At 43.6% G+C, this 72,089-nt stretch overlaps 1 long non-coding RNA gene across 1 annotated transcript; it reads left to right on the top strand.

Moving 5' to 3' along the window:
- The first annotated feature begins 35,120 nt into the window (after positions 1 to 35,120).
- LOC120536072 lies at positions 35,121 to 65,895 on the top strand. Its single transcript, XR_005635009.1, has 3 exons — positions 35,121 to 35,454; positions 55,167 to 55,319; positions 65,859 to 65,895. It is a non-coding gene; the product is annotated as an uncharacterized LOC120536072 (long non-coding RNA).
- Positions 65,896 to 72,089: the final 6,194 nt, after the last annotated feature.

Below are 72,089 nucleotides of genomic sequence, written 5' to 3'. Positions count from 1 at the left end.
TTCAGATCTTTTCTTAACATCATTAATCACAAGACCCCCTAATGGAGGCTCGTTCAACAGATGGTCCCCCCCAAATGTATTTTCCAAGTTAAAAGCAGGACCGATCGTCTCCATCTCCAACTATAAATCACGGTACCTGCACAGCCGCAGTCCCCCCCTCACCTACTCCGCCACTTAAGAGCTTCATGACAGCCATCTGAGTGCCTTCTGGGGAGAAATCGTTATAAAGGAACGCGGTGAAAATTAATTGTGTGGAAGTGGCAGGCCATGTCTGCGGAATCATTCGAGGCGGAGAGTCTTAACACATTTCTTGTGAATTTTATTTCCTGTTAAAAGAAGAGAAAGGAGAGACGAGGAGAGGAGGAGAAGGAGGAGGAGGACTGGGAGCCTACCAGTGACTTCCCCACAAAAGGGAATTTCATAAGTGAGGACGCTGTACCTGCTGGAGATGTCATTGTAGCCCTCCTCCTGAACTCTGACTCGTAAAGAGCATGAAGGTTAAGTCCAGGGACACCCCACTGGTTGGGAAGATTCTCTTCAAGCCCACCGACTCCGATGTCCGCCAATCAGTGAGCAGCTTCAAAGGTGATGGACAGCTGAACAGTGCCACTGGCACTCTGTACAGGGTGGGATCATCTTCAGCCATTTCAATGAGTCCAGGGGGTGTCAGCACTGGTGGCGACGTGCAAACCTTTAACCGACTCCAGCGTCCGCTTTCTTTATCTTTGGTGGATTTGCAAACCAAACAGGGTGGGATTCTCCAGCCGTTCAAGTAGGATTTTTGTATGAGGAGCCAAACAGAATGTGACGAGACCTCCATTACCATGTGAATCTTGATAATCCCGTGGTTGTAACTGTGACGGTGCGGGTCGGCCCCCGCACCCACTAGCGTTCTGGGAGTTTCTTGAACCCGACACCATCGATAGTCATGACCGGATGAGCTGGCAGATGAAGACACTCACACAAAGCAAGGGGATGGTGAAGAAGAGCAAAAAGTGCTTTTTATTAACCCTTAAACCACCGGTACCGGCTCTAGTCATTTCCCAGTGCAATTTGCCAGCAGATCAGTCAGTGGCGTACATTCATTGAGCAGCCCACTCATGACCACTGCTGCCCACTAGCGAGTCAGCATCACTTTCCCTGGGATTCCTCCAAGCATCAGCGTGGGTCTCGGCGTGCAGCCAGTTCAAGCGCAGTTGGCATAGTCGCTGATGGTCAGTGCCCTTTGTACATATAATAATAGATTGTTGAAGTAGTTTATACAATTCATTGGCAGTGTGTACAATGATCCGTGATCTTTGCATGAAAAAAAATATGCATTCCATTAAAATTTCACTTTTTCTTGGTGAATTGTGACATTTCCTTAAAAAGTGCAGCAAAAAAAGTATTTGGCGTCAAGGGGGTGCATTAACCCCCCATGTATGTGGCAGTTCAAGGGTTAAACAAGCAGTGCCAAAAGTGCAGTGCGTTAGCGGTGCAGACTTAGGAATGGGACCGTCCCAGGTACTCCTACCACTACACTCTGGTGACGATATCGAAACGTACTTAAAGATTTTCGAGTGTACCGCCGTGCGTCATCACTGGGACCGCGGTTGGTGGGCACACGTAATAGCACCTTTCCTGCGGGGTCCTGCACAGTGCGCCTATTACAATCTTGATGAGCATGCATACAGATAAATTGCTCAAAAAAATGAAAGGACCACTTTGAAAACCCATCAGATCCCAATGGGAAAAAGAACCCTGCTGGCCATCTCTACTGCTATGGACTGATATGGTGATGTGTGAGGAACGCAAGGATGGAAATGAAAATGGTCAACCTACAGGTGGACACCCCGAAAATCAAAAGGAAAAAATGAGGCGGCAGGCAGGCGAGTCCATTTGGCCGGAATGTCATTGTAGAAACTCCAAATCGTCCTCAGTAGTTTGCATGCCCACCATATGCCAGACAACGTCCAAATGAGACGATGGATGGTATCCTAGGGACCTCCTCCCAGATCTGGACCAGGGCACCACTGAACTCCTGGACACACTGAGGCATCGGATGGACCGAAACATAATGTCTCACCCACAGCTGTTCTATTGGATTGAAGTCAGACGAGTGAGCGTGGGGTGGGGGGGCAGCCAATGGTATCAGTTCATTCATCCTCTCAACACATGAGGTCGGGCATTGTCGTGCACCAGTAGGAACCCTGGAGCCACTGCACCAGCATAGGGTCTGACAATGGGTCCATGGATTTCATCCTGATAACTAATGGCAGTCAAGATGCCCACTGTTGTCTAGCCTGTAGAGGTCTGTGCGTCCCCCATGGATATGCCTCCCCAGCCTGACCATCACTGACCCCCCCCACCAAACCGGTCAGGTTGAAAGAGGTCACAGGCAGCATAACATTTTCCACGGCTTCTCCAGACCCTTTCACGTCTGTCACATGTGCCCAGGGTGAACCTGCTCTCGTCTGTGGAAAGCACAGGGCGGCCGCCAGTGGTGGACCTGCCAAAACTGGTATTCTCTGGCAAATGCCAGTTGAGCTCCACGGCGCCCATTAGAGGACGTCAGGCCCTCAGGCCACTCTGATGAAGTCTATTTCTGATTGTTTGCTCATTCACACCAGTGGCTTGCCTGCTGGAGGTCATTTTGTAGGCTCTGCCAGTGCTCATCTTGTTCCTCCTTTGATACCAGTGGGTCCTGCTGATGGGTTAAGGACCTTCTATGAGGAACTGCCTGTCTCCTGGAATCTCCTCCATGCCCTTGAGACTGTGCTGGGCGACACAGCAAACCTTCTGGCAATGACACGTACCTGTGCCTCCCATCCTGGAGAAGTTGGACTACCTGTGCCACCTCTTTAGGGTCCAGGTATCGCCCACCTCATGCTACCAGTAGTGACACTGACTGTAGCCAAATGCAAAAACGAGTGACAAAACAGATGAGGAGGGAAAATGTCAGTGGCCTCCCTCCAGCTGTTAAACCATTCATTCCTGTTTTGGGGGTCGTCTCATTGTTGCCCCTCTAGAGCACCAAAGCAGCTGAAACTGATGAACAAGCCCCTCTGCTACTTAACTGAGCAGATCAATAGCCCACAAGTTTCATTGACTTGATGCTTTACTCGGATTTAAGTGGTCCTTTCATTTTTTGAGCAGTAAATAGAGATAGCGTAGCATATCGGGCAGAGTGATGGCTCTGAGGTTAGGGATCTGCACCAGCAATCAGAAGGTTGCTGGTTCGAATTCTGTAAATGCCAGAAGTGACTTTACTCCTTTGGGCCTTTGAGCGAGGTCCTTAACCTGTGTATGACATTAATCTGGAAGCAGGCCCTCCAACTTATAGGGAAAACTTGGGGGTTGGTGGCAGGACTGGCACTCCAGCCACTTCAAAAACCTCACATTGTTCCAGTGCGGTGCTGAGGTGTCATCTGCTGCACATGGGCTCCATTCCAGGTGGTTTGTTGTGTGGTGGGTGCAGCAAAGTGCTATCAGCACATCTTTCCAACTGACAGCACTTTATGTAGAGAGTAGAGGACCACTTTAGCAACCACCAACGTGCAGCCTCTATCTGGATGACTGGATGGCAGCCATTCTTGTGGCAGTACGCTCACCACCCTTTAGCTCTTAGATGGAGATAGTTAGTCAATAAGGGACATGAGATGGTTAGGGGGCCAAAAATGACCAGGTGACATTGGGCAATTTAGTCAGGACATTGAGAAACACCCAACTCTTTTCAAAAGATGCCCAATGGTCTCCCATGACCGCAGAGTCAGATTTTAGGTTTTATATCTCATATGAAGGATTGTCAATGTTATTTGGGCATTGGGATTCACATACAGACCACAGGATAAGGACCACCTTGCTGGCCTCACCAACACCTCTTTAAGCAGCAGTCTAAGCAGGGATGGATCTACCACAGAGGCCCATGAGGCAAGGGGGCTTTTTACCAATCTCCATGTTTGATAAAAAGATGGAGCATCCATGGATTAAAATGGTTAAGTGAGACCATCCTCCTCAAGCTTGATGAAACAATTGGGAACCTGTTAACCAGGGGACCCCCAACCCCACCATGTTGTTGGATGAAATGATCAAGAACCTGCAAGTCAAAATGATGAAGGGGACCTCCCATTGGATGAAACAACTGAGAACCTGTGCATTGAAATGACCAAGGGGAGGGGACCGGGGAGGGGGGGAAACCCCTTTGGGGCTTATTGGATGAAATGACCAAGGGGGACCCCCCTCCTGCTTGCTGAAATGATCAAGTACCTGTGGGTCAAAATAACTAAGGAGGACCTAACTCCCCCAGTGGGTAAAATGATGGGGAATCTATTAGCCAAAATTGATCAAGGGGTCCCCCTTCTGCCATATGAGACCATCGAGAATCCGTGAGTCGAAATGACGAAGGAGTCCCCAATATTGAATAAAACATTCGAGATCCTGTGAGTCAAAATGATGAAGGATACCTCACATTCGGTAAAACAATGGAGAGCCTGTGAGTCAAAATAACTAAGGAGGGCCTACCTCCCCCACTGGGTGGAATGATGGGGAATCGGTCAGCCAAAATTGATCAAGGGGTTCCCCCTCCTGCCACACAAAACAATTGAGAATCTGTGAGTCAAAATGACAAAGGAGGATCTCCCATTGGATGATATCATCAAGAGCCTGTGAGTCAAAATGACGAAGGAGGACCTCCCCCATGGGGTAAAATGATGGGGAATCTGTTAGCCAAAATGATGAAAGAGTCCAAGTCCAGCCTGATGAAACAATTGAGAATCTGTGAGTTGCAAGGACCAAGGGGGGACCTCACTATGTTTGATGACATGATGGGGAATCTGAAAGCCAAAATGATCAAGGGGACACACACACACACACACTTCATGGAGTGATCTTGTATCCGCGCACTAAAGAAGTGACTGAGGTGGACCCGATTGAGTCTCATGCTGATATCTAGAGTGAGCGAAAACACGGTGCATTAAATGAGCCGGTTTGATCAACTCTCTGCTGAGGAGCTAAGTCCCCCAGGGGTCTTTTGGGGTCTTAATCCAGCCTTGAACCCAAGCTTTTCCTATCCAAGTACTATCCAGGCCCAAACATGCGTAGCTTTGTTTGAATTGCCTGTTCTGAGGTGAAGGTGGCATGGCTGCTGGTTTTAATGTCTGCCCAAGAGTATGTTCAACCATAATGGTGTCCTGGCACCTTGGTGTACCCATAGTGTTGCCCCTTCAGCCATTTTTGCTTGTAGCTAACCCATACCTTACCCCTAAACCTAACTAGAGGTTAATAAGACCCAACAATCTCCTTTGCTATCTGTACCCAGATTTGGCGCCCACAATAACAACTCACAGCTGGGAAAAGGACGGTGGCTCTGACGTCAGATGGTCAATGCCTTCCAACTTCCCTACAGGTCCCCTGTGCATTCCACTGGGAATGGGGTCTTGTTCCAAAACAGCTAAACTTAACTCTGTCCCTTCACATCCTCCATTTAACAGAATGAGTAGTCAGTGCCCTAGAAGTTCATCCGTACATGATGGCCGACCAGGACTAAGTGACTAGGTGTAGGGCTAAGACACCCCTCAGTACTTTATCAGGGACTAAAACAAAAACCTAAAAATGACCTTGGATGCTAAAGAGTAAATTGCAGGGGCTCATCTGACACAAGTGACTGTTTGCCGCCTGGCTGTGGTTGACAGTTTTGAAACTTGCAAATATTGTCGTGCTGGCAGAGCTGCAGGGTGCGACGAGCGAAGTGCAATCACGCCACCTGCCACGGCGAGACAACGAGAGAGAACGACTCCATCTGCATGTCTGCCAAAGTGCGACCGACAGAGGTAACCCCCATCAACCCCCCCCACCCTCGTGTCCCGTAGCCTGGAATCCGAGGGAATGAAGTGCCGGTCAACTGGTGTGAAAAGCAGCCAAAGTAGGTAGACACGACAAAGGCTTCCGTCAGGACTCGATACGTGAAACACGCCTCCGACGATTAAAGTACCAGTCACAGTTTTTGAGAAGACATAATGATGTAAAAGTAAAAAAAAAAAAGAAAGAAAGCTACGTGCTTGATAGAAATGAAGAAGGCAATGGCATTGAATAAACCACGATGTTCATTAGGCAGGTGCCAGGCTAAGAGACCCGAGCTGACGTGAAGCACAAAAGGACTCCGACTCCCATTATGCGACACTCAGCGGCACATTGGAGGTTTCAGCCCACCGCTGCCACCAGCTTCACTCTTCGCAGAGTTATATAAAAGTGCGTGTCTTCAACCTTAGGATGGGATCATCCCAACTGTTAAATTTTAGACCCCCTTGGAAGTTTTTACACTTTGTTGTTAATCAAAAGTTGATTTTATTTGGCTTTTGAGTCACGGATCAACAGAAAAATAAAGACTCCTCAGTGTTCAAGTGAAAAGGCATCTCAGTGACAAATATAAAACCCGAAATAACCGATAACTCGTGATAACTCTTAAGTATTCACCCCCTTCGAGTCGGGCAGCCATGGCAGCCTTCAGTCTGTGCTCACAGGTCTCTTTCTATCAGCTATTCTTTCTCTTTCTATCTGCCATGTTTCCTCTTCTTCTTGTCAGGTGTGATTGTTGATCCTGAGTAAATCCACAAATTCTCCATCGGATTGGGATCTGGACTCTGACTCGGCCACACCTTGACACGCTCACTGTTCTTCTTGAAGCCATTGATGTGTTGCTTCAGCTCCATCGTCTGGTTGTTTCCCACCCAAGCTGCAGGTTTCTGGTGGACCGCGACCACCAGGTTTTCTTCCAGGATTTCTCCATACTTTGCTGTGTTTGTTTTATGCTTGCAAACCTGCCAAGGCCAACTGAAGAGTGGCACCCCCAACACAGCCTGGCACTGCCACCACCCAGTTGGCACCCCCAACACAGCCTGGCACTGCCACCACCATGATTCTCGGTGGGAATGATGTGTTGGTGATAATGTTCAGTGGAACAGGGTGTTTAGTCTGATAGCCAAAGAGCTCCATTTTGGTACCGACAGAACATTTGACTTCAGGGTCTCCCACCCGCCTTCTCCTGAGACGTCCGGTGAGTTTTACCTGCTCTGGCAGATTTCCAGCACTGCCGTATTCTTGAATTTCTTTATGATTGATTTAACTGGATATTTTCTGCTCTTTGAGCTGTGACTTCACCTTGTTTTGTTCTTCTGTCTTCTTTGTGTGGGTCAGACCTCCACATTGACTCACCATAAGCTGGACCTTCTAGATACAACCAACTGAAGTCCCAGACAGGAGCGCTCCATTGAACAAATTCTGGGACAGCTGAAAACAATGATCTGGTTTAAGGGGGTCGTATTAGAGGGGGTGAATACATAGGAGGACAGCTATTTTGTGTTTTATGTCTGTAATTACTTTAGACTCCTTTGCAGAGGTCTCTTCTCAGTTTGACATTAAAGTGTCTTTCTCTGTTGATCAGTGTCAAAAAGCCAAATTCAAACCACTGCATGTCAATACATTTTATAGGTGCTGTATGACATCATATCATCTATATCTATATCCATATTGCCTTTCTTGAGAGAACTACTTCACTGATTTAGATCAGGTTTTTTTCTATAGTTTGCTTGAACATTACGGTTGATTTTGTGACTTCTCTCATCGCGTTAAGTATCAGAGTTCGCTTGTGGCACCTATTTATTTGCGCCAATCCGAGTGACATGTGGCGGGCTGAGGGGAGGGGGCAGGGCCTCAGGAGTAGGGAGCTGGGCGAGGCCCTCCTCACTCACACGCCAGCCTTCATTCGAGTCGCTCGACTTCTCGCCATGTGTTGCAGTGCACCTCGCCTCCGCTTAGCTAGCGATACCGGTTTGTTCAGCAGACATTATCATCTAGAGATTATTAAGGAGTAACATTTGACGTTTTTGAGAGAGAGATCAGAGATACGTGTGTTTTAGAGGGTAGCTGCTCATTGGCAGAGATATCACGACCACATGCTTTTCACCCCACTTGGGGAACAGTCTCCTGTCAGACAATCAGATATTGTGCCAACGTTTGATGTGGGAGCGTACCTACATTTCATTTGGCCAGAATTATATATATATTTTATATATATATATATATATATATATATATATATATATATATATATATATATATATATATATATTTTATTGATTTGTAAAGTTTGTCCTGTTTCACTACTACATGGGCTATGCAGGGCACAGCCAGTATCATATATAATTTAAATGTATGTCATGTAAAGGACCTGTGCCCAGTTCAGTATTTCTTTCTGCCAACACAGAGGGCGCAAGACAGGAAACAAACCCCGGGTGGGGCGCCAGCCCACCGCAGGGTACACACACACACACACACACACTCACACACCAAGCACACATCAGGGACAATTTAGGATCGCCAATGCACCTAACCTGCATGTCTTTGGACTGTGGGAGGAAACCGGAGTACCCTGAGGAAACCCACACAGACACGGGGAGAACATGCAAACTCCATGCAGGGTGGAGGCGAGGCAGCAGCACTACCACTATCTATTATATAGTGCCTTTCACATTATCTATCTATCTATCTATCTATCTATCTATCTATCTATCTATCTATCTATCTATTATATAGTGCCTTTCACATTATCTATCTATCTATCTATCTATCTATCTATCTATCTATCTATCTATCTATCTATCTATCTATATATTATATAGTGCTGCCTTTCATCTATCTATCTATCTATCTATCTATCTATCTATCTATCTATTATATAGTGCCTTTCACATCTATCTATCTATCTATCTATCTATCTATCTATCTATCTATCTATTATATAGTGCCTTTATCTATCTATCTATCTATCTATCTATCTATCTATCTATCTATCTATCTATCTATTATATAGTGCCTTTCACATTATCTATCTATCTATCTATCTATCTATCTATCTATCTATCTATCTATCTATCTATCTATCTATTATATAGTGCCTTTCACATTATCTATCTATCTATCTATCTATCTATCTATCTATATCTATCTATCTATCTATCTATCTATCTATCTATTATAGTGCCTTTCATCTATCTATCTATCTATCTATCTATCTATCTATCTATCTATCTATCTATCTATCTATCTATCTATCTATTATATAGTGCCTTTTCACATTATCTATCTATCTATCTATCTATCTATCTATCTATCTATCTATCTATCTATCTATCTATCTATCTATCTATGCTTCATCCAGGGATGGTTCCAAGTGTTGACCCGTCTCCATTAAACCTGTGCTGGATAAACAAGTTTGATGGAGAGGTCATATCATATCATATCATATCATATCATATCAGATCAGATCTCTCGGCACCACTGAAGGGGTGGTCCACAGAGCCCCTCCCAGCATTGTTTTCCTGCCCCCGATGCCTTGACATCAGCTGAGAGTATCCTGGGAGTTCAAAGGGTCACCCAGCATGTTAATTATGAAAATGGTTCCTTCATCTGTCAGGGAAGCTAAGTCAGCTTTGGATCAAAGACCCTTTTAAAGGAAAGGAAAAAAAAAAGGAAAGCATGGCAAGGATGCATCCCTTTCCTCCAGTGTCCCTGCGTCCTAAATCCCCTTCACACCATCATCGTTAGCTCCCTGCCACACACAATCCCCCCTCTTCTCAAACGGGGTGTCGTCATGTGGTGCTGCGGTTGAAGCTAATTTGAGCGATGACATCATCAGTGAATCAATTTCCGCTCGAGCTCCTCTCGGCTCCACTAGCGCGAGTGTTCTGTCTCCGGCGCTGATGGCTGTCTGGGGGTTGTGTGTCAAACGAGAAGAGCAGGCGGCGGCAGCTGATCAGTGCTGAATGAGGAGTGATGTGCAGAGAGATGGACGAGCTACAGGGAGGAAGAGGGATGGGGCTTAGATGAGAGACATGAAGGATGACGCTGGGGTGGGCTGGGGGTCACAGAGGAATAGAGAAGCAAAAGAGAGGAGGAAGGAGAAAGAGACGGGAAGGGGAGAAGCCGATGAAGGTTGGAGTGAACAAGAGACGGGCAAGAGAAAGGCATGGTGGGGATGGTGAGGTAAAGACAGTGACAACATGGTGATCAAGAAGCTGGCCTGCTGCATTACCAATGAGACAGAAAAATAGGAAAAGAGATGCGATGCCACATTCAAGGAGGGTCAGCACATCCAACAGTGGCCACAGGCTGTACCCAGAAAGTGCTCTGTCAGAAGCAAAAGTGGGAACCAAGAAGAGAGCCATGGGTGGTATGCCAGTAAGTCCGTGCCAGGGGCATCTGCCTTGGTTGTGACTTTAGTGGATTTCAGGGCACACAATAGAGAGATAGAGAGACAGAGAGCGAGAGAGTTAAGCCAACAGGTGACAGCTCAGAATCTCTGGGATTTGGAAAGAAACCAACAAGGACATGGAAAGAACGTTCAGAGCCCACACAAAATACAAAATAATTACAATACAATACAATTTATTTTTTGGATAGCCCAAAATCACACAAGGATTGCAGCAATGGGTTTTAATAGGCCCTGCCTTTTGACAGACACCCCCAGCTGTGACTCCCTAAGAAGACAAGAAAAAACTCCACAAAAAAAAAAAACCCTTATAGAGAAAAAAAATGGAAGAAACCTCGGGAATGTCAGTTCAGAGGGAGACATGGGGGTGTCAAAAAAGAAGGGGGTCAATACAACACAATACACAGAAAAGAACACAAGTCATCCTCAATACAATATAATAGTGCGATAGAAATATGACAAGTACAGAGCAGAATGCAACAGTAGATGACATCACATAAGAGGATTCCGATTGGTTCAGAGTCCTGGAGACCTGGAGGCCATCAAATCGTCCCTCCCTCCCTATTGGCCAATGAACAGCTGAATCAGCGCTGGGCCAGCCAATCCGATGAAAGGACCCCCTCTACCTGACAATTCCTGTGATCCTCCATCATAGATGATTTTAGCTTAGGCAGGCAGAACCACTTGGCAGGTGGGCAGTGGCACCAAGTGGCACATTTGAGTACCGAGAAGAGAAACAGAATAGGTGAGGGTTAGTAACAAATTATAACGATCACGTTCCTTATGTTTTAGTGCTAAGGACTAACAACAGAGATGCAGTCTGCACAGTTAATCAGCAGCTCTAGTCAGGGTGTGCTAAACTGAAGTAGTGAGTCTTCAGCCGGGATTTGAAAGCTGAGAGCGAAGGGGCATCTTTTATAGTAGCAGGAAGACCACTCCACAGTTTAGGGGTCCTGTAACTAAAAGCTCGACCACCCACTGTTATTTTATTAACCCTTGGTATCCTAAGAAGACTGCCATCTTGAGATCTTAATGTGCGCTCTGGTTTGTAAGTCATGATAAGTTCAGACCAGTAAGCCGGACCTCGGCCATTTAAGGCTTTATATGTTAAAAGGAGGATTTTGAATTCTGCCCTGATGTAACCCAGGACCCCTACACTCTGAGGAAAAACTGTGCCACTCTCTTGTTATTTCATTTATTCCATGGAGATGGACAGTGGTGAACATGGCCTGTTTTTTTTTTTTTAATGTTTTTTTGCATTCAGATAATTGCACCTGCCGTCTAAGAAAGGTGCTATATAATGCTGGTCACTTGAACTGAAACATGGCTCCAGAAGTCTGTGCTGTGCATGGCACGGCCTTTAAATGACATGAGGTTGAATGCCACTGCGTGACCCCGAATGGCCAAACAACTCCAAAAAACTGGAATTGTGTTTGTCGTGAAAGGCACTATATCAGGAGTCCCCAACTCCGGTCCTGAAGGGCCTCAGTGGCTGCAGGTTTTCATTCTTACCAGTTTCTGTGACCTGTTTTTGCTGCTAATTAACTTCTTTTGAATTCATTTTAATGGAAGACTCAAACCCCTTAATCGCTTCTTTTTTGTTAATTAGCAGCCAAACAATAATAAAATACAAAATGAACCAAAACCAGCAAACTGTGACCATCATACAATATCTAAAAATGAAGAAAGGTGAGGGTCTCAGGAATGCTGGTCTGCTCAGGGCCCCAAAACATTTGACCAGCGCTCTTAGAAAGAAGAAAATCAACAATTTCGGAAAAGTCTGCTGTGGCACAATGAGAGCAGCAACAAGCCATGGGATTAAAGAGACGGTTTAATTAATAAGAAGACTCGGCGCCTAATTAAGCAACTGGTTGGAGTGAAACTGGTTGGAGTTTGAGGCCCTGACTGAGTTGGTCTTCTGTTGACTCACTCACTTCACCTTTCAGTTCTGTTTGGGTGCCATTTAAGGAAAGAAAGTTTTATATTTGTAATTAATGTCAACCACTTTGCAGAGATCTGTTTTCTCATCTTGTCTCATCTCATCTCAATGTCATTGCTGGTGTAACATGGTGACAGCAGGCCAAGCAGGTCAACTCAGACTTCTCAGTGGCCATCTGAAGATTTTCAGCTCTTCCTGGAGAATTCCCAGGTGTTCCCAAGCCAGTCGAGAGAGCATGTCCAGGGTCTAAACTCCTGGGGGATCCTCTTTTGTGACGGGGCATCCTTCTAACATGCCCATGCCACCTCAACTGGCTCTTGAGCAGTGACTCTACTCAGAGACTCTCCTGGATTCCTGAGCTTCCTCACCTATCATGAAGTTTCAACCCAGCCACCCTGTGAAAAAATATGACTTTTGCTCCTTGTACTCACCGTCTCGTTCTTTTGGTCATTACTCACAGCTCGTGGCCATAGGTTTGGAGAGGAAGGAGGCTACTTAGTAAACTGAGAGTTTTGTCTTTAGATTTAACTAAAGTGCCTACAGAGCAACTGCCACCACTCCAATCCACTGGCCACGTCACAAACATTGACACAGCCTTTATTTTTTCAATACCAGATTACATATAAGAGAGACATATGCACTGCATTTGTCATTCCAACAGATGGTGCATCAGAAACATTTATAATAATGCATTGTGTTACTGCAAATATTTGTGATGTGCCATCTGCTGTAATGGCAAATGCAATGCTTTTTTTTTACCTACAATACAAAATTGACGGTGCACTGCAGTTTCTATGTTTATTCTTTGCTAGACAAATGTGTCTATGTTTATATCTACATATTGCATTATTTGATTGTCAGATGATTTCATCCAAAATGACTCACAAAAGAGGTTAATATAATTGAGTCACTTCAGTCTGGGGACAGGCTGGGAACAAGTGTCTGTGTCATTCCAACAGATGGTACATCACAAGCATTTGTAGTAATACAATGAAATGCAAATAAAATGAATTGCATTTGTCATTCCAACAGATGGCACGTCACAAACATTTGTAGTAATAAAATTAACTACATTTTGAATTTGAACCACATCACACATCACAAATGTAGTATTGTATTTTTTTACTACAAATGTCTGGAATGTGCCATCTGCTGCAATGCCAAATGCAATTTATTTTATTTTTAAATGCAATACAAAACACATTCCAGTTGACAGTGCACTGCAAACATTGTGTTTACATTTACATTCACTTTTATTTGCTTAGCAGGCGCTTTCATCCAAAGCAACTCACAAAAGGGGTCAACATAATTGAGTCACTTCAGTCTGGGGACAGTTTGGAAGCAAGTGTCTGTATCATTCCAACATATGGCACATCACAAACTTTTGTAGTAATAAAGTGAATTGCATTTGTCATTCCAACAGATGGTGCATTACACACATTTGAAGTAATGTATCTTATTACTACAAAAGTTTGTGATGCTCCATCTGTTGGAATGGCAGATGCAATTCACTTTATTACTACAAATGCTTGTGATGTGCCATCTGTTGGAATGACAAATGTAATTCACTTTATTACTACAAATGCTTGTGATGTGCCATCTGTTGGAATGACAAATGCAATTCACTTTATTACTACAAATGGTTGTGATGTGCCATCTGTTGGAATGACAAATGCAATTCACTTTATTACTACAAATGCTTGTGATGTGCCATCTGTTGGAATGACAGATGCAATGGTGTTAAATTCTACATGCATTAAAAGATACATTCCAATTGATGGTGCTTGGCAAACATTAATGCTGAGGTCTATGGTTTACATTTACTTTTAGGTGCTTCTTAGACAGTTTTATCCAAAGTGACTAACAAAAGAGGCCACCATAATCAACTCACTTCAGTCTGGGAGCTGTTTGGGAAGAAGAGTCTCTGTCATTCCAACAGGCGGCACCTCACAAACGTTTATTGAAATGTTTGTTGTGCACCATCTGTTGGAATGCTTTTCTTTTACAAAATACATTCCATTAGATGGAGCACTGCAGATGTTAACTCTGAGGTCTACGTTGATTGTTTAGATTTCAACCCATCGATGGCACGGCTAGTCATCAGCAATGCCACAATGTTACCCCCAGTGTGATCATCTGGATACCATCACATCCTAAACATCTGTCCTCACATTGACATTAAAGAGTCTTTTTCTGTTGGTCAGTATCACAAACAACAAATTAAATCCACTGGGATTCAGTGTTGTATGACAAGAAAATGTGAAAATTTCCAAGGGGGATGAATACCTTTTAAATGGCACTGGAAGGGGGCTCAGTAAATGGCTGTCTCCATTTGAAGGCAGGCTGTTATTATAGTGAAAGAACTCCCAGCATCTGCCATTACGCCTCACAATGATTTAAAAAAATATGACGATGGCTTTCTGTGTTCCATGTGTCATCTGTTGAGTGTTAACGGTCTCAAGGACAGAAGCCTAATTTCATAAGAAAGACAATAAATTCACAAAAGACAGGGCATCAAACAAAATGGCGTGTGTGCCATTGAAGCCACCTGCTGTCCAGAATCAAAACCCTGGCCGCGGGCGAGCAGATACAGGATGTTGCCTGTCTGCCTGTAAAGAAATTGAAGTTTTCTAATTGATGAACTTTGTAGCTTTTATTCAGTGTTTACTTGTCTTGGACAAGAGCTACCTGTCTGATAAAACAGAGATGTTAATTATTAGAGGGAGTGACGCTGATCACAATAATATTTGGTCATTTTACTGAATCAGTCCGCAATCTACAAGTTCTCTTTGACTCTAGTATGTCATTTAAAGTTCTCATTACAAAATTGTCCAAATCTTAAAAATGTTGGGAAATTAAGGTGTTTACTAAACAAGTGGGATTCTGAGAAATTAATTCCTGCATTTATTTCTAGTAAGATTGACTACTACAATGCGGTGTTAAAAGGATGTTCAAACTGTCCTTCATACAGCTGACGGTTAATGCTGCTGCAAGAATTAGGACAAGAACAAGAAAATACGAACACATAACTCCAGTTCTTAAACCCTTAAACTCGCTCCTGGTTAAGTTTAGGGCAGATTTCAAAACCTTCCTTTTAACATATAAAGCCTTAAATGGCCGAGGTCCGGCTTACTTGTCTGAACTTATCATGACTTACAAACCAAAGCACACATTAAGATCTCAAGTCTGCTTAGGATTCCAAGGGTTAATAAAATAACAGTGGGGGTCAAGCTTTTAGTTACAGAGCCCCCTAAACTGTGCAGTGGTCTGCCTGCCACTATAAGAGATGCCCCTTCAGTCTCAGCTTTCAAGACTCATTTCAAACATTTGGGCCTCTGTTTCACTGTGCAGGTCACAAAGCCTGTTTCTTGAGTTTTAGGGCCAGGTCTATTGTTTATGTTCAGATGTCAATGGAAGAAAGAAAGAAAGAAAGAAAGAAATAAATAAAGAAAGAAAGAAAGAAAGAAAGAAAGAAAGAAAGAAAGAAAGAAATCACAGGATAGTGGTTTCATAAAACGAGAGGTCAAATGTGTCAAGTGGCAGGCACTGAAAGAAACCGGACGTGAGGTATAGAGTGCCACCTGTCATGCTTACCAAAGTGCCTAAAAAAGGCCGCACTGTTCTTGAAACAAGCAAACTGCAACATGCCAGTCTTTTCTCTGTTTTGCAAATGTCTTGTGTGTTTAATCTTGGGATGCTAAGAGGGGCATTCAAGCCATTTGCCGTTGGGTGACAGTCAGTGCACACAATCTGAACAATAGAGTTTAGGTTGCAGAAAATGAAAAAAGATAAAACAAAGAAAGAAAGCAAAAAGAATGAAAGGCTGCAGTCCCTGGACCCATCTGCCAACTCTCGGCCACTCGTCCTGCTCCGTCCTCTCAGAGAGCAGCTGCTAAGGCTTCTACCCGCCATCAGCGCCACTCCCACAAGTCCATTCTGGTCTGTCTCTCTCTCTCTCTCTCTCTCTTTCTATCTCTCCCTCTGTCTCTCTATCTCTCTCCATCTCTCTCTATCTCTCTCTCTCTATCTCTCTCTCTATCTCTCTCTATCTCTCTCTCTCTTTGTATCTCTCTCTGTCTCTCTCTCTCTCTCTCTATCTCTCTCTCTCTCTCTCTCTCTCTCTCTATCTCTCCCTCTGTCTCTCTATCTCTCTCCATCTCTCTCTCTCTATCTCTCTCTATCTCTCTCTCTCTATCTCTCTCTCTCTCTCCATCTCTCTCTATTAATCTCTCTATCTCTATCTCTCTCTTTCTCTATCTATCTCTCTATCTATCTCTCTCTATCTCAGTCTCCATTTCTATCTCTATCTCTGTCTCCACCTCTTTCTCTTTTTCTTTCTCCTTCTTCATCCTCAGTAGACAGCGGACAAACCAGCAGTATTGTTAACCCTTTTCTTTCTGTTATGGTGGTCTCATGATGTGTGTGTGTGGGGGGCTGTCGCAGTTTGGACCTTTTCTTGTTGTTATTGAGATCTGAGACCAGCAGTTGGTGAACTCAGAGGGAGGAATTTGAAAAGATAAAGACGTGAGGAGTGTCTGCGCACAGCTGACAAATAAATAAATACGTTCCTGATTTGACTGGTGAATTTGGGAGTCGTAGTTGGAGGGCTTGTCGGAGGAAATCTTATTTGATTGTCCAGCTGCTTGTGTGTCTTCTGTTATAAGTTGGCACTTGGTTTATTGCTCATTTTGCTGGTGCCATTGTCTTGTGTGGCACCAGAAAGGAAGAAGTGGAAAGAAAGCTGGAAGAATGGAGAAGGGCTTTGGAAGATGGAGGACTGAAGATAAATAGGAAGAAGAAGAAGAAGAAGAAGAAGAAGAAGAAGACAGCATATGTGAGGTTTAATGATGATCAGGACTGAGAAGTTAGCCTGCAGGGGGAGCTGCTGAAACGAGTGGAGAAGTTTAAATATCTGAGATCAGCGACAGACCAAGATGGAGCCACAGAGTGTGCAGTGGGCATGAGACAACTGGAAGAAGGCGTCAGGAGTGTCGTGTGATGGAAATATTAAGGTTAAAGATACAAGAGCACAAGTAACTCGAGAGTGAGAGGAGCACACAACGTAAGAGCAACGAGCTTGAAAGAACAACGAACGAGTAAAACCAATGGGGGTTTAACTTTAATGGCTGTGTAAGAGTAAGTCAAGTGTAGGAGGACTTTATAGTATAAAATGAAGATGAGTTCAAGAGTAACGGAAGAGCAGTGAATGAGTAAAACAAATGGGAGTGCAACAGGGATTACTGAGTAAAAGTAACTCAAGAGTAAGAGCAGTAAATGATGTCAAGTAAGGGCAATGATTATGAAAGAACAACGAAAGAGTAAAACAAATGGGAGTTTAACTTTAATGATTGTGTTTGAGTACTTTACAGAATAAGAGTAATAGGAGTTCAAGAGTAACGGAAGAGCAGCAAATGAGTAAAACAAACAGCAGTGTAACATAGCAGTGTCATAGATCTGAATATCGTAAGAGTAATGTGAATAAAAGAGTAATAGTTATGTAAGAGCAGGGAGCATATAAGACAAATAAAAGTGGCAGATTGGCTATTGTGTCAAAGTAAGTAAAGAGCACAATGGAAGAGCAACGGCTTTCAAAGAACGAGTTTAACATTAATGGTTGTGTCGGAGTAATTCAGTTGTAAGAGCAGTTTATAGTCTAAGAGTGAATGGAGTTCAAGAGTAATGAAAGAGAGGGGAAGGAGTAAAACAATTAAGACAGCAACATTAATTCTACTGGAAGAGTAACTCATGTGTGACAGCACCACATACCATAAGAAAAGTGGGAGTAGAAGAGAAACAGTCAGGTCAGAGCAGAGAGCGTGTCAAACAAATGAGAGTTTGAGATGAACTATTGTGTATGAGTAACTTAAGAGTAAAAGTGGTGGTAAATGATGAATACAAATGTTATTGTAAAAGTAGGGGGGGAAGCCCCCCGGACACCTTCAACACCCAACCCCCAGTTGTAGCCAGAATATAAATAAAATCTGTAAATGTACAGATGTTCTTGGTGCAAATTGTGCTGAATTGTAGAACGATGTACAGATACACCATCAGCAGCGAGATGTTCTTGCAGGTCTGTGGAGGTGATCTGTGGTTGTCTGTATCCATTCTCACAATCCTGCTCATGTGCCACTCCTGTATTTTTCTTGGCCTGCCAGACCTGCTGGGTTTAACAGTAACTGTGCCTGTGGCCTTCCATTTCCTGATTCCATTCCTTACAGTTGAAACTGACAGTTTGAACCTCTGAGATGGCTTTTTGTAGCCTTCACCTAAACCACGAGACTCAACAATCTTTGTTTTCAGATCTTTGAGAGTTGCTTTGAGGATCCCATGCTGTCTGTCACTCTTCAGAGGAGAGTCAAAGGGAAGGAAGCACAACTTGCGATTGACCACCTTAAATACCTTTGACCACTCATGACTGGACACTCCTGTCTATGAAGTTCAAGGCTTGACGAGCTCATCCAGCCAAGTAATCAGCACTGAGCAGTGACAGGCATTCAAATCAGCAAAGTAACAAGGGGACCCACATTTTTGCACAGCCAGTTCTTCACATTTGATTTAATTTCATACAACTAAATACTGCGTCACTAAAAATCTTTGTTCGGAAAACACCGCAGTGCTCAGATGTTCTTAGGAAATGAAAGACACACCACTGTTATCTTTATTGTTGAATGGAGAGTCAATTATTATGCAGGCCGAGAGGGGGTCCCTAACTTTTTCATATGACTGTATATTTTAAAGAAAGAACAGACTCGACACACTTAAAAACGTTTGGGGCAGCCACCCATACAATATCCATCCATCCATTATCCAACCTCCTATATCCTAGCACAGGGTCAGGGGGGTCTGCTGGAGCCAGTGTCAGCCAACGCAGGGTGCAAGGCAGGAAACAAACCCTGGGCAGGGCGCCAGCTTACCGCAGGGCACACACACACCAAGCGCAATTCAGAATCGCCAACGCGCCTAACCTGCATGTCTTTGGACTGTGGGAGGAAACCCACGCAGACACGGGGAGAACATGCAAAATCCACGCAGGAAGGACCTGGGAAGCGAACCCGGGTCTCCTAACTGCGAGGCAGCAGCGCCACCCACCGCGCCACAGTGCCGCCCTCCCGTATAATATTCCTGGCTGCAAATGTTTTTTTTTTTTAAATAGCACAGAGCGGTTCACAATACTGAGTCCATAGCAGAACTGTCGAGGGTTGGAAAAGATGGCGGCTTTAAGGGATCAAACTGGAAGTCACGTCAGCCTGTGCGCCCGAACTGGCATCATCAGCCCTGAATCAGACAGGCTTTCCCGCGGATGGTCTGTAGAGATAACAGGAGAAGGTGAAGTGCACCCCGCCACCCCTTGAAATTAACTTTGCTTGGTCCTTACAACGTCCCCCTACTCGCATGTGTGTGACAATATATATGTATACTGGGGGGCAAGCCCCCCTGGTGCCTTTGGCACCCAACCCCCAGTTGCGGGCAGAATATTAGTAAAATTTGTAAATGTACAAAAGAAAAATTATATTTATTGGATTCAAAATCACAAAGTTCTATAAATACATAAAAGAAAACTTAATTATTATTTAACGGAGCAAAAATCATGAAATGAGAATAAAATATTTACTCTCTTACCGATTGGAGTATTCCCGTTAAACCGAGGTCCATATTTTAATTTATAGTTTAAAAACAGAATAAGAATCTGAAAATCTAACAACATCACATTAAAGTTCAATAAATTCTGAAAAGAATGATACCAAACATATATATGTAGGTTTTAAAATAAGCCCGATTTAAAGCGTGACAAAAAAGTCACATAAAGTCGTTACACTTTTAGGCTTAGGATTTTAGACATAGAGAGTCGATTAAAGCTTGTGTGAGAGTAACTCCAGTGTGACAGCACTGCGTATTGTAACAGGATTGTGAGTAGAAGAGTAGGGAGCGTGTAAAACAAGTGAGAGTGTCAGATTGGATGGGAAAAGTAATAAAGCCTGCATCACCAGTATACTCTAACAATTCTGAGAACAAACAGATCAGGTCAGGTCTGGTCAGCTTGGAGGGCATGCACTGGTACAGCGTGTTGCCACACCCACCACATGACGAAACAGCCTGGGATCCTGGTAGGCAAACCCCCAGGGCAGACACACGATCCTGTCCCACCCTCTGAAATGACCCTCTATCTGCTGCACCAGGTGTTACGTCTGTGTCCACTTGGCCTTATCCAGCCACTCAGGTCCTCGACAATGAGCTGGATCACCCTCGGGTAATCGTGCCACATGGTTGTAGTGCCGTAACTGACGCTCCCTCACAATGCAGGTGATGTGCTTCATTTGGAACTCCATGTTCAACACAAAGTCACACCAGCGGTACCCAAGGACTCTCCAGAAATGACCCTCTATCTGCTGCACCAGGTGTTACGTCTGTGTCCACTTGGCCTTATCCAGCCGCTCAGGTCCTCGACAATGAGCTGGATCACCCTCGGGTAATCGTGCCACATGGCTGTAGTGCCGTAACTGACGCTCCCTCACAATTCAGGTGATGTGCTTCATTTGGAACTCCATGGGAAACACAAAGTCACACCAGCGGTACCCAAGGACTCTCCAGAAATGACCCTCTATCTGCTGCACCAGGTGTTACACGGGTGCCCCCTTGACCTAGTTCAGCCACTCTGGTCCTCAACAATGAGCCGGATCACCCTCGGGTAATCGCGCCACATGGACGTAGTGCTGTAACTGACGCTCCCTCACAATGCGGGTGATGTGCTTCATCTGGAACTCCATGGGCAACACAAAGTCAAACCAGCGGTACCCTCTGAAAGGACCCTCTATCTGCTGCACCAGGTGTTACATGGGTGCCCCCTTGGCCTGGTCCAGCTGCTCAGGTCCTCAACAATGAGGGTCCTGTGAGTCTGATTACCCTAATCACGGTAATCGTGCCACATGGCCGTAGTGCCGTAACTGACGCTCCCTCACAATGCAGGTGATGTGCTTCATTTGGAACTCCATGTTCAACACAAAGTCAAACCAGCGGTACCCTCTGAAATGACCCTCTATCTGCTGCACCAGATGGGTGCCTTCTTGACCTGGTTCAGCCGCTCAGGTCCTCAACAATGAGCCGGATCATCCCCTCGTAATCGCGCCACATGGCCATAGTGCCATAACTGACACTCCCTCACAGTGCAGGTCATGTTCCTCATTTGGGACTCCATGAGTGACGCAAAGTCACACCAGTGGGGCCCAAGGATTTTCCAGAGACACCATAGGAGTCCAGTCTTCATCTCAGGTCACTGGATAGCATGACCTGTAACGCTGTCTGTGGCACGATTCAGGAGTAATGGAGGAGGAGTGTATCACCGAGAGTAGCTCAAGAATTAGAGCGGTGAACGATGAACAATGATAAGGGCGATGGTTATGGAAGGACAATGGAAGGGTAACACAAATGGGAATTTCCCGCTGATTGCTGCGTCCCCGAATGTTAAGTGTGATAGAACTGAATATGGTAAGAGAAATGTGAGTAGAAGAGTCCAAGTTATGGAAGAGCAGGGAGCGAGTAAAACAATATCAGAGCATCAGGTCCATGGATATGTAAGAGCAGAGCACACTTGTGTGTCTACACTACGGCGGCCCTACTGCCTATGAGGGGGCCGATCTTCTCTATTTGCAGCCAAGCTGCTGGTCACAAAGAGCGCTTAGCTGTGCTGGCTCCGTAGCGCTAATAGTAATGAGGCCCCTAATTTCACAGATGATTGGGAAGATCCAGAATGTCAGGACAAAAGCCCTCTGTGCCTCACCGCCATTCAGCGAATGGGGGGGCTGAAAACATCTCACACGCCGCAGGGTTCAAAGGTCAAGTCAAAAGGTCAGCCAGGACTGAAGGAAACACGGGCAAGACTGCCGGGGGGAACTCCCGCAACTCAGCATGCGAGATACAAAGAAAGGCATTTAATGGGAGGCAGCATCACCGGCATCACCCTGAAATGTCACCATCACGTGAGGCGTCGTCTTACACAAAAATCAAGGAGCAACAAAACACAGAAGGACGTGACAAGGGTTCACTCCTTAAGGTTGGCCCATTTGAGGAAATGTGTGCTGTAGGTGGGAGAAGCTGGGTGCCATCCCACCACTGGCTCACCAGGTGACCTTAAGAGGGTCTCCTCATATTCCTCCTGCTGTATATGAACGTTTACCTGGAGCAACATCTGAGGTGTGTCTCCCTGAAATTGTGGACCACCATAAACCGATTGGTTGATTGATCACAAGCTGAAGTCTCACCGCCAGCTTCAGGGTCACCTTTAGCAAGCTAGTTGGTTATTTTCACACTGTGGACCACCAGGGGGCGTACAACCCACCCAATCCTGACACAAGTTCAGCGTTTTTTGTTGCTCCCCAATTCACCGCACCAAACACAACATAATGGAGTTTTTTTTTCTTTCTTTCTTTCTTTCTTCCTCGTCTCCAGTCCTCCTCATAAGCTTTGTCCTCCACCTCCTCCCGGCTCTGGGTGAGGGACAACAGGAAGTGCTTCCAGGTGTTTCTTGACTTTCTTCCGACTGCACTTCCAGGTTGTGGTGGAAGTGGTGCCACAAAGGGCTCAGCTGTACCCGCGGCTCCCCCTGGTGGCACCCACGGAGCCCAACAGGGCTGCTCCAAAACTACAACTCCCAGCATGCCCAGCAGGGGGATCCGTGGTGCTGTAGCAACCCATGGGGGCTGCCCTCTAGCGTCTCGGGCGGGGAGATAATGTCCCAAATATGTTCTCTCCCTCGGTCCTTCCACCCAGCCGGTGTCCTGGCCGTCCGTCCCAACACACAGATATTAAAACTGGCAATGAGAGATATGAATTAATCACGAAGCTTCGAGTAACGATAACAGAGGTTGGTTTTCCTTTTCAAAATCAAAATCAAATCAAATCAAAATTTATTTATAAAGCATAATTTTCAAACACCATAAGTGTAAACCAATGTGCTGTCCAATAAAATCAAAAAATATCAAAAATAAATCAGTCAACAAACAAAGGACAAAAATGACATAAATTTTAAAACACATAAGTTAAAAGAACCGATTAGAAGACAAACATCCATCAATTATCCAACCCGCTATATCATAACTACAGGGTCACGGGAGCCAATCCCAGCCAACACAGGAACAAACCCCGGGCAGGGCGCCAGCCCACTGCAGGGCACACACACACTTGGGACAATTTAGGATAGCCGATGCACCTAACCTGCATGTCTTTGGACTGTGGGAGGAAACCCACGCAGACACGGGGAGAACATGCAAACTCCACACAGGGAGGACCCGGGATGCGAACCCAAGACTCCTTACTGCGAGGCAGCAGCGCTACCCACTGCGCCACCGTGCCGCCTAGAAGATAAACAATTTACAGAAAAACAATGGATATGAAAAAAATGTATAAATTATTAAAAAGATCGATACCAGAGTTGCTCATATACAGTTTAAAGCAATCGAAAACAAGTGTTTTAAGTCTTGATTTAAACATTTGGATTGATGGTGCCAACGTAAATTCAATTGGCAGAGCATTCCATAACTTTGGTGCTAGAACTGCAAAGGCCTGATCACCCCTTGTCTTCATCTTAGACTTTGGCACAACCAACAATTGCTGTTGAGAGGAACGTAAAGAGCGGACTGGTGTATATGGAACCAGCAACTCGGCCGGATAGGATGGGGCAACATCATTTAGTAACTTCCATCCATCCATCATCCAACCCGGTATATCCTAACTACAGGGTCACAGGGGTCTGCTGTAGCCAATTGCAGCCAACACAGGGTGCAAGGCAGGAACAAACCCCGGGCAGGGTGCCAGCCCACCGCAGGGCACACACTAAGTACATACTAGGGACAATTTAGGATCACCAATGCACCTAACCTGCATGTCTTTGGACTGTGGGAGGAAACCCACGCAGACACGGGGAGAACATGCAAACTCCACGCAGGGAGGACCCGGGAAGCGAACCCGGGGCTCCTAACTGCGAGACTAATAAATTGTCTAACCCGCTGAATCCGAATAGGGACACGGGGGTCTGCCGGAGCCAATCCCAGCCAACACAGGGCACAAGGCAGGAACCAATCCTGGGCAGGGTGCCAACCCACCACAGGACACACACAAACACACCAAGCACACGCTAGGGCCAATGTAGAATCGCCAATCCACCTAGCCTGCATGTCTTTGGACTGTGGGAGGAAACCCACGCAGACACGGGGAGAACATGCAAACTCCACGCAGGGAGGACCCAGGAAGCGAACCCGGGGCTCCTAACTGCGAGACTTATAAACCAAAAGTAAAATTTAAAAATGTATCCTAAATTCAACTGGGAGCCAATGAAGCGAGCCAGAATTGAAGTAATGGACACAACTTTCTGAGACCCGGTAAGAAAACGAGCAGCAGCATTCTGAACCATCTGTAGCCGAGAACGATGAAATTTACTGATCCCAGAATAAAGTGAATTACAATAATCGAGGCGCGATATAATAAAAACACAGCTTACCTTCTTCAAATCAGAGTGCCCCAGAAACGGTTTGACTCTAGATAAGCAGTCTAAGCTAAAAAGAAGCAGCTCTTCACAAATGGACGAAATCTGTTTATTAAAATAAAGATCGGAATCAAGGATAACCCCAAGATTTTTGACGTGGGGTTTGCAAAACCCAGCTAATGAGCCGAGCTGATCCCTGACAGCCCCATCAGAAGCCATTGGTCCAAATACAATAACCTCAGTCTTACTCTGATTGAGATTCAAAACATTTACGGCCATCTAATGTTTGACCTCATCATAACATTCACGTAGTGACTTCATGTAGGACTCCTTAGTCACAGGTAAATAAATCTGGGTATCGTCAGCGTAGAAATGAAATGAAATACCATATTTGCAAAATATGGACCCAAGGGGTAGCAAATATAAGGAAAATAACTAAGGACCCAGAATATTTGTATCTTCTCTCTGTCTTTCCCCAGCTATTTTACACAAAGACAAATGGGACACTGCAAACCCCGAACGTTTACAGTGCCAGGAATGGAGGAAATTGAGGGCGGGGTTTTTAGGAAGAAACTTTGTGGGTGGAGCCTTTTCAGGGGTGGATTTTGCTACTCCCACCAATTAACTTTTTTAGGGCGTCGTCCCCAGGCGTGTGTGTTCTTGATTGAGAATCGTGACTGGCACCACCGGACTATGCCCAGAGCAGAGCTGGACTCGGGAGCAAGGATGTCACAGTCTTACAATACTGCCCATGAGGAGAAGAGGAAACATCGGAGGCTGGATGTAATATGAGTGATCTTCAGAGAAGAAAGCCGTAGTGGAGCAGTAGCCATGAAGCAACATGGAGTGTTGATGAGATGGGACCTGGCGATGGAGCAGAAGATAGAATTGATCCTAATAGGATTACATTTTTGATACCCATCCATGTTAGCAACATTGAAACATCGCCCCAAGGCATTAAGTAAGGGGCATTCTTTCTGGAGGTGTGACCAAGTGTTTAAACAAATTACAGAACCAATTAACATTGTTCATCAAGATGGTTGCATTTTTCAAAAAGCGAGCGCAGTCAAGGGCAGATAATGAAATGTGGTGCTTCAGGTCTGTTGGATCCTCCACGTGTGGGCATAACGTGAGCTAACACAGCTATACTGACGACACACAACTGTATTTATCAATAGCGCCTGATGACCCCGACTCTCTTGATTCACTGACACAATGTCTTACTTGCATTTCTGAATGGACGAGTAGTCATTTTCTCAAACTAAATAAGGAGAAAGCAGAAATCTTAGTGACTGGCAAAAATGGAAATAGTGAGGGTATTAGAAATAAACTTGATCCATTAGGCTTAAGAGTCAAGATGGAGGTACAGAATTTAGGGGTAACTATTGACTCTGACCTGAATTTTAAATCATATATTAATTCAGATTAAATATAACAAAAGTTAGGCCTCTTATAGCACTGCAAGATGATGAGAAATGAGTTCACGCTTTTGTTCTCAGTCAACTAGATTACTGCCACACACTCCTCTGAGGACCACCCAAAAAAAAAGACATCAGTCATTTACAACGAGTGCAGAATGGAGCATCCAGAATCTTAACTAGGAAAAGAAAACCCGAGCACGTCACACCAGTCTTAGCGTCGTTACACTGGTTACCTGTGTCATTTAGAATTGATAGATAGATAGATGTGAAAGGCACTATATAATAGATAGATAGATAGATAGATAGATAGATAGATAGATAGATAGATAGATAGATAGATAGATGAGGCACTATATGATAGATAGATAGATAGATAGATAGATAGATAGATAGATAGATAGATAGATAGATAGATAGATGTGAAAGGCACTATATAATAGATAGATAGATAGATAGATAGATAGATAGATAGATAGATAGATAGATAGATAGATAGATAGATAGATAGATAGATAGATAGATAGATAGATAGATAGATTTATCTTATCTCCATAATCCGTACTAACGCCGACTTTCTCTGCTGTTCTTCATCCCGTTTTCTGTGGTGGCGATCTGCGTTGCAAATACCCAATCAAAGCCCTACATCGATGGATTGAAGGCCAGAGGTCCACATGACCATCATCATCAAGTTCTTCCACGTGAAGGCTGAAAACCATGAGGACTGATTGAGACCATTGATGTTAAGGAGGATGCCTAGACGGGGCTGGCTGGCCTCAGGACCCCTGCAGATTTTGTTTTTTTCTCCAGCCGTCTTGATTTTTTTTTTTTTGTCCTACCTGGCTATCAGGCCTTACTTTTATTCTAAGTTAATTAGTATTATTATTATATTTTTCTTTTTTTCTTTCTCCATCCTGTAAAGCAATTTGAGCTCCGTCATTTGTACGAAAACGTGCAATAGAAATAAATGTTGTTGTTGTTGTTGTTGTTGTTGTATTCGACTGGAATCTGTCTTTCTCCGCTGTGAAATGAATTGCCTTGACACACAGAAAGGTTTGGGGCAGCCACCTGTATACTTAATCCTGGCTGGAAAAGGCAAATATGTTGCTATGAGCTGTGTACAGGTTTGAGTCCAAAACAGAACTGAATACATATGGCGGTTATCTTGCTTTTAATGCAGGTCGACGGAAGTGATGTCATCAGGGTGCCGGAACCGGAAAGTGGTGTCATCGGGGTGGAACTGGAAGTGACGTCATCGGAATCAGGCAGAAGTTCATTCACCACGCTAAAAAAAAAATAACCATTAATTTTTTCTTAATTTTCAAAAGTAAACATACAAAAACTACAAGTAAGAGTTTGCTAAAGATACACATGACTTAATATACAGTTGAACATTTACAAATAATATACACGACAAATAAAATAAAATACAAATCAGAAAAGCTTGGGGAGAGCTGAAGACCCTACTGACCCCAAACAGCATCCACTGGGCTTCTGGTAGCTATGCCAAGAAATGTGGTGCATGCGGGATGTGAGTTGTAACGTAATTAATGCCTGTACTATAACATAGTGTACCATCGATGTAGTACAGACTGTGAGGTGTAATGTTAATTAATGCCCGTACTATAACATAGTGTACCATCGATATACTACAGGCTGTGAGGTGTAACGTTAATTAACGCCCCTACTACAACATACTTTACCATCGATATACTACAGGCTGTGAGGTGTAACGTTGATTAACGCCCCTACTGCAACATACTGTACCATCGATATACTACAGGCTATGAGGTGTAATGTTAATTAATGCCCGTACTATAACATACTGTACCATCGATGTACTACTGGCTGTGAGGTGTAACGTTAATTAACGTCCCTACTATAACATACTGTACGACTGGTATACTATTAACTATTTATGGAAATAATTGATTTTGGGGAAGTTCATATCTAAAACAAAACAAAATTACAAGTGACAGATTACACTTTGCTACCGGGTGACATCAGACGACTTGGAGAGGCAAGTGAAGGTACCATCTCTCATCATCCACTCAATTTAATGACCAGATATCATCCTCACTTGTGAGGCCATGAAACAGCCTATCCTGATGGAGCTCCCTCTGCCTGAGGAGGATCAGCCCGCCTCTGGTCTCAGGCTCTCTCTCATAGTAGAGGCCCTGGAGAGAGACAAAGCAGAACACCAAGGAACTGCTTGAGGGCTTCCAGAAGAAAAGATGGGTGACAAGGTGCTTTCTAGCAGAGGTAGGTTGCAGGGGGTTTTGAGGACAATGCCTGAGTAGGACCTATGGAGTCCTTGGTGTCACGGGGGCAAGCAGGGCAAGAGCTATGAGGAGCAACACGAAGGCTGCAGAAAGAACCTCCAGAAGGCTTTGGCTGAACATAGGAGAAGAGTGGGGTGCGGCAGACCACTTGGACACAGGCAAAGGCTTGATTACCCTTGATGGGGCTTCCTAGAGGAGAGTGTATGATATGTTAGAAAAGAACAGAAACACCTTATGACTCCATGAGCTACTACCGATGATGATTCCAAGTTGGTGCATCAGAAGACGGATCTTAGAAGACATTCACAAGAGTCGCCGAGTTACGCAGCTCAGGGCCTTCTGAATACATGGGCATGCCTGGGGGTCCCACGAGCATAGGAGCCCCATGCTAATCTGTGTGTATTGTAACTTGCTGACTGGTTGTGTAGGTAGGGGACCCAGTGCACTGCTTTGCCCTGGTTGGGGGGCGGGGGGGCTATAATGCTGTTAAGACGGTCGGCCCTGGCACAGCTCCATATCTTGACATTCATTGTCAGTTGAATAAGAATCGGTGAGCTCTGGACCGGGGTACTTGCTTTTATCACAGCACTGGGCATGTCCTGCCCTCTGTGTGTGGTGGTGGCCTCTAAATGGGCACTTGAAGCAAGTGAGACATTCGCTGAAGCTACTGGGGCTGACTTTGATGTTCCACTGATGCCATCTTGAACCACAGGCTGCTCCACTTCTTCATTTGCCTTGAAGCCAGGAAGCCCTTCTGTACTAAAAGAGTTGTGGGAATAAACACTGAGCGTGGAGCGGAAAACCTTGACAACCTCTAAGAAGGATCTGGAGGAGATCTTAGCTAAACAAACGGGCTCGATGGACTGAGTGGTCTCCTCTCCTTTGTCAGATTTCTTACGTTCTTCTGGGCCTTTCTCATGGGGCTCTGTAGCTGACTCCTTTCTGCCGTTGCTCAGGCTTGCACAGCATAAAAGATGAGGAATAGCAAAGCTAAAGCGGCTTGAAGGGAAGAGGCATTCATCTCCAGCAGATCCGCCAACCTCCGGCCTCACGCGCTCTCTCGCACACTCGCACAAAATCGATAAAAGCGAATATCGCTGGCGCTCTCGCTTCCATTGCCGACTGACAGGCAGCAAGCGATCTGCGGCCATCGCGTTGCCATCTTGATGCATCGCCCTCACTTTAGGAGCTCATTATCTTACTGCACTTAGGATGAACCAAACTCCCAGAGAGAAGCTGAAAGGAGCGAGCAGGGAGTGCGACAGGAAAGGAACAAAGAGAAAGACAGACGCGGGGACAGAGAAAAAGAAAGAAAGAAAGAAAGAAAGAAAGAAAGAAAGAAAGAAAGAAAGAAAGAAAGAAAGAAAGAAAGAAAGAAAGAAAACGAAAAGGGGGGCTGCGATTTGACCCACGTGTGCTCCTTCAGAGTCTTAAAGCCCCTTTCTGGACGAGCGCTAAGGCACAAAGCTCGGAATCGTGCTGTACGTATGCGCGTGCGCGCCATCATCAATGGATTAGTTGCAAGAGCGTGAAGGCGCTACACTGTACTACAAAAAAAATCTGACTTTTTGTTTATTCTACTTCTTACTATAAATGAAACTTACAAAATAAATGTCATTTTCAAATTAACTTTTTTTCTATACTGTAAAGCATTTCGTGAGTTATAGCAATAAGGGAGTATCCTAAATGTTAAAAACATCACAACAAGGGCTGGAACTCTGTGATGTTCTGAAGAGGTGAACTGCAGACGCGACACCAACAGAACGGCTTGAAGCGAACTTTTTGTAAGCACTCGCTGTAGGACACCCCATACAACGCATGTGCAGTTCACAAGAACACAGCATTATGAGCATAAACATAACGTAACGTAACGTAAGAATACAGAATGTAATACAACATAATGCAATGTAACGTAACATATCCTAACAACAACACGATACAACGCAATATAACATAATGCAGCATAACATAACGTAACATAAAAAAAAACATAATGTATGACGACAGAATATAACACAGTAACGTAACATAATGTAATGTAACATATAATAGCAAAAACACAACTGTAACGTATCGCAACACGATATAACATGATGGAACTAAACATAACCTGATGCAATGGAACAACTTAACATAACGTTACATAATGTCAAATAATGTAATGTTAGATAACATAACTTGACATAACATTACATAATGTAAAATAATGTAAAATAACATAGCATAACATCATATTACATAATATAAAATAATGTAATGTTAGATAACATAACGTAATGTAACATAACGTGACACATCACAGCATAATGTATCATAACACAACATAATATAACCTAACATAAAATAACATCAAAATGTAATAAAATAACAAAAACACCAATGTAACATAATGTAATGTGCCATAACATAGCAACATATAAAATAACATAATAATAAAATAATAATAATAATAATAATAATAATAACTGTAAAATAATGTTACGTTACATTACATAACATGACACAGTGTAACGTAACATAACATAACATAATATCACAACACATAACATGGCACAATGTAAGGTATCATAACATAACAGAACGTAATGTAATGTAACATAACATAATGTAAAATAATGAAATGTTACATTAAGTAATGCAAAAGAACAACGTAATACAATGTAATATACACAACATAGCGCGATGTAACACATCATAGCAAAACATAATGTGACGTAATGCAGTATAATGTGACAGGACATAATAACACAAGGTAACAACATAACATAACCATCTTCATCTTATTCAGGGTCATGTGACTCTGCAATTATTAGGAGCCTGGCGGTGCTCTCATATTTAACAATGTAGCTTAAATAATAATAATAATAATAATAATAATAATAATAATAATAATACTGTGGTGGGTTGGCACCCTGCCTAGGATTGGTTCATGCCTTGTGCCCTGTGTTGGCTGGGATTGGCTCCAGCAGACCCCCGTGACCCTGTGTTCGGATTCAGCGGGTTGGAAAATGGATGGATGGATAATAATAATAATAATAATAATAATAATAATAATAATAATAATAATAATAATTAGTAGGGCGGCAAGGTGGCACAGTGGGTAGCGCTGCCGTCTCGCAGTTAGGAGACCAGGTTTGCTCCCCGGGTCCTCCCTTCGTGGAGTTTCCATGTTCTCCCCGTGTCTGCGTGGGTTTCCTCCCACAGTCCACAGACATGCAGGTTAGGTGCATTGGGGATTCTAAATTGTCCTTATTGTGTGTGTGTGTGCCTTGTGGTGGGCTGGCACCCCGCCCAGGGTTTGTTACCTGCCTTGCTCCCTGTGTTGGCTGGGATTGGCTCCAGCAGACCCCCGTGACCCTGTAGTTGGGATATAGTGGGTTGGATAATGGATAGATGGATGGATAATGCTTAGTGCTTTGCTGCTAGACGGTATCTCAGACCTCTATTTAAAGGAATCCTTCACGAGTCTTAACCTGATTTGCCTTTCGCACTCAGGCTAATCGCATATCACTGAGTAACAGAATTACTCGATCTTAATTTGGTGCCTGGCACATTAAAGAAGATCTTACAACTGAAAGTCTGAAAAAGTGCAGTGTTTCCACTTATGTTATGGGTGTTTACAGAATATTAATCCTAATTTGTTCAGTGCTCCAGACAGTATCACAAAACTTTACAAAAAGAAACTATTCACTTGTTTTATATGATGATAGGTGATCAACCAGTGAGGTGGCAGAAGTAACCACTGCGACACCGAACCACCCACACCACACCAGGATGCAAAGCTACACGCTGGCCACTTCTTCCCTCTCCAAGCACTGATTGCGTGACCACAGGGAGTAGCCGCTGGGCTTTGCCCCAACTGTAAAACCTGCAGTTCAATAAGATAAGCAGACTCCAGGTTTGGTACTCATCCAGTACTTTGGGGAGGCAGTCGTTACAGGAAGACGCAACATACAAAATAAAGGCTGTGACATATGTCACGCTCATATCGCTTGGGGTGACTGACATGGGCTCCTGAGCACGTCACCTCACCTGCCTGCACAACATTTAGACAAGTGATACCTTTTAACAAATGTAATGTGCTGAATGCTTTGGAAAGCTTGTCCATCATGGCAGTTTTCCCTTGTAATAAAGACTGATTGAGTGGCTGACAGAGGAAACACGCAAATCTTGCAGAGAGCTGACAAAATCGCTATGGAGAAAATCACTTTGTCTGCCTAGGCACTAATTGTAAAAAAAGAAAAAAAGTGCATTTATACTTATGAAATGGAGACGTGGAAATGATGTACAGCAAGAAAGGAGCTATACTACAGTGCCTTTCTCCTTGTGATCACCAACTGATTTGCATGAATAATATATGTGACAATCTCATTTGATTAACATTAAGGACAAAGAATGAAAATGACAATAATGTACAATGCATGAAGATGTGAGGTCATCAGTGCCAGATACCTTAAAGAATGTCCGAGTCACATCGACTACCTGTGATCCTCTGCAAATGGGGGTGTGGAAAAAATACTTGTTGAACATTTGGATTGTACTGCGCATGCACAGCAGCACTAAACACACATGGGAAATAAAAAATCAACTGCCTTCTTATAGCGCCTTTCATTTTGATTAATGAATTGAACGAATACTACCTTATTTCTATAGAAAAGCACGTTTCTTTATTTCTTTCTTTCATTCTTATAGCACCTTTTTTGTTGTAGTTGCTAACTGATTTGCAAGAATATTTTATTTATTTAGTTGTTTTTTATTTATTTATTATAACAATAACATCTTTTCTCCTTTCTTGGCATGTTTAATAACAGATTCTAGCCATAGGTGGTAAGATTACTGAACAGTCAAAACTTCAAATATGCCCTGTGACAGACTGGCACCCTGTCCAGAATTGCTCCTGCCTTGTACCCTCTGCTTGCTGGGATGTGCTCCAGCTTCCCAGTGGTGCTGCTCAAGATAAACCAGTTATAGAACATGGATTAGTGGAGATGGATTTACTTGCAAATACTACATATCCCTTTTGCAGTGGTTTTCATTGTGATTGCTGATTTACATGAATCTTAACTTATTCATACATACAAGCTTTCTTTTCTTTCAGCAACATTTCTGGTGATTACTATCTAGTGCCTTTCATCTATCTATCTATCTGTCATATAGTGCCTTTCATCTATCTATCTATCTATCTATCTATCTATCTATCTATCTATCATATATCTATCTATCTATCTATCTATCTATCTATCTATCTATCTATCTATCTATCTATCTATCTATCTATCTATCTGTCATATAGTGCCTTTCATCCATCTATCTATCTATCTATCTATCTATCTATCTATCTATCTATCTATCTGTCATATAGTGCCTTTCATCCATCTATCTATCTATCTATCTATCTATCTATCTATCTATCTATCTATCTATCTATCTATCTATCTATCTATCTATTATATAGTGCCTTTTACATCTATCTATCTATCTATCTATCTATCTATCATATAGTGCCTTTTACATCTATCTATCTATCTATCTGTCTATTATATAGTGCCTTTTACATCTATCTATCTATCTATCTATCTATCTATCTATCTATCTATCTATCTATCTATCATATAGTGCCTTTTACATATCTATCTATCTATCTGTCTATCTATCTATTATATAGTGCCTTTTACATCTATCTATCTATCTATCTATCTATCTATCTATCTATCTATCTATCTATCTATCTATCTATCTTATCATATCTCTTCATGATACCTCATGAAAACACACCCCATAAACTCAAATTCTTTCTTTATGTGCCTTTCATTGTGATTACTGGTGTGAATGAATGCACTTTAAGACTCTGAAGGAGCACACGTGGGTCAAAGCGCAGCACCCCTTTTTGTTTTCTTTCTTTCTTTCTTTCTTTCTTTCTTTCTTTCTTTCTTTCTTTCTTTCTTTCTTTCTTTCTTTCTCATGTTTATTATTTCTTTAGAAGAACTCCTTTTTCCTTTCACAGCTGATTTAGGGACAGTTTCTATCTTTACAGCCAACCATAACAACAAATGTTGAACCATAATAACACTGCATCTACAGTATCCTATATTTTATATAAGTAGTGACCAGTAGGGGGCGTTGCAGCACCCCAAACACAATCCCACAAACAGGGTTCCATGTTCAAACACAAACATTTCTTTTATAAAACTATCTTTGACAGGTCTCTCTCCATTTGTATAATAAAACACAACACCACAATGTATTTTCTCTTTTTCTCTTTTCCGTGTCTCCCTGGCGAGTGTCATCCAGCGCCTCATTCTCATGACATTGTCCCTCAGAAGCACTTCCTGGGTTAGGCGGAAGTCCCTTGAAGTAGGGACCATTAATCCTTTCAGCACCCCCTTATGGCACCCATAGAACCCAACGTCTTCCCCGCTGTACTGCAGTTCCCAACCTGCCCTGTTGGTATCCTTAGAGGTTCAGTAACTCAAGGATGCTGCCATCTAGTGTTTCGGCGGAGTACATAACCGGAGTAAGTTGCCTCTCCCTGTCCTTACATTGCACTGGCATCCTGGCCTGTTAAGGGTCCTTTATCAAGTCCTTCCAGGGAGCCTGTATATCCATTCCTGTTAATTTCCTGGCTGCAGCAGCGACCACCCAGTCTAACTGGTTGGCCGGCCCCAGGTCAGGTAAGAAATCTTGAACCATTCCAGCTGGGACACCAGCCCATGCCTGCCATCCATTACAAGGTATACTGTATATAGGGGGGTATTATATTGTATATTTATATGTATTAAATATGTACTTGTGTTTGTACTGTGTATGGATTGTTGTGGCTGTGTTCCTGCTGCTGCTGCTGGATAGGTTTGGCTCCAGCTTCCCTATGGCTCAGCTCAGGGTTAGCAGGCTTGGAAAACGGAAGCACATATTATTTGTTATTACTACTTGACAAGTGACAACATTTGAGATTCGATTGGTCCCATTCGTTTTGTCTCTTCCCCAGTTGGATAACAGACATGGTGAAGTGACTCGCTCACGGTCCAGCAGTGTCAGTAATGGGATCTGAAGCCTCAGCGTCGGAAGTCCAGAGCCTTAATCACTACGCCACCATGCAAGTAAAGTTAAGGCTTCTTTTTCTTATAGCACCTGTTATTGCGCTCTCTAGTTGATCTGCACGAATTCATTAAGGGTCGTTTTTTGTCTTTCTTATACGTCTCAAATCAGATTTTATGCAGTCGGGTCACGCAGCAAAGCGACGCTCGGGTAACTAATGGAACTGATGGGTGTGAACCCCCCGAAAGCACTCTTGCCAAAACGGTCCCCAATTACATCGATAATCGGTGACAGAGCAGCGCCTAGAGGCGCGACGAGGCGACTTTTCTCTTCTTCTCGTTCTTCTCGCTTTCCTTGCTCGCCGTGTAGCAGGGCCGCGCGAGAGTGTGTGTGTGTGCGTGTGTGTGTTTTCTCTGAGAGTTCTGCTAATTAGACAGGGAAGAGAAAAGGGATAGCGCGCTATGTATCTTTAATGACGGTGCTCTCTGAGCGGCTCCTGCGGGGAGCAAAGTGCTCCGCTGCGTTACTGCAGCTCTCAGCAAAATGAGAGGCTATTTCTGCCGCTTCCTGGTCCTCGTTGCCGCGTTGCCATAGTTACAGGGTTCGCACACCGAGGTCTGCTTCCCATCTCATCAGCGCGGCTGAAAGCAGGCGCCTGCCTTCTCGTTCGTCTTGTTCTCTCTCTCTCTCTCTCTCTCTCTCTCTCTCGCCCATTTTTCTTTTTTTTCCCATGAAGTCGTGCTAATCTTGTTATTCCTCTCTTCTAATTTTAGATTTTTTCCCCTCCAAGTGAATACTTTCTTCCTTTCGAGTTTCTATGAGTGTCATTTCCTTTTGACACAGCACGTTCTCCTTTTCTCTTCCTGCCATTCTTTTCCCCCTAAAGTCACTTTTTCTTTTTTTTTTTTCCTCCTCTCGCTTCTTTCTTGTCTTCTGTAATAACTCTTTTCACTTTTCTTTTCTGGGCTCTGTTCCTTTACTGCCTTTCCCTTTTCTTTCAAATTCTTTTCTTTTTCCGTAACTGTTGCAGCACAATGTCTTCACTTTAACTTCGGTAGTGAGGAGATCAGCTTACCTGATCACCGGGACCACGCGTCACGTTACCGTCCTCTCTCTTTTACCTGTCACAGAGTGTCCCGATCAAGCCACAAGTACGGCATTCTCAATGTGACATTGTCAGTTTCACCCATAATAAGTGACATTCGCAACGCTGCGCAGTGGAAGTGCTGCTGTCTCACAAGAAGACAGGGTCCCCTACTTTCTCCCTGCGTGGGGTTTGCATGCTCTCCCTGTGGTCCTGGGGGTTTCCTCGCATGCACGTCCTATAGTCTGTCTGTGTGTGTGGACAACCTGTAAATGACTGGTGTCCTGTCAAGGTGCTGTTCTAGCCTTGTGCCCTATGCTTGTTGGGATAGGCTTCAGCTTCCCCACCATTCTGCTCAGGATAAGTGGGTTTGGAAAAAGCAGAACCAGAAAAGTATATATCTTTGCAGCCCAGAGCCTCCACCCTAGAGCTCCAAGTGGGTGGCGCTAACTTATATGTCGTCCTTGGCATTATTTCAGTCTGATAACCCTCTCACAAACACTAATCGTTACCATAGTGTAAAGGGGCGGAGCTCTGTTGTCAACTCCACCCACTTGGACTGCCCATTGGAGCCAACTCCACCTACCTGGAGCTCCAAGGTGGAGGCTCTGGTGATGCAGAGGTATATAAGGGCCCGCAGCATAGGCCCCCTGGCCTGGTGCGTGGGGGATTGGGGGCGCATGTGCTCAGCCTACTACAGAAAATCAGGAAAATGAGGGAGGGAGAGTTGGCAAATGTTGGCCAGGCTCAATCATGTTTAGCAACCCAAGGGGACCCCCTTTGATCACACTCACCCCAATAAGAAACTGGTTATTAAACTATGGGTTCCATTCCATTTGGGGTCCCATTTTGTCTGAATTTGGGTTGCACAGAGTTATGGTTGTAATTAATGCAAAGGGGTCATGCATGGTTTATGGAGCATCTTGTGATGGGTCGACATGGGTAGTTTAAGCTAACGCCATCGCTTTAAAATGCTTCAGTAATTCTCCAAAGGGGAGATTGTTAGGGACCCCTACCCCGGGATAACTGTCACCAGTGATTCTCCATGGGGTCAGAGATAATTCTGGGTTTCAAAGACACAAAAAAGGCAATTAGGTTGAGAAAGAAAAGAGTATACTTATATGAAGCCATGCAACTGTGCTCTACAAATGTACTCATCCCTTTAAGGAGGACCCATAAATTAGCTCTTTAATGGGGTCTACACTCCAAAGGGGATCAAAACCCACTTTTCAATCTTGCTCATCACGATCAATCAAATCACACTGATTACTCCCCCCTTTCACTAGTGGCACCACTGCCTTGATGAGACTTTCTAGCATAACTTTCTAAATAGGTTCTCAAACTGTTATTCAACTGAGGACCTCAACAAGTGCAAATATGACATTGGAAAAATGGATGGATGGATGGTTGATTCATAGAACTTGGTGTTACTTGACCAAGAGTGGGTTTGACTTTCTTAGACAATGTAATGCACTAGTGAGACCACCTCTGGAGTCCTGTGTGCAGTTCCGGTCACCACGTTACATGAAAGACATAGCAGCACTTGAAGCTGTGCAGAGGAGAGCAACCAGGTGCATCATGGGACATAAGGACAGGTGAGTCTAGTGCAGCGGCTGCAATGATTCTGCAGTACCCCTTGGTGACCACAGCATGCACTCCTTAAACAATTTCATAAATGGTGTCCTAGGCAGCCACCTATGTCACCTAATGCATTGCTACAAAGGTTTTGTGATGTGCCATCTGTTGGAATGACAAACACAATGTATTATAATCCATCCATCCATTATCCAACCTGCTATATCCTAACTACAGGGTCATGGGGGTCTGCTGGAGCCAATCCCAGCCAATACAGGGTGCAAGGCAGGAAACAAACCTTGGGCAGGGTGCCAGCCCACCACAGGGCACACACACACACACACACGCCAAGCACACACACCAGGGACAATTTAGAATCGCCAATGCACTTAACCTGTATGCCTTTGGACTGTGGGAGGAAACCCACGGAGACACAGGGAGAACATGCAAACTCCACGCAGGGAGGACCCGGAAAGTGAACCCACTGTGCCACTGTGCCACCCCAACCTGTTTAGTCTCAAGAGGAAATTGCGTGGGGACCTCATGCAGGTCTTCAAAATCCTCAAAGGCTTTGAAAAAAGAGATCGAGACGAATTCAATTTGAGGGTGAATAGCATATAGGACACTGGTGGAAATTAAGTGGAAGAACATTTAAGACTGAAGCCAAGAAGCACATGTGTGACTGTAACAGACTGGGAGAATTAAACCTGTGTGACTGCATGTGAGAGGACCTCGTCCAGGTCTTCAAAATCAGTGTTGTGCATGATCTAGGTCAAAAGAGTGCCTTCATCGAACAAGCTCATTTTTCTAAGAACGGTGAACTTAAGGTAACGTAAGACCTCATCCAGGTCTTCAAAGTTTTCCATGGCATTGATAAAGCAGATCCAGCAGAATTCTTTCAGCTTAGGGGTGCATCACAATTGGGAAGAAGAGCATTTAGGACTGAAGTCAGGAAGGTGCTCTTTACACAAAGAGTTGTGGGACTCTGAACAAACTACCAGGGCATGGAGTTGAAGTAGAAACCTGGACATCCCGGAAGAAGAATCTGGAAGAAGATATTGGGATAGCTTAGCTATTAGCTAAACAAGTGGGCTTGATGGACTGCAGGGTCTCCTCTCATTGGTCAAATTTATTATGGTCTTTGAAGTCAGATATTCTGACCACATTGGATCAGTTTCTTCCTATTTTGCTATATGGTCGCCAGAAATGGACGCCATCCAGTGACCTGAGATGAAGATTGGACTCTTTCGTGTGTGTCTCTTCAGAGAATCCTTGGGTACCACTGGTGTGACTTTGTGTTGCTCATGGGGTCCCGAATGAGGCACATTACCTGCATTGTGAGGGATCGTCAGTTATGGCACTGCGGCCATGTGGTGCGATTACCCGAGGGTGATCCGGCTCATTGTTGAGGACCCGAGAGGCTGGACCAGGCCAAGTGGATGGCCACTTAACACCTGGCTTTGCAAATAGTGGGTCATTTCTGAGGGGTGGAACTGGACTGTGTGTCTGTCTGGGGGGATTGCCAACCAGGATCCCGAGCTGTTCTGTCATGTGGAGGAGAGTGTGGCATCGCAATGCACCAGTGCATGCCCCCCAACCTGACCTGATCTGTTTCTTCTCAGAGTACGTGATGCAGCGATTACTGTTGCTATCTCGTGGCTCCAGGAGATTCCCATTCTTACTTGTTTGGTGTCTTCTCAAAGACGACTGATTGTCAACTCTAAACTGATTTGGTGAGTGTGATCGCGTCTTGTGAAGGAGCAATTCTAATGAGTTCGGAGAAATCACAGACGTATTTGCGAATCTCGCCGACTTCAGTGAAATGCATCGAACTCAATGGGGGCGGACTAACTGAACGAGATTATAATGGCGCAGTTATCTTTAAACCGTCCCTGGGGGCTTGGGAAACGTTTGCCAATTTTACGGGACCGATTCTCGTCGCCAAAAAGGTGACGTGGGCTGTGCGGCAGGAGCGCCAACCACTGCACCGCCGAGCCTCTGTGAATTTAAAAAGAAGAAAGACCGCAGTCAGTGACGCGCAATTTCGTCAAAACAAAGCGGAAATGGCGAAATCGCCGTCAAACTTCAGGAGAAATGCGAAGTTCTGTTAAAGGCAGGAAATCCAGAGTGGAGGGTCACTAATGAAGCCGCTGGCTCGTTCGGTTTTTTGAAGTCTGCGCTGAAGGCGAGATCTCTAAACTGTCTGTGCTGATGCCTTGCACTTTTTTCTTCTCTCAAAACGATAGAATGGTCCTGTAAATAGTAATAAATATTTCCTTATTATTATCATTTCATAGCGTTTCCTGGGTTTTTTGGGGGCGGCGTCAGGCTCCTTCACGGTTTGTCTTTTAATCTTCACGTGGCTAATTATGCACGCAAAGGGAACGCCCCTCCTTCTCTTCTACTGACGTGAAATTCAAAGATCGACCTGCACATTTGGCGACCAGCCTCGTTATTTATGCTGTATATGCTTCATAAAAATAACATTTTGAGGACCTGCATTATTATGTTCTACCAGTAATTAAGTCTCAGAGAGTCTGTGATGCACCTGATCAGCGGTCCCATCCAATGTTGGCTGTAACAGCTCTGGGGGAGAAGGGGGCATCGCGCTGGTCTCGCAAAGAATTATGGGGTGCATAGGAAAACAAATTCTCTTGAACTGAATTAGTCATCTGTGGTGGGCTGGATTTTGTTTCCTGCCTTGCGCCCTGTGTTGGTACCAGCAGACCCCCGTAATCCTGTAGTTAGGATATAGCGGGATGGATGGATGAATTAGTCTGGCAGTATACTGCGCAAGGCAGGAACAAATCCCGGGCAGGGTGCCAGCCTATCGCAGGGCACACACACACCAAGCACACACTAGGGACACTTTAGGATCGCCAATGTACCTGACCTTTGAGAGGAAATAAACACAGACACTGGGAGAACATGCAAACTCCACGCAGGGAGGTCCCGGGAAGCGAACCCAGTAGGGCTACCACTGCGCCATCCTTGAACTGAATTATTAGTAAGTAATTCAACGAAGAGGGGCGAAGGCGGACGCGGAAAATTCACTTTGGCGAAATTCACTGATCAACACTAATGACGAATCCTCAAAAGCAGATTCCTACTTTGTGCCTGATTAATCTCCCCGCAACCTTAAACGTGAATGAGCGCGTTCTGAAAATAAAAACGTTGAAGGTAACAAGAACACGAGGACACGGTTGGAAATTTGCTCCGGAAAGGTTTTTGCACAAATGTTGGAAGATTTTTCTTCACACACACGACCACGGACACATGGATTAAATGACCGAATACACTCTTTAAAATCCCGTTTTTTTTACATGGAACTTTATGGCTCTTTAATTGGGTTATATGGTTCCTCGTAGCTCCATTCCTCGACCAAATTTCATTTCGTGACGGGCTCTTTGCTTATGAAGCTGACTGCTTGTTCTTTGAAAAACTTTGTGTTATGTAGAAAAAAACGGAAATCTTAAATGTCTAGCAGGACACCAACAGAGTAAAAAAGCCTGCTTGTTACTATCTCGTATACGAGACGTAAGTGGAACGTAATGGAATCGTTCGAAGACTCGATGTCGAGATTTTAATGAATCTCGACTTTGTAGACCTTCCTGACTTTCTCGTATAAGGAAAGTATTGGAATACTCCAAAAAAAAATCCATTTTGAGATTGTGACGAATCCAGGGGTTCTCAACGTCGGTCCTAGGGAGCCCCGTCACTGCACGTTTTTGTTCCAACCAGCTTCTGTTTTTGATTGAACTCCTGGGCTAATTAGGTGAACGGATATTTCCCAGGTTCTGTGTTTAGGGAACAATATATTAATTAGAAAACTAAGTTTGCTAAAAAAAAAAATTAAAAAAAAAAAAATAAAATGTACCAAGCAGTTATATAGGAATAATGTATTTTTTTCTTTTTAACAGTATTTTCATCTTGATTTTCATTCTACTTTTCAAGGTGCTCTAATGTTTAATTAATCAATTATTTACTAATTAGTGGGTCTGACGCTAAAGTAGTTGCAGCTTTTGATAATCCAGTGTTGTTTGCCTGGGTGCCTGCTCTGCTCGTTTTAAGTTGTCATTATTAAGATACAATGAAGGGGGAAAAACTGCACAGAGAAAAGAGCAAAGTATAATGAAATCAACAAAAGAAAGTTAAACATTTAAATCTATAGCAAAAGCAGAAATATTTATAAATGTCTTATAAATGTAAAAATCATGCTGCTATGCTTTTCTGAATGTCAAATAAAAGAGAAAAAAAAAATCCCAGTTAATTAAATGCGCTCAGTGTTATCAGGTGTTGTCACTGATTAAGAAGCTGGTTGGAACAAAAACCTGCAGTCACAGGGGGTCCCCAGGACCGAGTTTGAGAAACACTGTTTTAGACCATCCTGAGTCCGGAAATACCACTTTTGGAATTGCGTGCATGTGTGCGTGTGCATGTGTGCATGTGTGTGCGCGTGTGCGTGTGCGTGTGTGTGTGTGTGTGTGCATGTGCGTGTGCATGTGTGTGTGTGTGTGTAAACACGATAACTTGATTACACCTTCACTTAGGTCAACCAAATTCTGAAAGCATTAGGTACAAAATGTAGATTTTTATCAACGTTTGGGCTGTTTAAACAGAAGTGGTACTCAACCTTTCATTCAGCAGCTGCAGCGTCCGATTTATTCAACTTTACTTTTATAATAATTGTTCAGTATATTATTAATTTAATTTAGATTTTTTGTTGATGGTGTGTTTCTTTGTGCCGGTCCCAAGCCCGGATAAATGGGGATGGTTATGTCAGCAAGGGCATCCGGTGTAAAATTTTGCCAACTCAATATGCAGACAACAATACAAATTTCCATACCGGATCGGTCGAGCTCCGGGATAACAACAACCGCCATCAGTACTATTAGCCAACAGGGTGCTGGCAGAAATTGGGCTACTGTTGGCCGAAGAAGAAGAAGAGGGGGAGATGTGTCCGGAGGCAGGAGGAGAGTAAAGAGAGTGGAACTGAGGGTAGGAACTCTGAATGTTGGCAGTATGACTGGCAAGGGGAGAGAGTTAGCAGACATGATGGAGAGAAGGAAGGCTGATATATTGTGAGTTCAAGAGACTAAATGTAAGGGAAGTAAGGCCAGGTGGATTCAAATTGTTCTATTATGGTGTGGAGGGGAGGAGAAATGGAGTAGGAGTTATTCTGAAGGAACAGCATGTCAAGAGTGTTTTGGAGGTGAAAAGAGTGTCAGACAGAGTGATGATTATGAAGCTGGAAATTGGAGGTGTGATGATGAATGTTGTTAGTGCATATGCACCACAAGTTGGGTGTGCAATGGGTGAGAAAGAAGATTTTTGGAGTGAGTTGGATGAGGTGATGAACAGTGTACCCAAGTGACAGAAAGTGGTGATTGTAGCGGATTTCAATGGACATGTTGGTGAAGGGAACAGAAGAGACGAGGAGGTGATTGTTAGGTATGGTGTCAAGGAGAAGAATGAAGAAGGTCAGAGGATAGTGGATTTTGCCAAAAGGATGGACATGGCTGTGGTGAATACGTATTTTAAGAAGAGGGAGAACATAGGGTTACGTACAAGAGTGGAGGAAGATGCACACAGGTAGATTACATCCAATGCAGAAGAGTCAATCTGAAGGAGATTGAAGACTGCAAAGTGGTGGCAGGGGAAAGTGTAGTTAGACAGCATAGGATGGTGGTCTGTAGGATAAAGTTGGAGATGAAGAAGAGGAGGAGAGTGAGGGCAGAGCCAAGGATCAAGTGGTGGAAATTGAAAAAGGAGGACTGCAAGGTTGAGTTTAGGGAGGAGATAAGACAGGCATTGGGTGGTAGTGAAGAGTTACCAGACAGATAGGAAACTACAGCAGAGGTAGTAAGGGTGACAGCAAGAAGGGTGCTTGGCATGACATCTGGACAGAGGAAGGAGGAAAAGAAAAACCTGGTGGTGGAATGGGGAAGTACAGGAGAATATACAGAGGAAGATGATGGCAAAGAAGAAGTGGGATAGTCCGAGAGATGCAGAAAGTAGACACGAGTACAAGGAGATAAGGCACAAGGTGAAGAGAGAGGTGGCGAAGGCTAAAGAAAAGGCGTATGATGAGTTGTATGAGAGGTTGGACACTAAAGAGGAAGAAAAGGACTGGTGGGCTAGACAGAGGGACTGAACTGGGAAAGATGAGCAGCAGAATAGGGTGATAAAGGATAAAGATGGAAACGTACTCACAAGTGAGGAGAGTGTGTAGAGCAGATGGAAAAAGTACTTTGAGAGGCTGATGAAGGAAGAGAACGAGAGAGAGAAGAGGTTGGATGACGTGGAGATAGTGAATCAGGAAGTGCAACAGATTAGCAAGGAAGAAGTAAGGACAGTGATGAAGAGGATGAAGAATGGAAAAGCCGTTGGTCCAGATGGCATACCTGTGGAAGTATGGAGGTGTTTAGGAGAGATGACAGGGGAGTTTTTAACAGGATTGTTTAATGGAATTTTGGAAAGTGAGAGGATGCCTGAGGAGTGGAGAAGAAGTGTACTGGTGCCGATATTTAAGAATAGATAGATAGATAGATAGATAGATAGATAGATACTTTATTAATCCAAAGGGGAAATTCACAAATAATAAGGGGGATGTACAGAGCTGCAGTAACTACAGGGGGGAAACATTGATGAGCCACAGCATGAAGTTATGGGAAAGGGCAGTGGAAGCTCAGTGAGGTGATGATTAGTGAGCAGCAGGATGGTTTCATGCCAAGAAAGAGCACCACAGATGTGATGTTTGTTCTGAGGATGTTGATGGAGAAGTAGAGAGAAGGCCAGAAGGAGTTGCATTGTGTCTTTGTGGACCTGGAGAAAGCAACTGACAGAGTGAGGAGAGAGGAGTTGTGGTATTGTATGAGGAAGTTGGGAGTGGCAGAGAACTACGTAAGAGTGGTACAGGATATGAACGAGGACAGTGTGACCGTGGCGAGGTCTGTGGTAGGAGTGATGGAGGTGGGATTACATCAGGGATTGGCTCTGAGGCCTTTCTTATTTGCAATGGTCATGGACAGGTTGACAGATGAGATTAGACAGGAGTCCTCATGGACTATGATGTTTGCTGATGACATTGTGATCTGTAGTGAGAGAAAGGAGCAGGTTGAGGAGATCCTGGAGAGGTGGAGATCTGCTCTAGAGAGGAGAGGAATGAAGGTCAGTAGGACCACCAAGACAGAAAACATGTGTGTGAATGAGAGAGGAGGTCAGTGCAATGGTGAAGATGAGGGGAGTAGAGTTGGTGAAGGTGGATGAGTTTAAATACTTGGGATCAACAGTACAGAGTAATGGGGACTGAGGAAGAAAGGTGAAGAAGAGAGTGCAGGCAGGGTGGAGAAGAGTGTCAGTAGTGATTTGTGACAGAAGGGTATCAGCAAGAGTGAAAGAGATGGTCTACAGGATGGCAGTGAGACCAGCTGTGTTATATGGGCTGGAGACGGTGGCACAGGTGACAGAGCTGGAGGTGGCAGAGTTAAAGATGCTAAGATTTGCTTTCGGGGGTGACGAGGATGAACAGGATTAGAAATGAGGACATTAGAGGGTCAGCTCAAGTTGGACGGTTGGGAGGCAAAGTCAGAGAGGCGAGATTGTATTGGTTTGGACATGTGCAGAGGAGAGATGCTGGGTATATTGGGAGAAAGGTACTAAGGATAGAGCTGCCAGAGAAGAGGAAAAGAGGAAGGCCTAAGAGAAGGTTTATGGATGTGGTGAGAGGAGACATGCAGGTGATGGGTGTGACAGAACAAGATGACGAGGACAGGAAGAAATGGAAAAAGATGATCCACTGTGGTGACACCTAATGGGAGTAGCCGAAAGAAGAAGAATAAAAAAGAGGAATCAGTTTAAATGACAGCTTTGCCAAAGTGTGTTAGCATGAGACACTCTATGCATTGTGGTGTTTTATTGCACAAAAAAACAGCCAATAATAATAATAATAATAATCCATTCATTATGATACTAGCTGTACTACGTATCTAAGATGGGTTGAAATCTAAATAATCAATGTGCATATTCAGCATTCATGTCTATTCTAATGTATTTTATGATGCACATAATAATAAATCCATGCCATTCTTCATTCCAACAGATGGTGTATCACAATCATTTGTAGTAATAAAATGCATTGTATTATTCATTCCAACAGATGGCATACAATATCACAAACTTTTGAAGTCATAAAATGCACTGCATTCTTCATTCCAACAGTTGGCGCATCACAATCATTTATAGTAGTAAAATGCATTTATTTTTCATTCTAACAGATGGCTTATCACAAACATTTGTTGTCATAAAATGTATTGCACTTTTCATTCCAGCAGGTGGCACGTCACAAATGTTGGTAGTAATAAAATGCCTGGCATTTTTCATTTGAACAGATGACACATCCTAAACATTTGTAGTAACAAAAAGCATTGGTTATTTCAATCCAACAGATGGTGCATCACAATCATTGGTAGTAATACATGCATTGGAGTTTTCATTCCAACACATGGCGCATCACAAACTTTTGTAGTAAGAAAATGTTTTGCGTTTTTAATTCCAACAGATGGATGGTTCTTTTGGTTTCCTAAGGCATCGCACTGAAGAGCCACTCTTGCACCTTTACTTTTAAGAGTATAAGCACTGAATAAAAGATCTAAATATTTGTGATGGGAAATTTCAGTCTTTTTTAGGACATTTGCAAAAATGAACACCCCGTTTCCTCTATGACATTCTAGGTTATTGAGTTTTGGTTGATGTAGGAATTAATGAGCTTAAATAATTTTGGCACAAGGCTGCAACATAACTAAAGGTTAAAAAATTGAAGGGGGCTGAAGAGGGACGTGAGGAGGCGTTTGAAATTGGGTATGCAGCAGTTTTCTCTGTGGGGCCTCATAGCCCAGTAGTACCTCAGTCAAGGAAAAAAGAGTGACGTACATTTAGTCCCATGTGATGGGATGTGGAGGGGTACCCCCTTAAAGATCCATGTGATCAATGGCAGGGTTTGTGGGTGGCCAGTGCATTTGTGGGTTGGTGTATTGTACCAGGTTAGGTTTTGGGTCCCCTTTGATGACAAAGCACTGTAATTCCGTACGCATCTTGGAAAGGTACAGGACCCAATGCGACAACCCAACCACTTTTTTTATCCCAGAGTCTGAGTACTTTCTGAGTGCACTGGAAATAAAATGTGTGATTATGACATGGCTAATTTGGTTCGTCATTTAGCCTAACACGTTACGGTGTTAAAGCCAAAGTAAAACCCCTCAAAAAACGGGTAGAACTTGTAAAGTGCAATCGGGGAAGAATCGGGACTGGAAGCCATGGCGCTGAATTCCTGAACCGGGAGGGCGACCTGCTGCGCCACCCTGCCGATCACGGCTGCAAAACAATTTGAATGCATTAAACCACACATCGTTTTATTTAAAAAAAGTCTATTTTTAAGTAGATGTAGGCTCCCCTCCTTTCGCGGCCTAACGTGGGCTAAGTGGGTTTGAAATTATGTGGACAATCATTTTAGGAGATGTGCCATCTTTCAGCTGAAAAGTCCGAGGGCTGAGCGCTGGCTGACGCTCCTTACTTCCAGACGGCAGCCGATCTGCTGGACTTCAGGATACCAAGCGATGCATTAAGGATTTAATTCCGGTAGCAAGAATCTTCTCGTCAGTGTTAAAGCAGAGGGGCCGCCAGCGCGGTGGTAACAGCTCGGGGGTCGTCTGTTCGTCTTTCCTCCAGCTAGTCGATAATCCTGCAGCAGCGTTTTGCGGCTCTCTGTAACTGTGTTTAGCTCAAAAGGGAACCTCCCGTTAGTCGTCTCTGCTTTCAAAAAATAACAATAAATACACAAATAAATGAATGTGTAACGGTTTTTTACCCTCTTAGTCAGGCAAAAAAAAAATGAAATCTCTAACCCTAGCAATGTTTCAAAGGTGAAAAACGCGTCGCCTTAGCAAGGTCATCAATCTGAGCTCGCATATGGCACGGCGAGAATCGATAAGCGCTCCCACGTTTCTCACTTTACATTTAACACCAGACGAGGAAGAGTAAGGAGCGCGGGCTCTCATTTTTTTAGCTGGCTATTTGTTGGCGGTATTCTTTGGAGTCACTCATCAACATTTAGGTGTCAAGGAGCTGAATGGGACACGTCAAGGTCACACTTTTCAAATCTCAAGTCCCCGGGCCTCCCTGAGCAGGTCACTTCATCCGGCATTAATTCAATCAGCGGGGTTTGTGCTCGTTTAATGCGCCTTCCAAAAAAACTGTACAGTGAAAGCATCTCTCGGTGTAAAGCAAATTCTTTTCGACGTGAAAGAATTTGCTGTCAAATTAGCATTCAGTCCCATTAATTATCAGTAGTTTATTTCAAATGTGAAGCTGTATATACTTACGGATACTGCGCAAAGTGTTTCACGCGATCTTCGCGGTTTCCGAGTGGATTTTCTCCCGGTGTGGCCATTTTCCACAAATTGAGAGGTTTGGTGAACGCGCGCGTGTGAGTGAAAGTGGACCCTTCGATGGGCCCAGATTGTTTCCTGCTTTGTGCCTAATGCTGCAGACAGGGGCTCCATGACGGTCACCCTACAGGATTTGAGAATGTAATGTTATTGTACCACACTGCCCCCTGTGTTTATGGATTGAACGGCGAGCATCCCAGAAGTCCACACGACCACCACCATCATAATCCATTTCTCCCATGTGAAGCCTGAAAGCCATAAAGACTGATTTAGATTATTTATGTTAGGTAGAATATCCAGTGGGGGGCTGAATGGTATTTTGGCCGTGGAACCCCTGCATATTTTTTTCTGCCCTCCTGGCTATTCAACCTTTTTCTTTGTTAAATACTGTATAATATAATTACCTAATCTTGATTATGTTCATTTTATAGTAACTTCGTTTTATTTCATTTTGTAGAACACTTTGAGCTACCTGCTGTTGGCTGGCGCCCTACCCGGGGATTTGTTCCTGCCTTGCGCCCTGTGCTGGCTGGGATTGGCTCCAGCAGACCACGTGACCTTGTGTTAGGATATTGTGAGCTGGATGATGACTGACTGACTGACTTTGAAATACATTCGTTTGTATGAAAACGTGATATATAAATAAATGTTGCTGTTGTTGTTGATTGTGTTTGTGATCAGATTAGGATCCAGGGGGTCATTAAACCCCTCACCTCCACTCGTCCCCGAAATATCATGTTAAACCCAAGCTGAGTCCTCACTTTAGTAAAGGAAGCATAGTCAATTAACCCTATTATTATTATTATTATTATTATTATTATTATTATCCATCCATTATCCAACCCTCTATATCCTAACTACATTGTCACGGGGGTCTGCTGGAGCCAATCCCAGTCAACACAGGGCGCAAGGCAGGAAACAAACCGGGCAGGGCGCCAGCCAACCACAGATTATTATTATTTTATTATATATAATAATATATATATATATATATTATTATTATTATTATTATTATTATTATTATTATTATTATTATTATTTTACCTTATAAAATTAAAAATTAAAACCAAACAGTTAAGTGTGCATTTTATTAATTTACTTATTTTTTCCTATTATTAAAGTTTTATTTTATTGGCCTATATCTCTCTTTCTCAGGGGTGTGGGTTGATTTGTTGTCAACCATTTTTATAAAATTTGATTTTAAATTAATTCAATAAAAAAAAAAGTTAAGTATAAACCGTTAAAATTCTATAAACATTCAGAGCCTTATTTATACTTTTTCAAAATTGTGAGAAATCCTGCAGTGGTGCTGGAGAGAAGTTACGGTGGTAAAAACTTAACTAGAAGAATTATTGTGAAGAGAATCGTCAAGTCATTGGTGGTGGGGAAAAACAGAGGACGAGATTGCCTGAGTTTTAACGCAAGTTTTAATGTAAGTTTATCTGAGAGATGTTTGTACTTGGAACTAAAGCTTTAGCGATGTCTTCAAAGCCTAAAGTCCCAGGGGTGCTGCCGAGTTGAATATTTTATTTCACTTTGACACGTCTGTGTCTCTTAAATGCTTTTCCAGTTTTATTATTATTATTATTATTATTATTATTATTATTATTATTATTATTATTATTAATAATAATAATAATAATAATTTGACATGTCATTTTCTAACACTCTTAATTCAGACTAGGGCAGCAGTTGTGTGCCTGTGGGTGGGTATGGTTTGGGATTAGGGTGGGGATTTAATTTTTGTGCCTTGGCGACTATCCCAACCAGTATAGGGCACAAGGCAGGATCCGATCCTGAACAAGGCATCAGTCCATCACAGGGCAAACACACCACAGGCACACACCAGGGCCAATTTAGTGTCACCAAATCAACTAATCTGCATGTCTTCAGACCGTGGGAGGAAATTGGACCACCAGGAGAAAACCCACACAGACACATAAAGAACACGTGAACCTCACGCAGTGAGGACCCCACCCTACTTCTAATAATAAGTTATTATTATTATTATTATTATTATTATTATTATTATTATTATTATTATCATCACTCGATTATTGTCTATGTTGTTACTTTTTATAATTAATTCAGTAATTTATTTATACAATTTTCTCCCAATATTAATGACGGGTCAGTCCCCGTGCACATCGCATGATATCGGAACGACCTAAGGACACGTGGCTCAGTTCCGGACCCTGGGGCACTACAGTGTATATACTATATACTGATTGATTTTGTGAAAAATGGTTAATTTATGGAATCTGTTTATGTTCCAGTCAGAATGTCTGTTAATAGTCTGTTAAGTTCGCGGCGCGTGTGTATCGTTTAAAGGGCAGGCGTCTTTTAGCTTGCACGACAGTTACAAACATCCGGGAATTTTCGAGAGGCTTGCGGGAGGAGGGCGCCTCAGACAACTTTTGTTTCACATTTAATGTCGCATTATACATTTTGTTATTAAACCAATTATTTTACCAAGTATTTTATTGTTTTAAAGTTAATAATTTATACTGTTTTATATTTTCCTCCTAAAACAATGTTAATCTTCTTCTTCTTCTTCTTCTTCTTCTTCTTCTTCTTCTTCTTCTTCTTATTATTATTATTATTATTATTATTATTATTATTATTATTATTATTATTATTGCTAACAGGGATATTCGGCTGTTGCTTGGGATGCTAGAAAAAAGTGAAAGTTTCCATTTTTTATTTGGCGATTAAATTATACTCGAATATTGTTCAAAAGTGAAACTGCCATAATTAACGAATATCGGATTAGGAGTGCCCTTTGATACACGAAGTTTTTCGTTTCGCAATGAGGAGCAAGAATGTACATTCTTTCCTCATCCTGCTGCAGAACAGGCGACGTATAAGCTGGCCGTGTGAACAGCGCGGTTCTTTGAGGTAAACTCCAGTACCTCCAAGTGATTGTCCTTGCGTTTTACTTATGGAATCGCAAAAAACAAGACGTGGAAGTCGTTTGAATCCGAAAGGGAGTTCGTTGGAGTTCATAGGTGGCACCCCTGGAATGAAAACGTCCTCTCCCTTTCTGATTCCGGTTAGAACAGTAGCCTCGACCACGTGTGGACTACGTGACAGCGCTGGCACATTTCTTATAACCTTTATATTTTATGTTTCTTTTCTCGAATTAAACAAGAACTTACTGTTTTAGGGTTTTCCTTATTTTTTCGAATCATGTTCACGCATTGATATTTTTTTCAATTATTGGCCGAAACTGTAGTTTTTGGATATTTACTCTTCTTCTCTCACTTGATGATTGCGTTGGGGTCAGACAAACGTTTTTGCTTATTGCTTATTATTATTATTATTATTATTATTATTATTATTATTATTATTACAATCCGATGTTCTGAGAATGCTCTGTTTTGCGAAGCCTGTGCAATAATACATACTCTATGTTGATTAAACGTATATGCTCTCACGCCTAATATGGACATTTATTGGTTAGGGCAGACTGTTGCTTACCTCAGGCGGCAATATGAAAAGTCCCGGGATCATTGCGCACACCTTTACTGTTGTTAACTGTTGCTGGTGTCACACTCGTATGATTCAACTTGCCAACCCTGCTGTTGGGTGTTCTGTTACATGTTGGAGCTTAAAGATTTTATCAAACCATATCCTCCGCCCAAATCATTTCAAATGCCCCCTAATCATTTTCACAGCACGGCAGCAATTCAGAATTTTCAACAGTTAAACATCAACTTTCCTGTCAACCCCAAGCTGCCCCCAACACCATCTGCTCGACACTCGACAGTGGGGTGAAAACGTCCTTGCCGTATACTTGACAGGACAAGACCGTTGGCTTCCACAATTGGGATTTCCCGTGGACCACACCCTCGTTCAGTGTTAGGTGACATTCTGGGTCTGGTTTAGGTGCGGATTAGACGTTTTGCCTTGTCCTGTAATGTAGGGGTGGAGCCGAATCAGAATACGGTTTTCGGATAAGCACAAATAGCGGATTTTTTATGAAAGTTAATTTCATACGATTCTTTTGCCATTTAATTTGTATTCGGAAAAAATAACGTGAAATGAAATCGGCGCTGTCGGTGTCCGCCTGCTTGTGCTTACGCTGCACCCCCGCGGACACGAGCACGCGGTGAAGCTCCGCTTCGCTTTTAGTTAAACGCTGGACTTCGCGAGGCCACTTTAGATTTTTCCCAGTTGGACACGCGATATGTGACGTAAATTTTGACCGGCAGTGTAATAAGTTAGTTCACCTCCACCTCACAGTCACCATTTGTGTCACACTGCTGGAAACAGAGCGGTCATTTATATGAATACTTGCATCTATTTAATGTCTTTTTTGACCGGGAGGATATTAGCATATATGGTTATAAGTGTTTGTTGCAGGGTATAACTCAATAAAGTGTATTTAAATAAAAAAAGCCTTCCTAATTATTGTATTTTATTCAAGAAGTTCACTGTAATAGCCTTATATAAGGCATGCAAAATTGAAAAAAGTAAATTCATGGGTGGGCAGCATGGTGGCGCAGTGGGTAGCGCTGCTGCCTCTCAGGTCCTCCCAGCGTGGAGTTTGCATGTTCTCCCCGTCCAGAGACATGCAGGTTAGGTGCATTGATGATCCTAAATTGTCCCTAGTGTGTGCTGGGTGTGTGTCCTGCCTTGCGCCCTGTGTTGGCTGGGATTGGCTCCGGCAGATCCCTGTGTTAGGATATAGTGGGTTGGAAAATGACTGACTAAACTCATGGGTCATTTATTCTCACTCCTTAAAAAATACAAAATGAACTGAATGTGAATGAGTTCAAAATTGAAATGGTGAGCTATGAACGTGAATGTAGTCATTTTAATACGCGTTAACTGAACTTTGAGGAGTTCTTGTGAGTTATGAACTTGCACAACACTTAATGTTTCCAAGCCAGAGGTTTTTTTATGTTTCCTCTCCCTTGTGGTGGATTTTTCATACATGGTTTGGGATTTTCTTAGAACATTTATGATACTTGAAACTTTTGAAGACAAATCTCCCTTTTTGGGTCTGTGTAGGCCGAAGCATGCCAGTTGAGTTTGGGGTTAGGCTGCCTGGAGTTAGGCCTAGAAGGCCCTGACCGAGTTTTGTGGGTCCTTTTGAGCCCTCACACCACTTTGATATTTTTTTTAGTTTTTGGACATTCCAATCATAAATAAATGAGGTCTTGGATTAAAGGTGCCCACTGGGAGTATTTAATATATTAAAAGTGAGTGAGCCCCTACAAATGAGAACAATGAATTAGAGGGGACTCAGAGAGCAGCGATTGAAAATTAAAGTATCTCCTGTTGTGTCTCAGGGTCTCAGTGGCACCAATAGTCGTCACCATCTGTGGGGCTTCTCTGCCAGTTCTTTGTGTTTCGGCCTCAACAAGGGTGGTCTGTTGTGTGGTGACTTGTAGCTGAAAGTTAGCACAGCTGTTCCCCCGGGGGTCTGTATTGGCTCCAGGAGGTCAGTGGGTTCTGCCATGTGCCCCTTTAGACATCCTGCCAATTATACCACTGTAACACTCTAAAATGAGAGGAAAAGATACCTAGATGGTGAAACCCCCTTTAACTGAGAGGAAAACAGAAGAAATGGTGAGTACAAAAAACATAAACACTCAATGGGTTGAACTGCCTCAGCCAGTTGACAGAACGTATCAGGCTTGTGTATTGCACAGGGTATGTAGGTTGGTAGGTTTGTAATGCCACACACGTGCACTTAGGAGGCCGCCAACAAGCCCTAAGGTGAGTGATATACCACAAGATGAAGGGTCCGTTTTGGGTATTAATGCATCTCTCTCTCTTACAACAGAGCAAAAGAAGAAAAATAATAATAATCTCACAGACTTACTTTCAGTGCTTCTGGTTTCACAAAATGCCCACCCCACAACAATCCCACTTCTAGCCCCTAAGGATGACGTCATTTCTGGTTCCCACTGTGATGATATCACTTTTTCCTGACCCCCAGATGATGACGTCACTTCCGGCTCTGCTATGACAATGTCACATCCGGGTCCATACTGATTACTTCACTTCTGGCTCCGCTATGATGACCATAATGATGTCATTTTTTCTGGCTCTGCCATGATGACGTCACTTCCAGAGCCATACTGATGACCTCACTTCCGGCTCTGCCATGATGACGTCACTTCCAGAGCCATACTGATGACCTCACTTCCGGCTCTGCCATGATGACGTCACTTCCAGCGCCATACTGGTGACCTCACTTCTGGCTCGGCCATGATGACATCACTTCTGGCTTTATACCAATGCCCTCACTTCCGGCTCCACCATAATGATGTCATTTTTTTCTTGCTCTGCCATGATGATATCACTTCTGGATCTCTGTATTGGTTTCATTTTCTGCCAACTCAAATTCCTGTCTCCATCTTGTACATAAATCCTCAGTCCAACTCCGTACTTTGTCAAGTGCTTTGGTTTTTTAATCATTTCTCACTCAAATCTTCACCAAGTCTGACGGACATTATACGGGACAATTCCCCAACTCTTTATGAAGTTTTCCGAGTGAATTTATTTTGTTACAGTATGTATGTATGTATGTATGTATGTGTTGTCACGCGTGCATGTCGGATGATCTCCTTCCAGGTTTATTGGAGGTAAGCAATGCCACCCCAAGGTAAGAGGATGGTGCAGTCACTAACACTGTTGCCTCACTTGTCACTCGCAGCAGAGAGAAGACGCCCACTGAGGTCAACTGACTCCGCCCCTAACAGCTGGCGGACTATGAAGGAGCAGACACCCCAGAGAATGGCCTGAACTGCAAGCAGCATGGAGCCCCGAAGACGACCTGCTTGTCACCGCTAAGAGAAAATCACAAAAGGTTCCTTTCTTTGTGTTTGAATTGTTTATACATTGAGCATTCCTTTTGTTTGAAATTATTTTCGTTAATATTAAAAGAAGTGACCCATCTAGTACCCCAGCATCTTCTTGATATCCATAAGTGGTCTTCCAGTTACCCACAATATATATTTATATATACTAAAGGGCTCACTTGAAGGTAATTCCACATCAGACCAGGTGGTGGCAGGTTGCATGAGCTCTTTCTCTTTTAGTCGCCTGGATTTAACGACATCACTTTGGTTCCACACCCCCCAAATGATGTCACTTCTGGTTTCCAGTTCAGATAACATCACTTCCCCTTCCTGACTATAAACCCGCCATGTTTCCCTGTCCGTTTTTTCATTTTGTGGACTGAGATCTGTTAAGACCAGTTAATATGAACCAAACCTTCAACTTTGGTAGCCATACTTCAAGTATATGGGCAGCTGTCCCCAAACCTTCTTCTTTCACAAGTGTCACACATGAACACACAGGATAAGGTTTGCAGGCTCAAACCCACACAGACACGGGGAGAACATGAAAATTCCATGCCGGGAGGACCTGGGAAGCAAACTCAGGTCTCCTAACTGCGAGGCAGTAACGCTACCCACTGTGCCGCTCTCTCTCTCTCTCTCTCTCTCTCTCTCTCTCTATATATATATATATATATTTATATATATACTGCTCAAAAGAATTAAAGGAACACTTTTTAATCAGAGTATAGCATAAAGTCAATGAAACTTATGGGATATTAATCTGGTCAGTTAAGTAGCAGAGGGGTTGTTAATCAGTTTCAGCTGCTGTGGTGTTAATGAAATTAACAACAGATGCACTAGAGGGGCAACAATGAGATGACCCCAAAACAGGAATGGTTTAACAGGTGGAGGCCACTGACATTTTTCCCTCCTCATCTTTTCTGACTGTTTCTTCACTAGTTTTGCATTTGGCTACAGTCAGTGTCACTACTGGTAGCATGAGGCGATACCTGGACCCTACAGAGGTTGCACAGGTAGTCCAACTTCTCCAGGATGGCACATCAATACGTGTCATTGCCAGAAGGTTTGCTGTGTCTCCCTGCACAGTCTCAAGGGCATGGAGGAGATTCTAGGAGACAAGCAGTTACTCTAGGAGAGCTGGAGAGGGCCATAGAAGGTCCATAACCCATCAGCAGGACCAGTATCTGCTCCTTTGGGCAAGGAGGAACAGGATGAGCACTGCCAGAGCCCTACAAAATGACCTCCAGCAGGCCACTGGTGTGAATGTCTCTGACCAAACAATCAGAAACAGACTTCATGAGGGTTGCCTGAGGGCCCAAATGTCTACTGCCCTGTGCTCACTGCACAGCACCGGGAGCTCAATTGGCATTTGCCATAGAATACCAGAATTGGCAGGTCCACCACTGGCGTCCTGTGCTTTTCACAGATGAGAGCAGGTTCACCCTGAGTATATGTGAAAGATGTGAAAGGGTCAGGAGAAGCCGTGGAGAATATTATGCTGCCTGTAACATCGTTTAGCATGACTGGTTTGGTGGTGGGTCAGTGATGATCTTGGAGGCATATCCATGGAGCGACTCACAGACCTCTACAGGCTAGACAACGGCATCTTGACTGCCATTAGGTATCAGGATGAAATCCTTGGACCCATTGTCAGACCCTACGCTGGTGCAGTAGGTCCTGGTTTCCTCTAATGCACGACAATGCCCGGCCTCATGTGGCAAGAGTATGCAGGCAGTACCTGGAGGATGAAGGAATTGAAACAATTGAATGGCCTTCACGATCCCCTGACTTAAACCCAATAGAACATCTGTGGGACATTATGTTTCGGTCCATTAGGCGCCAGGTTGCTCCTCAGACTGTACAACAGCTCAGGGATGCCCTCATACAGATCTGGGAGGAAATGCCACAAGACACCATCCGTCGTCTCATTAGGAGCATGCCCCGACGTTGTCAAGCATGCATACAAGCTCGTGGGGCCACACAAGATACTGAAAAGCATTTTGAGTAGCAGAAATTAAGTTTTTGAAAAAATGGACTAGCCTGCCACATCTTCATTTCACTCTGATTTTAGGGTGTCTACACAATTGAGCCCTCTGTAGGCAGAAAACTTTTATTTCCATTAAAAGACTTGGCATCCTTTTGTTCCTAAGACATTGCCCTGTCGTTATTTGTATAGATATCCAACTTCATATTGAGATCTGATGCATCTAATGTGTTTCTTTAAAGTGTTCCTTTCATTTTTGTGAGCAGTGTATATATACACTGTATGTGTGTGTCTGTATATGTATTTACTCTTAGCAGGGATCTCTTAGTGCATGGCCTGGGCAGTTTTCCGGGGTTCCCCCGAACATAGGGGCCCCTCTAAGTTGCACCACTTTGCCCAGGGGGTGTATAATGCTGTCAAGACGGCCCTGACTCTTAGGTGTAGATTGCAGTTCGATTATTTGGGTGGTTACTTATCAGGTAACACTTGTGCTTGTTCAGCCAGTTGGCAAACATCCGGCATGCAGTTTATAGAGGCACATCACTGACAAGTTTTACAGTATTTGCCAAATAATACATAGAGTTCATGACACATGTTTCTCCCTTATTGGGGCTCATCAAGTGTACGCACCTTACGGGACTTTAGGGGATGCAATCTGTTATTTGATATTTTATATATAATTAACAATTTGCTTTGTATAACGTTTTTAAAAGTGATTCCTATACTACAAAGTGATCAATACTGATTTTATATTGCTTCTTCCATCCTCAGTTATTTTATATGGTGTATTTTTATCTCAAAGTCATCTCCCTGACCTATATAGTGCCTTACATGATAGTTAAACCTTTTAGTGACCCTTTGGACAGTTGGTGCTCATTGTCTAAATGAGATGTTCGTGTTTATTGCCTTCTGCTTTCTTTTCTTTTCTTAAAGATGTCTATAAAGCAGTTCACATTTGTAACCCTTTAAAAGTCGTCATCAGGCTCTTCAGATCCTACGGCGCCGGTTTGGCTTTTTTTTTAAACCCGAATCTCTCCTCCCGCAACAAAGGGTCATTAAGACCCCCTTCTCTTCCTTCTTTAGTGGAGAGTCGCTAAATCTCTAAAAACTGGAGAGACCCGCAGACAAAAAGGAGGCTGTTTGTCTCGTTTGCAATTTGTCAGATTTCTGTTTGCACGCTCGCAGCACGCACGTTGGCATTACAGCCGGTCGCCCCCCACCCCCCTTTCCAGATGACTTTTCTTCTTTTCTGTCCGGTTCCGTTGATGATGAGAGACAGCTGGTGTGACACGAGCGAAGGGCTATCGTCCTTTAAATCAGCCCTAAATTGCACCGTTTCACCTCGAGGGAAGAACAGACCAACAAATGACCTTCTCCCAAAGCAATTACCTCCCCGGAACAATCTGACGAGCCGGGACACCAAATGTGTTCCTTCATTGGGAGCGTCTCTCTGATTTTTATGAGCACATGAGTCTAAGAGGCCAGGAGGGTGTAATAATTTGTCACCAAATACACAGCTAACCCAATCGCATTGTCAAGACACAACATCCTCGTTATTTATTGCGGAGATTCGAAGGCGCCTTCACCCGTAAGCCCAGCCGTGGCGCGGCAGCAGGCGTACGCTGGGGATGCGCGTCAAGATTTCCGTTATGGCAGCGACCCGCGATTTAATTCTGGAAACGTTTCTGAGAATCGACGTATCTGAGTGAAAGCCGTGTGGCAGGCACACATCGGATATGTGAGAGGGGCTGCAGAACGGAGGGGTCTCGGGGGGTTGCGCGCAAGCGTGCGTGTGTGCGTGAGCGCGCTTCTCCGCGCGTCGATTGAGCTTGGGAATGGCGCTGTATAAATAACATTATTATTATTATTATTATTATTATTATTATTATTATTATTATTATTATTATTATTATTATCGAATAATAATTACCGAAAACAAAGAGTGCTCATAAAATAGCAATAATTGCAAAACATGTGAGCGTGACTTAAAAAAAAAAGGAAACTCCACGACTGGACAAAAACATGCCGATTACTGTCCATTTTATTTTATTTACGATAAGTGGCAATTCAAATGATCCGAAACTGCACAGTCACACAAGAGGACGAGTGTTTTTGGAGCCTATACGGGATGTGGAGGAACATCCGGGCATTGTGTGGACCCGCTGTGCGGCAGCGCAGGGGAGTCTAACCCATCAAGAATCGGGCTCAAGGCAGGAACAATTCCTGGACGGAGCGCCTGCAAAATCGTCGAAAAACTCGAGAACATCGCAGAGGTGCCTCCTTATACGTATTGCGACTCGTTCAATCTCACGTAGAAATAACGGTTCTCTAATGGCACTTTACTGGACTGTGTGGTTCCTCCTTGCTTGACAAAGAACCGTTTCATTCTGGTCAAGGGTTTTTGCATATGAAGTTGGATCTTTGGGATATGAAAAGGTTCCTAATATGAAGATCCCGAAGTCCTGGACTGAGGGTGTGTTACTGTGCGCTGCTGGAGTCCTTTTAAAATCAGGAACCCATTGGGATATCACGATTTTGTTATCATCTACCAATACATTCATCCGCTTATCCATAAATCCCAGCAATCTTTAGGTGCAAATGTTATCATTATGGTAATTTGATTCTTCTTCTTCTTTATGGTTCTTTTTTGAACCTTCATGTGGATGCTATAGGAACCAAAACTGCGTTACCTGTATGGCACCGATTTGAATAACCGGATTGGCATCTTTAAGGAGTGCAGGATGGGGTTGGGGTTTGGATGGGACCTGGTAGTCCGTCTCAGGATGAACAGAAACACACACGCGCGCGCGCACACACGTGCACACACCCATACGGGCACACGCGCACACGCGCACACGCACACATACTATGGCATGAACACACACCGGAATGACTCATAAGAGAAGAAAACTTCTCTCTTGCCAGCCCCTGTCCCCGTGAGGTGCTATACAGACATATTGTTGTTGGACTATGGGACCCCCGGTCACATTTCCTGACCCACTTCTGCTGAGTGATTCATTGGCTGAAAGTCCTCAGTGTTGGTGTGTCACAGAGAGGATGCTTTGTTCATAATGGCACTTGGTCTTGTTTTCATTTTCTCCTCCTCTAAGACCTCCAGGGGGTTCCCATAACTGAGCTTGCGCTTTGAATCAGTTTGTTGATTCGGTGGTCCTCTCTTGAGTGTTGCCACCAACCCACCCCAGAACGCCACGCTGGCCATCACAGAGTTGTACAAAATGTGAAAGCGGTCACTTCACACAATGATGTAGTGTAGTCTCCTAAGATGAATGAGTCTCCTCTGCCCTTTCTCCTTTAGTTCCACTGTGTTACAAGATTATCCAACCTGTTGCTGTGGACCTCCAAATACTTGTAGAAGTAGACCACCTCTACTGTACATCCACTCCCTGAATAGTGACCAGACATGGAGGCTGTTTGGTGCTGTGAAAGTCAATTATCAGTACTTTGGTTTTGCTGTGAAGTTGCAGTCGGTTCTCCAAGTTCTCCCCTGACTCCTCTGCCCTGTCTCACCTTCCTCATCAATACACCCCCATAAGTGCAGAATCATCTGAGAATTTCTTCAAGTGACCTGTCCTGCTGTCATAGTTCTAGTCTGAGGTGTGCAGGGTGAAGAGTAAAGCAGACCGGCCTGTGCCTTGTGGTACTCCAGCGTTGTTCACAGAGTCTCACAAACGGTGGTCTACACTGACAGACAGTCCATCATCCAGGAGCCCACAGGCTCATCCACCTGCATATCTCTGAGGTGACCCCTTAACAGGGATGGCTGGATGGTATTGAAGGCCCTCGAGAAATCAAAGAACATCATCTTCACGGTGCGACCAGCTTTGTCCATCTATGTGAAGCACATAGATAATTGCATCCTCCATTTTAATATTTGTCCGATGGGCACACAGAAGTGGATTCAGGTGGTCTACCACCAGAGGACTCATGTAGTCCTGGACCAGCCTTACCCCTGTTCTCATGTTACCCCTGTACACTGGAGGGCAAATCCCCATTTGGTTACCCACTGGGCAGCATTCAAGTTATGGGTCTGTCGTCATCTGTGGGCCTGTATGCAACAAGAGTCCTTAAGAATCAAAAGCGTGTTATCATCTACTGAGTTTGTATGAATCTAAAGATATTATTATTTACCCAGGTGTCCTTTTCTCCTGTTAGGACCTACTTGATCACCCCAAATTGAGTGTCTACTTTTTTTGTGAAAAGCAGAAAAATCAGTCATAAGCAACACACCTTGTTAAAGCTATAGGCCACTCTGTGTGATCCCTTATAGAAAAACAACATGGCTTATGATCATTATCCACCTTAATAAAAGGACGACTCTCTGTGTACTTGTGAGTTCATTCAGTTGCTATCTCCTGGTCACTCCAACAGATACAAATATTTGTAGTAAAAAATGCATTGCATTTTTCATTCCAACAGATGGCGCATTACTAACATGTGCAGTAATAAATTGCATTGTATTTTACATTCAAACAGATGGTGCATTACAAACATGTTCAGTAATAAAATGCATTGCATTTTCATTCCAACAGATGGTGCATTACAAACATGTTCAGTTTTAAAATGCATTGCATTTTTCATCCCAACAAATGGTACGTCACCAACGTTTATAGTAATACATTAGACTTGTGTGTGTGTGTTTGTTTGTAACTGGGTGGACTTTAACGTGTGTGTTTGCAATTGTCTGAGTTTTATGCGAGTAGCTAAATTTCGAGTTATGAGCGATATGCCCGTACTGACTTTTATGTGACTGGGTGGCCTTCCTCTTGTTTAACAGCAAATCGCGTGTGTGACTTGTACAGTTGTGTATGAGTATGTCAGTACGTGACTTGCGCACACGAGTGTGAATTAGTGTGATTGTTCAGACTGGAGAGTGTTTGCGTGTCAGTGCGTCTCTAGTGTTTTATTCATTCCGCGATTGTCTGTTTTGAGGAGACTCGTGCAGTAGGAGCGGACGTGCGTGCGAGTTTGTGCCTAGTTGCCTAAAAGACTGGGGGCCGCGTCACAATTTCTGGACTTATACACTTTTGGATTTGTAACTGGCTTTAGTCCGTCTGTAAATGCAAACTAAAAAATGTAATCGATTTGTCAGAGAGAATCTGCGATTTAGAGAAATGAATATCATTTTCATGCAGTCCTATGTTTTGGGGTCGGCGCACGTTCGGGTCCTGTCACTCCGGTATGATACTGTTCTTTTCGTAAACCCCGATTGGTGTCAAAAAAACTGAAGGAAAAAATATTGCGGAGCCTGTGCTCAGATGCAACGGGACACGGAATGACGGGCCATTGTCGCGGGGCTGCGAAGACCCCTTTCTCCGGGATGAATATGGATGAGGGGGGCGACGACATGCGCGAGATGGTTCTCCTTGATGCAGGGAATCGGGGGCAGGTGCGGGAGCACAGAGCCCCACATGGCTCGTAGACAGACTCGCCGCGCGCTTTAATTAACATTTGCGAGCGATTCAATGGGGACGCTATGGGGGGAAGCAGGGGCCTCAGATGGGGCGAGGGAAGCGTTATGGCTTATTTATGAGTGTGGGGTGTTGAGCCGACAGGCTCCTGCGCTCCTCATCTCCCTGCCTTAATCAATTTCCGAGGCAAACAATGCCTGGCAGAGTCCGCTGCGGGGCAAGAACACATAAAACAAGGCACGAGGATTTCCTCGTTTTCTTTTGTTTTTCTCTTTTGGAGGAAAGTTCTTATTCAAAAATAATAACTTGTGTTTGAAATGTACAAGCATACGCACACACACAAAAAACATCTATCTATCTATCTATTATATAGTGCCTTTCATATCTATCTATCTATCTATCTATCTATCTATCTATCTATCTATCTATCTATTATATAGTGCCTTTCATGTCTATCTATCTAGTCTGGATGACATTTGGATGGTAGGTTAAGAATTTCACATCCACAACATGAAAGCATGGATCCACCCTGTCTTGTATCAACAGTTCAGAATGGTGCTGAGGGTGTAATGGTGTGGTTGATGTTTTCTTGACACACTTTGGGCCCCTTAATACCAACTGAGCATCATTTAAATGCCACAGCCTACCTGAGTATCGTTGCAGACCCTGTCCAGCCCTTTATGACTGCAGTGTCCCCATCTTCTGATGGCTCCTTCTAGCAGGTTAACACGGCATGTCACAAAGCTCAAATCATCTCTAACTGGTTTCTTGAAAATGACAAGGAGTTCAATGGACTCAAATGGCCTCCACAGTCATCAGATCTCAATCCAATAAGGCACCTTTAGGATGTGGTGGAACAGGAGGTTCGTGTCATGGATGTGTAGTTGACAAATCTGCAGCAACTGTGTGATGCTGTCATGTCAATATGGACCAAACTCCCTGAGGAATGTTTCCAGCACCTTGTTGAATCTACACCATGAAGAATTACAGCAGTTCTGAAGGCAAAATGGGGTCTGAAGCGGTACTAGAAAAGTGTACCTAATAAAGTGGCCACTGAGTGCATATGTAGAGAGAGAAGGAGAGAGAGAGATTAAAAGCTTTGAAAAGGAAGAATGTTACAATAAAAGAAGCCACCAGTTCCAAAAGGAAAGCCCCTATAAATGCTGAAAAAAAATGCAGCAAAATACAGAGTCCTCCATAACGTTTGGGACAAAGACCCGTTTTTCCTTGATTTATTTCCCCCTCTGCTCCACAGTTTAAAATTACAAATCACAAACATTTTGGTCACGCCTCACTTTTCTACATTTAACTTATCCCTAATTAGCAGAACCTGTCCCGACTATAGCATCGAGCACTAATTCTGAAACCATCTAAGATGGGGTGCCAGGGCAACACTGGGCATTCTCACTCACAATCAGCCAGCTTAAAGTTTCCAAATCTTCTGGACTCAAAGTTCACACACATTGTGAGCAAGCAAAAATTTGAACCCATGTCTACAGAGTTGTGAGGCAACAGTACTAGCCACTGTGCCACCTGGCTATCCACTTTCAAGCAAGAGATTCAATTGATTTTTTTTATCTATCCATTGTCCATTGTCAGGCTCATTAAACCAGCTGAAGTTTGTGGGAGCACAAGCCCATAAAGCAACCTGGAATAGTGTGCCAGTTTATGACAGGGCATATCTAACACCCAAGCTGGTAATTTAAATGTGCCCATTTTAATCAGCACACAAGGGCTCTCGTGGACATACAGAGAATTTTCAGACTTCACATGAGTGGGCATTTTGAACCCGGCACTCTGCCGCAGTGAGCTAACAGCTGTGCCACCTCAGGTTTTTGTGCAATGCCAAATTCATCTCAAATGCTTAACATTGCAAGAGTTTATTTAAGGCAATGAGTTGATGTTTTGAAACACTGGTGGGCACCCAGCGTACTGCATGACTCAGCTATTTGCAGGTGGTCTTTCTGCCCGAACCTTTGTTTTTATTTATTTATTTATTTATTTATTTATTTATTTATTTATTCCTGTTCCTTCCTACGAGCAGCTTCAATCCGTGGCCTGTTTGCCTGATGCTGATTGATTGATTTTAAGTGCACTGGAGTGAATCTGCCTGCATCATGCCAACACTCGTGCATCTCCAGAGCTCCTTGTGACACATTTGGGGTGTGACAAACAGCAGCAGAGCATGCTGACACATTCCAAGAAGTCACCATAGCATAGCCTGGCAGACGCTGGCTCCTAATTAGAACAGGAGAGTCAGGTGTGGATTGGCACCAATGAATGTGACTTATTGTTGATTTGAAAAGAAAAGGGGATAGAATAGCAAAGCGGACCTTCTTCTCTAATGAAGTGGAGGTCATTAAGATCTCTGTTGGTAGGCTGATGTCTCAGGCCACCCTAGGGGAGATGGTATCACCCTTGGAGTCTCCTGCCCCAATGTAATGGAGATGTATGATGCACTTTGAAGATTCTTTGATTACCTATGATCCTATGGTCATTAGGATCGTGGCCAGGGTGCCAATGACTCCATGACTGTGGGCAGCCCAGGCTCAAAGCATCAACATTTCCACCACCCTGCTTCACAGTTGGCATGCTGCTGCAAGAATTATTACAAGAACAAGAAAATACAAACACATAACTCCAGTTCTTAAATCCTTACACTGACTCCCGGATCAAAATCCTCCTTTTAACATATGAAGCCTTAAATGGCCGAGGTGCAGCTTACTTGTCCGAACTTATCATGACTTACAAACCTGAGCACACATTAAGATCTCAAGATGCCGGTCTTGTGACCCCAAGGGTTAATAAAATAACAGTGGGAGGTCAAGCTTTTAGTTCCAGGGCCCCCTAAGCTGTGGAGTGGTCTACTTGCTACTATAAGAGATGTCCCTTCAGTCCCAGCCTTCATATCCCAGCTGAAAACTCACAACTTCAGTTGAGCACACCCTGACTAGAGCTGCTGATTAACTGTACAGACTGCATCTCTGTTGTTAGTCATTAGCACTAAAACATAAGTAACATCATAGTTACAATTTGTTACTGACCCTCACCTATTCTGTTTCTCTTCCTGGTACTCCGGGTACTTCCTTGGTGCCACTGCCCATCTGCCATGTTGTTGTGCCTGCCTAAAGTAAAGTCATCTCTGATGGAGGAGCACTGGAATCATCAGGTAGAGGGGTCCTTTCATCGGATTGGCTGGCCCAGCAATGGCTCAGCTGTGGAATGGCCAATAGGGGGAGGCGGCTTGATGGCCAAGGTCATCAGGACTCTGGACAAATCGAAATCCTTTTATGTGATTTCATCTACTGTTGAATTCTGTTCTGTACTTGTAATATTCCTATTGCACTCTTATATTGTATTGTGGATTACTTGTGTTCTGTTCTATTCTGTTCTGTGTATTGTATTGCATTGTATTGTATTGTATTGACCCCCTTCTTTTTGACACCCACTGCTCGCCCAACCTACCTGGAAAGGGGTCTCTGTTTGAACTGCCTTTCCCAAGGTTTCTTCCACTATTTTCCCTGAAAGGGTTTTTTTGGGAAGTTTTTCCTTGTCTTCTTAGAGAGTTGAGGCTGGGGGCTGTCTTTTGTATTGCATTGTATTATATTGTATTGCGATTGTATTATATTGTATTGTAATTGTATTGTATTGTATTATAATGTAATGTATTGTATTGTATTATATTGTATTGTATTGTATTTATTGTATTGTATTGTATTGTATTGTATTATAATGTATTGTAATTGTATTGTATTATATTGTACTGTATTGTATTGTATTGTATGAGGTTCTTGTCCTGAAATGTGCCACACATGTCCACAGTTCTCTCTGTCTTTGATTCATCTGTCCAGAGCACATTGTTCCAGATGTTCCAGATGTTCAGTAGTGCTGCTCTGATATTCTTTTTTGGACAGCAAAAGCTTTTGCTCTTTTCCTGACACACCTCGCATGCTGTTGATTGTGTGGAGTCTCTTCCTGATGGCCGATGCCTGCACTTTGACCGCCAGCTGTCGCAGGAGTTACCCGCATATCCCATGAAAGAAAAGGTGGGGTTCTTGGAGGCATCTTTTAGTGTGAAACGGACGGCTCTTGGGCTGAATTTGCTGGGATGGACAGTCCTGGGGATGTTGTAGATGATTTCAGATAAGTTGTGATCTTTTTAAATCCCTTGCTGGACTCCTATGCAGGGCCGTCTTAACGCATGGGCACACTGGGCAGTTGCCTGGGGGCCCCATGAGCATAGGGGCCCCATTCTGATCTATGTATGTTGTCACTTGTTGATTAATCTTTGCTGTACAGCGTGTTTTTTAATGTTGAAACACAGATTTTGTTGCAAGTACCAATACAATAAATATATGTTTAATTTTTTCGACCATTTATATTTTTATTCCTGTGAGTGGTTGTGTAGGTAGGGGTCCCAGTGCACTGCTTTGCCCTATAATGCCGTTAAGATGGGCTCTACTCCTAGACATCCATAACCTTCTTTCTGAAGGCCTTAGAGACCTTTTTTGGTTCTTGACGTGAGGACACCACACATACCAAATAACAAAGAGAATACCAGACCCTTGATTTCTATGGTTTAGATAGGACAGTCAGGTCCAACTGCAGACTCTGTTAAGGAGGTTCGAACCTTTGGCACCTCGTCTGGAATTTCTGATTCTAATTGGATGGATCTGAAGTGTTGATAAATGGAGGGGTGGACTTATTTGTTCATTTAGATGATGAGGATGACTCCACAATGTCAATTTTAGGTGTCATTTTTTCAATTTGATCACCTTTATCTGTTGGCTCGAAGATCTGCTCGTTTGGCCTGTTCAAATATATGCAAAAAAAGTCAACCACCTCCATGGGGTGCACTTACTTTTTCACACGACTGCATAGCACTTCTTTCCCTGATTTCTTCTTCCTAGTAAACCTGTCGTCTGTCTTTCAGTCTGCGCGACAAAAACACACACGACGCCTTCCATCCAGACAGTTGTGGGATTCCTCGGGGCTGCAGTTCTCACACCATGCCAGGCTTGAAGGCCCCGATGCCCTTATAAGGCAGGGCAGAGCTGAGGGGCACCGACTTGCTCTCACACACATCAGTGGCATGCTTGTGTATATTTAGAATGGCTGAATGGCCAGCGACGGGTACTCGTCAGTGTGAGCTGCCCGTCTGTCTCTCTCTCTTTCTCACACACACACAAACACACACACAGCCATTGGGTTTTATTTTTGGACTTGAAGACTTTTGTTCCTGGCCAGCCTGGCATTTCACTTCAGCATATTGCGTTTATCCGGCTCTGTGCCTGAAAACTGAAAATTGATTGTTAAAATAGTAAATGGGACAATGTGGAAAATGCTTGAGCACCAATCAGTGTGCCCATGGCGATTTGACAGAAGGGTGCAGAAGGAACCTGCCCTAGGTGCCATACTAACCAAGCGCTGGGCATTTTCTAATGATACTGAAGAGTCAGAGAGACAGAGAGAGAGAGAGACAGGGTGGGCTAACCTGACAAGCTCAGGCTATAGATTTATATATATACAGTATATATATATATATATATATATATATATATATATATATATATATATATATATATATATAGCGCCTTTCATAGTGAGTAACTTATTCAAATTCTTCATGCCATCACACAAAGTGTCTGTTTTATTTAACCATGACAGGTTCACAGTTATATCACAGGACATAATGTATTGGTAACAGATGTGTATTGTAATAACGTTAGAAAAACAAGAGAAAGACATCGGGAGAAATTCAAAGGAGAACTCCATGTAATTGGGTAAAAAATAAATCGACAAACTTGACAAAAAAGAAACACAGCAGTTGGTGCCGTAGTGTGACGTCTTTGCAGGCAACAGTCCCTTGACTAACTGGTGGTCCATTTAACGCTTTCTCAGCAGGTGGTCCCAAATTGCTGGGGGCCGGAAGTGTTGTCAATGCTTCTCATGCCATTGATGTTCAGGTCTGAGGACCAAAGGACATGAGGGGCATTAAGTGACAGCGCCAACCTGTGGCTAGGAGTGGAATTACCAACTGATGAAGTTGCCTGAAGTTGTCTCACAATTGCACATGTGTGAGAAAATAAATATAAATAATATACATTTAAATTATATAAATATAAATTGGGTGCATGGGAGTTTGCCCAACCAGTCTACATGTGTTTTGTGGACTTGGAAAAGGCGTTCGACCGTGTCCCTCGGGGAATCCTGTGGGGGTGCTCCGGGAGTGTGGGGTACCGGACCCCCTGATAAGGGCTGTTCAGTCCGTGTACAACCGGTGTCAGAGCTTGGTCCGCATTGCCGACAGTAAGTCGAGCCCGTTTCCAGTGAGAGTTGGACTCCGCCAGGGCTGCCCTTTGTCACCGATTCTGTTCATAACTTTTATGGACAGAATTTCTAGGCACAGCCAGGGTGTTGAGGGGGTCCGGTTTGGTGGACTCAGGATTAGGTCACTGCTTTTTGCAGATGATGTTGTCCTGTTTGCTTCATCAGGCCGTGATCTTCAGCTCTCTCTGGATTAGTTCGCAGCTGAGTGTGAAGCGGCTGGGATGAGAATCAGCACCTCCAAATCCGAGACCACGGTCCTCAGCCAGAAAAGGGTGGAGTGCCCTCTCAGGATTGGGGGAGAGATCCTGCCCCAAGTGGAGGAGTTCAAGTATCTCGGGGTCTTGTTCATGAGTGAGGGAAGAATGGATCGTGAGATCGACAGGCGGATTGGTCTGGGCATCTCTCCTCAAGCTGCTGCCCCCGCAACCCGATCTTGGATAAGCGGAAGAGGATGGATGGATGGATGGATGGATGGATGGATGGATGGATAAATATAAATTGTCACACAGGTGTACCCAGGAGAAAGCTTAAAGGCTCTGGTAGTAGAAATTCCTCACTGATCTGCAGGGTGGCGCTGTATACTAACACTTCTTCTCTTCTCTTCTCTGCGTCCTTCTGCAGACCAGATGATTGACAACATTACCACCTCTGATGTCACTTCCGGTCTATGTCCATTTGGACCCGCCTCTTCCTGCAAGACCTGAGTTTAACAGGAAGTGTTGCCATCTTAGGCAGTCTATTTTCAGACTCATGTCTTCAGAGGCATCAATTTTCCTGAACCTTTATCTCTGTATCTCCTCTTTTAAAATATATTTTACAATACATATATATATATATGTTTATATGTTTATAACTATATATTTATATATTTTATATATATATATATATAAATATATTATATATATTATATAACTATATATCTTTATATATATGTTGTCACACACATATGCATGGGAGGCAGATAAAGGGCTCGGATAGTGACAATTCCATGTCTGACCAGGGGGTGGCGATGTGCACTGACTTTTTCTCTCAATCCTATGCAGACCATTCATGGGAAATTCTATAGGGTTCCAGCACCTGTGATGACGTCACTTCCTGCCCAGATGGTGTCACTTCTGGTTCTGCCGCCTGTGATGATGTCACTTCCTGCTTAGATGGTGTAACTTCCGGTTCTGGCGCCCACGATGACATCACTTCCTGCCCAGATGGTGTCACTTCCAATTCTGGTGCCCGTGATGATGTAACCATGCCCAGATGGTGTCATGTTTGGTTCCAGCACCTGTGATGATGTCACTTCCTGCCCAGATGGTGTCACTTCCAATTCTGGTGCCCGTGATGATGTAACCATGCCCAGATGGTGTCATGTTTGGTTCCAGCACCTGTGATGATGTCACTTCCAGCCCAGATGGTGTCACTTCCAGTTCTGGTGCCTGTGATGATGTCACTTCCTGCCCAGATGATGTCACTTCCTATCCAGACCTTTAAAGCCACCATCTTTGTCACATGTCATCAGTTCTGTTTTGGACTTTGAACCAGACATAACTCCACAACAATTAACCCTTTTGCTGCCAGGGCATAATACACGGGGGCTGCCCCAAAGCTTTTTATGTCTCGTGTCCATTCTTGTGACAATGTGTAAATTACATTTGGAAAGCATTCAGATCCATTTACTTTTATTGAATAAATCTTGTTTCAAAGTACAAAAGCAATAATTAAATGAATTTAATTAAACTGATAATGAAATCAACTTTATAGAGTGTCTTTCGCATGGCATATTAAAAGCTAATTTACAAAATGAATTTAATGATGTTAACTTCATGGAAAAATTGTTTGATTATAAAATTACAAGGTGCTTTACAAAGCAACCAGTTAGTTGTTTTTTTTTTAATATAGCATCTTTTCTTTTGCATCCTATCTTAAAATGCTACAAACCTGGAGTCATAATCTATTTTAAAAGGGGCCCATTAAGAGACACAGACCACCATCTGTCAGGGTCACCTTCAGCAAGTCAGTAAAGCAGCCTGCACCTTCACTGCATCAATGCTTCTTAAATGTCTTTATTTTCCCCATAAAAGTCCCTACAAGCACAGGGAGAGGCTTGGAAAGGGGATGAAATCCCACCGCTGCCTCACTAGGTGGGCAAGAGCCGTCCACTTCAGTCATGTGCGATTTTTAAATGAGAATATGGGGCTGGCATTGTTATGTTCTTGTACTAATGTTCTCTTGCTTTCTGGGGTTCAAGTTATGGGGTGTGGTGGGGTTTGGGGGGCTAATACCATCACCAGGCAGGCCATTCTACAGTTTAGGATCCTGAAACTGAACTGAACTGGTAATGAAGTGCTTTATAAACTTTAATGGAGCAACTCACTTCATGATGTTAATTTATTGAAAAATGTTTGCATTATAAAATTACAAGGTGCTCTACAAAGCGACTAAGCTATTGGTTTCATGTAGCATCATTTATTATGCATTCTATTATTAAATACTACAAAAAAAACTAATCTGAATCTAATTTAGATTATGAGACATATGCTGTCATAGACACTTTTTTCAACATTTCTATCATATGCACTGATTTTCCTTTGCAAAGATATCAAACTTGTTTTATATAGTGCCTTTCAATGCAGGCTTGTCTCAAGCCACTGTTTATTTACATACACTGTATAAACATTGTCACCCATGCATGTCCTTAGGTCACCTTCTGGGCCCATCTAAGGGAAGCAATGCCACCCTGAGATGAGAGGGGGCACAGGAGCAAACGGCATCAGCACTTTCTCTACTCACAGCTCCAAGAACCCAATCAATGGGGACCTCCGACTCTACCCCTTCAGGTTGAAAGACAATAAATATGAGACACTCCTGGGCTGTGCAGTTAGATTTGGTGGTAGACTTAGTGCAGGACGGAGCTGAACCCCGAGCCGACTGATGAAGAGGGGCCCTGCAGCCTGGTATGCCTGTTTGGTGTTTAGACCGCCAAGTGCTATTTCTATTGTTGCTAGCAGTATTATTAAACAGGCAACCCGGCTGGGACC

This window comes from Polypterus senegalus, chromosome 9 (assembly GCF_016835505.1).
Source record: "Polypterus senegalus isolate Bchr_013 chromosome 9, ASM1683550v1, whole genome shotgun sequence".
NCBI classification, from domain to species: domain Eukaryota; kingdom Metazoa; phylum Chordata; class Cladistia; order Polypteriformes; family Polypteridae; genus Polypterus; species Polypterus senegalus.
The sequence above is the reverse complement of the archived record's forward strand: the minus strand, read 5'-3'. Positions and strand labels throughout refer to the sequence as shown.